The 72,089-nt window shown below is 33.2% G+C and overlaps 1 protein-coding gene across 6 annotated transcripts; it reads right to left on the reverse strand.

The window, feature by feature from the left end:
• Positions 1–7,321: 7,321 nt before the first annotated feature.
• Positions 7,322–44,920, reverse strand: gsb (paired box protein gooseberry). 6 transcript variants are annotated; one of them, XM_077437571.1, is made up of 7 exons: positions 44,623–44,920; positions 31,467–31,553; positions 24,911–25,083; positions 24,476–24,731; positions 15,667–15,866; positions 13,526–14,106; positions 7,322–8,004 (listed from the first exon to the last, which is right to left on the reverse strand). In XM_077437571.1, exons 1-7 carry the CDS (start codon positions 44,675–44,677, stop codon positions 7,884–7,886), a joined length of 1,473 nt encoding a protein of 490 aa, XP_077293697.1. In that variant the 5' UTR covers positions 44,678–44,920; the 3' UTR covers positions 7,322–7,883. The 6 variants fall into 6 exon arrangements, with proteins under 6 accessions (XP_077293697.1, XP_077293701.1, XP_077293696.1 ...); XM_077437575.1 differs by having other exon boundaries at positions 24,632–24,734; XM_077437570.1 differs by having other exon boundaries at positions 24,476–24,734.
• Between the last annotated feature and the right edge of the window lie 27,169 nt (positions 44,921–72,089).

Genomic DNA, 72,089 nt, shown 5'->3' on the forward strand with positions numbered 1-72,089 from the left:
TATAACATATAGATATAACATAGGTTTTCTGTAAATTTCTAGATCTATTGTTCTATCTACTGTATTTAGTTCAAAAAGTCTTTCAAGACGACCAGCGTGATGTTATATGACTTTGTTTGTTCACTTCTTAATACAATAATGTTTCTATTTATCACTTCGTATGTTTTGTGTTCAAAAGTCTACCGGAAAAATTTCAACATACAAAATGAATACATACATACGTATGTACACTCGAGATGTAAAAATACATCTCGGAAAATAGAAGCCGTATAAATGTATCACCTTGGAATCCTTGCGTGTGTAAAAACGGAAATATTTTTCAGAATATACAAAAGTTTCTTTTGTTCGATATTTTTTCGTATAATTTCGATAAACATTTCGGTAATAATTTCGCTTTCATGTATGCATTTTGTGTTTGATGTAAATCACATCATATATGTATATGTACATATATATATATATATATATATATATATATATATATATATATATATATATATATTTTTTTTTAATATTATTTCAAACTGGCGGATTTTAAGATCACAATGTTTAATAAATATTGATGCAATTTTGGCACTTATTTACACATTTGTGAGACACTGTGAAATGGCGTTTTCGTATCGGTTATATATTATCGAACGTTTTGCGTCATTGAGTGCGACGGCTACTTGAGCTCCCGCTCTAATGTGCTTATTGTCTCTATGTTGTCCCAAGATGCCAAACGATTGTCACCTGTGACAGGTAAAAAATCTTCAAATGTCCACTTACAGTTGTCAGTATCGTTTCGACCGAAAGGAACAACAATGAAGCGAATTTTACAGTGCACACTTGTCTAAACGGGCAATCGAAGCGAATTCATGTATGAATATGCAATTTTATATTATAGGAATAAGTAGAAATTTTAATTTTTTTCAATTTTACCTATAACATCGAAAAATTATGGTTTTCCTTAACCACTTTCTGAAATATTTTACAAAAAATGCAATACATATTCATACATTCCTACTCCTCATTTACGTTAATTACCTGTTTTAGAAGTTTTTAATGTTATATTAATTGAACAGCGGATGAATTCTGAGAGATGTGATTCACTGGATCCTTCCAATAAATATAATTTATTTTTCAAGAAATGAAATTAGCATAGTTAGAGTGAAAAATTCTTAGAAATTCTAGTATGTATTATTAATAATTAAGATTTGAGTATTATACCTACATATATACATATAAGCGCACGTTAATTACACATTTAATTCATCGTATAAAACCAGCAATTCACGTCGCAAATGATGTCTATAAGGATGTAAATGTAAACGTTCTGATTTGATCGATGATGATCAACAATGACGCTAATTCCCTTTAATACATACCGACTCAGTGTCTGTACGTCACAGCTTTATCTATATTCTATTATACACAGGCACGTTACAAGTCTATGGCAAGGACAAAAATTCGTTTCTTCTTTATGTTTAAAAAGAAAAACCAGGCATTCGTTAAGTGAAGAAGCCCGGTACGTCAGCTCTGTCGAAGGTAAACACAATAACAGGTATTATTCTTAGACATTAACGCGTAATGAACGTTCAGTTTAGGACCCCTGAAGTGTTAACAAGCGCATGTCACATTGACAAATTGTCCACAACTGAAAACGTGGACAATGTGTCCATTTTTTCCACAGCATCCTCTCCCATTTACATTTTCGTGTTGCTCCTATCCGTCGTTTGAATGCACACAGTGTTTCTAACTACTGCTATAATTTATCTATTGAAGCCAAATCGTATTATTGTTTATGTGAAAATTTTAGAATTCACACTCACCGGGTTGTATACACAGTCGAGAATTAGTTTCGGTTCTTCTGGAAATTTACTGTGCCCGCTGGGAACAATAGAATCTTAAGTACCTATATATATTCTATCTATAAAATATAATATCTTAATATATCCAAAATTATTTATAAAAATAAGAAATAATATGCTCTTTACTTTTGGTTTGCTTTTGATACTTTGATTGTACATGATTGTATGAATTATCGAAGTAATTTTTAATTGTTTTGTATTAAGATATTCTGTCGCTATAAATCAATATTGATTCAAAATTTGGATTGCATATGTAAGTTGTGCTTTATATCTTCAGCGGTTTATAATAGAGTGATAATGGTGTTGAAGTGTGATGGAAGTACATTGAAGTAAATGGAAGGATTTGCCGAGCGGCTAACAAATGTGAAAGAATGAATATAAAAGCTCGAAGACAGGCTTTCATCAATCAGTTTGCTAGTATTATGCTAATGAAATATGACGAATTAATCCGGTTTGATTCACACAATGGCGTTTCAATGTGATTGATAGTGCGACAATGTTCGCCGACGCATTTTCGACGGGGGGAAAAAGGGAGTAAATAACTCGAAAAAATCACGTATGCAGTATGAAAATTATTATTAGTGAATTATAATTTTGCGTATTTTGGTAGTTGACGAAATACATTATTTTGAGCATTAAAAATATGATAATTTTACATAAGTTGCGTCCGTGCTTTTTTCCCAAGATAATAAGGAGACGTGACTTATGAATAAACATTTGCAATTTATATTATAATAATATATAAATAATACAAAGGTAATTCATCAGATTATTGCGGCGAAGGACGTTTAACTACTATACATTTGAATAATATTTCAATATTTTGCACTGTTTATTGTTTGAATGATTCAATTATAGTGTTTTCGGAAAAATTCGATTTATGCATTATTGCAGCTATGATTTTCAATATTGCTATATTATAATTATTATACATAAAAAAATTTAAATGTATTTTATAGCATTCAATTTGAAGATTTTATATTGTATTTTAGATTTTTTAATTAAATTATTATCATCTAAAAAAAACGTTATTACTTTATTTTTCTTTGTGACAATACAATTTGATTATAATACTTTCTAAATATATCTGATCATACTATCGTATTAGTGTTTAAACGAAAAATTTGTAGAGAGAGCATGAAATGAAACGGTATTAATTTAGAAATACATATGTACATACATACATATGTGAATAAGAAAACATTTTTTTTAAATCGTCCTTCTAAAATTTGTTTAAAAATAAATATAATAAATACGCACACTTTTTAAATCTAATACATTTATGTATATGGTTCGAATTTTAAACCCGGTACATTTTAATTTTATACAATTATTTGAGCTCGTCGGTTGACCTTAGTAGACCAAGTCTATTGGTTTTTTCCTAAGTACATGTTATGATTAAAATATATATATGTATATACAAATGTGATGAATATGTTAATTAAATAAAATTTCCTTAGATTTTATACAATTTCGATATATACTTTTATTTCTAGAAATCTATACATACATATGAATTTATGTACGAATATATGTATACTTTCATATATCCATATGAATCTTTTCGCTCTCCGTGACGAGACAGAATGTTAAATGACAGAAAACGCAAATATCGGAAAGCAAAGATCGAAAATCGAAAGATTTAAAGTCGAAAGATCAAAAAAAAAATGGTGCATGGTAAACGGTACATACTCAATTAATTTGCGCGAACAGGATACAACAGGAACAGGAGGAACAGGCTTTTCCTCCCGTATTAATGTGCGCGCGCAGAATACGGGAGGAAAAGCATGTTCCTCTTGTTCCTGTTGTTCTGCGCGCGCACATTAATACGGGAGGAAAAGCCTGTTCCTCCTGTTCCTGTTGTATCCTGCTCGCGCAAATTAAGTGAGTATGTACCGTTTACCATGCACCATTTTTTTTTGATCTTTCGACTTAAGATCTTTCGATTTTCGATCTTTGCCTTCCGATATTTGCGTTTTCTGCCATTTAACATTCTGTCTCGTCACGTAGACCAGAATCTTTTAACCATTCAAAATTCAATAAAATCTTTATTACTTGTTTAATACGTTATTGATATTTCACTTTATCTATGTATGTATTATACGCAGTATCAGTAGATTGTGATCGTGATTTTTTTTCTGAAAAGTTTTAAATATGAAGTTTTCATATTCTCACTCATATTTATTTCGATCGACATATAAAATTAATAAAAACCTCACCAAATAAACGAGACGGTTTGTAGGGATGCTCATTGATCATCGCAATTGGAAGTATATATAATATATGTATAACCAGCAGCGTCGTCTAGTGGTGAGTGTTGTATTCTTTCATGCAAGGTGTCACGGGTTCGATTCCCAATACTGTAAAGAGCGGACCCAGAGCGCGCTGTTCATTGTTCACATGTTGTAAATGCATTGTTAAAGGTTTGCCGAACCTTTTTTACAAAGCATTTACAATAATGGAACAATAGACGGCGCGCTTCCGGTCCTACCTCTACCCACTAGAGTCTCGTTGTTGGCCAGACCTTGGTTTGTGGAAGTCGATCGTTTCTTATCAGAATTTGCCAATTTTTCTGATTTTCATTGAAACAGTTCCTGTAAAAATTGGCTTTTCCTCTCCAATTTTCTATTGTAAACCTTGAGTTATTGTTATATCTTTGGTTTCGCCAGATTTCTCTCCATTGATGTCTCTGTGGATGTTTATTGAATGTAAAAGTCGTTTTGTTACATGGAAAATGTTATTGATCGTATTGTATATGATGTTTGTAATGTCTGACCATAGATGTCAGGTATTGTTTCGATTTACATGTGTATGTACATATGTAATAATTATGTATTTAATATATGTAATATATAATTTCTCGAGTCTTAATCTGTTTAGCACACTCGCCGATTTGGAGCAATCTGTTAGGCGAGTGTGCATGATTAATGGAAAAAATAAAATTATTTTTTTCTAGCACCAAAGCCATTTTATTTTTTCCGGTAAGAGTTTTTGTTCGAAATAACAGTATGATTTACGAGAATATTTTAATAAGGCATATAATTGGGAAATAGTTGTGTGTTGCATCTCGGGATTGCAGTCGGCGTTTGTCCACTGTTTTTGGCCAGTCATCTTCAGAGGCGGCACGACCCGCTTCCGTACGATCGACGGCCACTAGGTCCGTGTTTTTTTTCAGGGGCATTTTCTTTTTATAACGACTCTATCGCAAGTTTCCCACGAGAATCGGAGGCTGCCGGTCCATTATCAGGAAATTTGTCGAGTCGTGCGTACACCGGAGACTCTTCTCGAACCTCTCGCAGAAAAACTGACACGTCTCTCTAACTGTGCTTTTTTGTATCGAGCCGTATTGTGATTTTCTTTAATCTGATATTACTCACAAATACCAAATATAATGTTTGAATTGTCCGTACTTAATTAAAATCATTATAATTACTTTTATTTGCAATGACAGGACGTCATGCGTGAAATTCGCTCTCATAAATTATAAAAACCAGCAATTAAAATGAATTGGAAATCCGTTTATAATCTTTATACGGTCGCTCATCTTGTGCGATTTATGATGATCTCATTCGAGAGTTACGTGTTGAAGGAAATTTACGATGATTGTCAATTACATTGCATCCCGAGGAACATCGACGACAGGGTTATTTGTGACAAATAAATAAATTAATATTAAATTGGCGTCACGGTGTTCTTCGATATTTTATCGCCAATTTGAAAATCGTCTTAAATAGGGTGATATTAATCGCGTGTTAAATAACTCGGACACGAACGGGTTCTGAGACTTAACGCAGTATTAAATATGGTGATAAGGCTTTAATGACACATCTTGTGAGCTCTCGAGACCTCTTAAGTAGACTGTGGATATTTTACTGAAATTGCCGCAATTTCAGCGAATCAAATTAAACGGTAATGAGACAAGAGCAATCGGTAGAAACTACTTATTGGCAAGGAAAAAAAAGCTAAACATTGATAATCCTTGGACGTGTGAAAAGCAGCTTTCAATAGAACGTACTATTTACGTTGAATTTTCATGAGAAAATAATTACTTTTTTAAAAGTTAATAATTTGTGAAGGATTTTGTATGGTTTTTTTTCATTTTAAATTTAATACGGTATTATATTGTAATTAATTTGTAGATATAACACGAATTTGGTTTGTATTTTAAGTGGGATATTGTGTTTTAAATTCTTCTTGAAATTGTCATCATAAATTTATACATATTTATGTATTTATTAATACTTATGTAGCTTCAGAAGTAACTAAATAATTTGAATATGTATGTAATTATGCTAGAATTAATTATTAAGAGTTGATTTTCGAAGTTAAATATTTTTTCATTTTAAATTATATATGTAGGTATACCTAATAAATTCAATATTTAAATTTAAGGGCAGTAAATAACATAAACATCGTTAACGTCGTTCAATAATTAAAAAAACGAACATAAAATTGTTTTTTATTGCCGAAATCAATTTAAATGTTTTCGTTTCGAATTGAAATATTTTCTTTAGGGAAAAATTGATATAAATTACATACATATATGTAGGATCACTTATTTAAGTTCATCGGCCAGACGTTAGTTATAAAATTAATTCTATTTTTGAAATCGGTCGATATTTTTAATATTCATGGATCATTTTAATGAAAGCTCGCGAGCCCTCTCGAATGCAAATTAAATAAAGCCGGCAACCTAATTTGCATAATCTTACATTGCTTCGAATTAATTGCATCGATATTACAGAAGGAAACGGTCGCATGGTACCCCTTCATTTCGCCTTTCAGAGAAACGTAGTTTTGAAATTGAGTCATTAAAATGTGGAGTATGTACATATGTGTAATTTTCAACGATTACTCTTTTTATATACCTATGTATGTATATATATGTATTATTAAATTTTATACAAGACAAGTGAAATTCGCCAAGGTGAATTACACAAATTATGAGCCAAAATAAGAAAATGTAATCTATAATAAAAAAGAGAGCTTTTTCTCTTCTTTTTTGTTAGATCTGTAGAACTAACTAAACGAGAGGCCTCGTTCCCACCATCCCGAAACATCCGTTATTCTGATTCGATTATTTCGCACGAAATCGCTTTCTTTTATTGTTAACGTCATAGGACAGAAAAAAAATACATAAATAAAATGCGATACGTCTGTCAAGTTGTCACTAAAACCCAAGATCGAATTAGAGGCATTACGATTTGAAACTGTGAACGACTATTATTTTACGCTTTTTCTATATCTTATGAGCTTTTTTTTCATGCTGCACTGAGAAAATCTTTTGTAGAGATAAACTTTGAGTAAAAAGGAATATCAAAAAAAATGTTCGAAAGCATCTTTTATTATCAAATAAAAGCGCTCTCTCCGGAAATTGTATTTCGACATGTGTGTGTGTTGTGTATTTTTGTGATGTGTATATATTTATGTTTGTCTGTTTGATATGGGATGAAATATATAAGAAAAAATATATGGATAATTTCAATTTTTATTTATTTATTTATTAATTTATAAGGCATTTTTACAGTGTTTCGTATAACTTATTATTCGCTAAGAGTGAACATTTCAATTTTGTAAAACTACAGATAAGGTTACAAGGCAAATTTTGGACATAGTTTCATAAAGAATATTTGAACAGTGTGATGATAGTACATAAATCTATATAAACTATAATAAAAATTAATCAAAATACATCTTGGTTAAATTCTTATATATACATACCTACAACTAAAAAAAATCACTTATTTTTCCTTACAATACTAAACATTTATAACATATTTACAAATTTAAAACATTTGATTTGAATAACAGCAGTTAGAATATAATAAATGTATATAATAGATTCAATGTGCTTAATAAAATTGAACATGTATGAAAATTGTGAACATTTTGATGCTATGGTAAAAATAAGGCCTCAGTGACTTTATAGGCACTTTGTTTTTATGAGTGAAAATTGTTATTAGAAAATTACAATGATTTTATCCTAAAATTAAAAACATGCATTTAACGACACGAATTTAAAAATAAAAATTTTTAGTGTACCCTGCTCATATCCATACCGCCAAGTTGTCCAATGTAAGGATAGCCCGACTTGGCCTCGGTGGGTGAATGGGCATGAGATCCGTAATGAGATGGATTAGCAGCGAAGAAGGAACTGTGGACAAATTGAAAAAAAAATATTAATAACGTACATCAAAAGAGAATCGAAAAAAATGCGTATTTGCGCTTTCAAGTAGATTAAAGCGATAAAAACTTTGAAAATCTCAAAGGATAAAAGGCTGAATGCGGGTGTCGGTACGCTTAATTTAATTCTTTTCAATTCAAGCATATTATTTTTGAATAAATTCTTACATCTAAAATGACGCGATTCTATCCGAATATGTATCATCGCTTTTAACCTTTTACTACGTATTGCGATTTTACGTATCACGAAAGCAATTACATTAAAAGATTATTCACCTAAATTATAGGGATGGCCAAAATTGAATTAAATATCATTTGAGAAGGTCAATTGACCGTTTGCAACGAAAAAAGCAAATAAAAAGCGAATAGTCTGAGTCATATTAGTAACTTTGACCATGTACATACATATATAAATGTTTTACAATATACACATTCAAATACGCCAATATGTCAATGTTTGACATTAGCTATATAATAAATTTTAATCTTAATTTCCGATACGTATAGTTATTTTATCTATTAGATTTACAAAAATGTTATTACTATTTATCGTCATCCTTCATATCCATAATATTTCATCATCATCATTTACAGCCATCCGCTGCTGGATGAAGATCTCTCCAACACGCTTCCATTCGTATCTGTTTTGCGCAACTTTCATCCATCTCACCTTACACATTTTTTTATTATTTAAGTCCATCCATCTTTCTTGCAGCCTTCCTTTCACCCTTTTACCTCATCTCGGGTATCATTCCAGCACTTCCTACGACTACGTTTCATCCATTATTCTAGCTACTTGTCCCGCTCATTGCGATTTCAATCCTACTACTATCTCCCATTATAAAAAATACATATATGTATTTAATTTTCAAGAAATTGTATATTATTTATTAGCTCGTATACTAACATATTTTTAATTTAAATTTTAAATATAGCTGTTTTTTTTTCATACGCAATGATGAATGCGATGTACCTGTACAAACATGGTTGTCATGTGGACTTTTTAAAACGAGATTAAAATTTTTAAAAGTTTCGGATAGATATTATATTAGATTTTTCCCCATTGGAAAAGTTTTCAACCGTTAAAAATTCAAATTTATCACGTCAATAGATGGAAATCTGATCGATGGTACGTCACATCACGGCACAGCACGGCACGGTGTGAAGTGTACGATCGTTTGCTACCGCCAATCGTGACTATCTTTTACGGATAATAACAGATCACACGGAAAATGATCTATTCGACTATCATTAGAATTACACTGTGTGGCGTTTTCTACGCCCGCTGGCACATAGGTAGCTCCGGCCGTGGTAAAACCGATTATTTGGTTAATTATTGACCGGCTACCGGCGCTGACCAACCGGTCATTATTGAACCACGACGAAAACGAACACAGAAAAAATACGCTCAAGAATCCCCAGCTCAAATATATGGGACACTTTGATTCGAATCGAACGCCTTTACTTGGAAAAATTTACAATTTTCTCAGATAACGATGAAAAATTCGATATTTATTTTTTATTGGATATGTGAAAATGATTTATGATCTTATTCAGGATCTATTCAAGTAAACCCACACACGCTGGGTGTATTTAATTTATGCCGCAATAATCTTGTGTGCGGTTAATTACTTCCCAATAATAATATCATAGAAGCGAACCGAGTACGTGCGACAATGCGTTCGCTGCACGGTGGCACTTACTTTTAACGATTTGCGATACAGACTTCGTTAGTCGGCTTCGAAACGTAATTATTTTTATGATCTAAAACAGGCACGAAGTTATAGATAACCGCATATTAAGTCAAACGAAAAAAAAAACACTACAGAGGAGTCATTAAAGCGGAATAAACAAATATGCCGCTAATGAAATATGCACATTTTTTTTTAAAACAAAAAAAATTAAGTATGATTTTAATTTATTCGTTCTACGAAGATCGAAATGTCTAAAATGACATTTATACAAATTCTCAAGGAGAAATCTTAGCTTAAAAAATTAATAAAATATGTGTATAAATACATATGTATGTGTATACATACATATGTATGTGTATGATACACGTATGTACGTACGCAATAATTACAAAATTTAATAATAATAATATATGTACATATGTATGTAATATAACGATGGCGAAGATGGTTTGATGAAAAAAATGTTCAAATTCGACAGTTTTATACATAAACGTAGAGGTTTAAAGTTCTAAACTTTTAATTATAACATCATGACATATTTTTCTATACATTCAGGGTTGCGAATATAAATTTTAACAATAAGATATAATAATATTCGAAGTATTGGTTGTAAATATAAATTTTAACAATAAAATATAATAATATTCGAAATGTTACGATATTAATTAAATTACTAAATCGAATTTAAATGTCCACTATAATTGCGCATATATTTATGTATTTATCTATATAAGTACACGTAGCCTACAAATAATTAAACCATATCCGTGCGACAATTAAATAAGATTCCATTCAATAGAATAAAATTCTATTTAAACTGAAAAAAGTACCGATTAAATATTTCATTAATAGGTAGACTACCACGTTCCCACAAGAAGCCATAAATTTATTGACCCTAATCATCGGCGGCGCTTCACAACGATATCCGTCAAATTTTTCGATAATAATTAGAGCAAGTCTTAAATAATAATAAAAAAATACCCAGCCAGGCGAGAGAGAACACAACATACCGCATACATACCCCACAGATGGGAGATATAGGGGCAATTAGGCTTAATTCGTGCTCCCCGGTCAGAGGCGCGGGTTTATTTATGATCAATGAACACAACATACGGTAGCCGAATCGTTTTCTGGACGAATCGCCATATTTATTGTATATCAAACGATTTAACAAAAAAAAAAAAAGAAAAAAACAAAACCGAACGCAACACAAAATCGATATTATTACATCCGTTTACTCGGAGCTTTATGCAACATCGCCTAGTCATTGCGGCTGTGGAAAACTTAAGACATTTCACATAATGATATACATAATACACTGACTGTTCATTGAGGAATCGATGACGTATACGTTTGTGCATAATTTACAACTTAGTCATGTTTATAGGCGCATCCCGGGTTGCACATTCCGCAACGCTAATGACACGTTCTCTCGCCAATGATAACTCCGAGTCCTGTTTGTGCTGGTGATGGCAGAGGCCTGTTGTTCTCAACATTTAATTGATTGGCGGCCCCGAGCTCTTAATGAGAGGGTGCTACGAGTCTGACGGGGTATCCGCCCACCCCACGTCTCGACAGACCTACAATGTAGTCTTTCTTATTGACATTCAACAGCTACCATAGTCTCCTACCGTGTAAAAGACCTCCAAAGTAAATTGGCCATTATAATGCGGCAATGAATGCATCACGATTGGAAGTTTTATCGATTTATATCATACTAATTTTATTAAAACATCCTTTATAGTCTATGATTAGTCTGTGATTAAAAGAATTATATGAAGGATTTCGAGGATTCGTCGTATCATTCTTATACATACATATAATATATTCAATGAATATGTAAAAGTAAACGCACTTGTCGGTGGAATATTTTAAAAATAATTATTCAAAGTAATGTTAAATTCTAATTAGACATATTTTAATTGCAAAATCATGACCCAAATTTTAGAATATTTCTAAAATTAAAATCAATTGCAGCCGTAATATAAATGCACTTGTAACGACAAGTGCGTCCTTAGCTATTAACGGCACGTAAAACGAGTAGAAAAATAATTAAAATATTATTAATAAAAAAACAGTAAACGTTATTGAATATGCAAATTGTCAATTAAAACGAGCTATTTTGAATTCCGTCAATAAAAAAGGAAAACGCCAAAAACTGAGCGCATACAGAAGACGCTTTGAAATTATCGAAAAAAATTAAAATAAATAAAAAATTTCCCCTCTCACTGAAGGCTAAACGTCCGACAAAAAAAAAGCACAATTACATACATACACGCGGAGATTATCGATTCGGTATAACTTATTATGGCGATTCGATCGAATTTTACATACTTTAATTGCAGGGCGAGTGAACGAGAGTTTCGATCTAAGATTTCAGCTGCGTTTTTGGTGAATTTGTATCTGTACTAAAAAGTGTAATTACGATGTGTAGAGGCGCACAATACCGAATTGTAATTACGACCAACAGCCCGGTGTGCCATTATAGAGCCTGGCCAGAACATTAATAAATTGTGGGACGAATTCGGATTAATCCAAACGCGGCCATCAGAATCGGAGCGCAATTCCATTAAAGACAAAATTGCGATATTATTTTCGGCATCTCTAAATATATTGAATCCGTTTAGGTCAGGCGTACCGAATGTACGGTCCGTAACCGAGAGAGCTTTACCTACATATATGTATGTATCATATATACGAACTATCAATAAATGCGAGATTTTGGCTTGTTGTATTCAGTATTGATCATTGATCAAGTTTCAATGATTTATAGTTTTTCATGTTTTTAGATTTATGGCGAATAAAAGTCCCGGAAAACACATCAACGAACGCTACTAAGATCACTTTGTGTTGTGATACAAAAGTTTTATCTTTCGTTGGTTTACGAGAAACCATTGCGATAAATTGATAGACTTGCTTCCGATTTGTCTGTAGACAAGCTATAGAACTAGCATATATGTATGTATGTTACAGTCGAAGTGTATTTTCAGTTGTAATATATTCCAACTGGCGTTTTAGGTCATTCATATTCGAATACAATTCAACTAGTAAATTATATCTCTACAAGTGCATACACACTTTAAACAATGTCCGCCGATTGTAATATAATAGTTGAGTTTTGACATATGTGATGTTTTTACGAATGCTTTAGAATTCAATAATGCGTTAATATTTGCTAGGTATTACGAATAAAAGTAATGAGTGCCGTATTACGATAACTCTAAGAATGTGTTCAAAACAAAAATGAGACTTTCCGATTCAATTTACTAGTCGAGTGACGTTTTCACGAAAACCTAACCTCTACATTTTACCCGGTACCAGCTTATAATTCAACTGTATTTTCAGTTGTAATATATTTTGACCAGTTCAAATGTAATTCGCTATATGAATCAACTTACGTGGGTTAGACGGAATATATTCCAACTAGTCAAAATATAATATATTACAACTAGAAGATAAACTTCAACTTTAACATATATGTACATTTGTGAATCTCGTGAATGATTTAAAAAAATTAGTATAAAGGCGTTTTTGAACAAATTGTACAAATTACGCAGTATTACTATTCGAAACTGTTTCTAGTGGCCCGTTGACTAAAATAGAGTTCGACATGCCTGATACAGACAACGATAGACGAAACCGGACCAATATGCGGACTGATTTTCATCTCAATAAACTTGTAATCATTGTAATTGCCAGTCGGCAGTTGAAACATCTCAAACACGTAATACACATTTGTTACAAACACACACAAAAAATATACAAGTTAAAAGGCGGTTTCGGGTTTTAGCTGCTCACCTGTAATTATCCGCCCACGCGGCTACCTCCGGGACCTTGTTCTGCGCGTGCGCAGCCGGATGACGAGATGTCCAATGACCATGTCCTGCCATGTCTCCAGCTTGTTTCCCGTACTCTCCCGAGAGGCCATAGCTTCCGTATGTGGCAGGAGGACTCGATTCTCCGTTGACGTACGTTCCGTGGGCTGGATATCCCGATTGTATTCCGGGACTCAGTTGGGGTGGACTTGAGGTTATAACTGGACTCGTATTGGTTGTCAGTTCGTTGTTCGTTGATCCGATCGGTGTTTGGTGAATTGAAGGAGCCGATAGTCCACTCTGGCAGAGAGTAGACGAGCTCAGTGCCGCTTGGTGTAGAGGTGCTGTCAGCGAACTGGGTGCCGATAGGGCGGATGATCCGAGGCTGCCGTAAGATTGTTGGGCCCAAGATGCTGCACATTGAGGGTTGAAGCTCGATGGTGGTTCGTATTGTTGAGAGTGCACCGGTGGGAAGGTAGATGGTAAAGACATGGTGTTGAAAGCGCTCAGTTGTTGGGAGTTGAGCTGCTTGCGAAGGCGTGCTCGACGATTCGAAAACCATACCTAGAAAATTGAGATATTTCAAAATTTATCATTAGCTGTTTACGTATGAAATGAATCGTGGAAATGTGAGTACATAGTACAGTTTCCCGATTATGAACCCACAAAATTTTATATTCAAAATGGTGCAATGTGAAAAATACGTAATTTTCACGATTGATGTACTATGATGTACTTTTGAAACGTATGCTATTCTCATAATAGGTTACGAATAGTCAAATTTTAACATATTATAAAAGAGAGAGAGAAATCCAGTTCCTTAGAAATGCTCATATCTGGTAGAAAGAACAACAAGTGCTCCAATGACCGTTATTAGAAAAGGTTATACGAATAAATATGGTAGTTTATAATTAGTATCCGAAGTAAACTAATCAATGTTACTATTGATCCGGAAATGAAACATTCTGGAGTCGTCATATAAGAGCCGTTATATTTGAAACTGAAAATTGGACTTTTGCTACTTTAGAACTGAAAATTGGACTTTTGCTACTTTAGAATATAACGGCTAATTGCAAATATTTAAAAATATTCTATTAAATGGAATGGATGAACATTTTGAAATGTTATGAGCTTGTCAATATATACACATTTAAAAAAGCATAAGTGTATGATTAGTGTTGATTATTGATATACCTACATATACATATATATATATACATATATGTACATAGTACATAGTAATGTATAAGTGAATCTATTAATATCGAATAACAAAGAGTTCTATTGTGTTTCACGCCTTATGTAATACCTGCGTTAACTAAAACCGTTATGGCATTTAAGCCTACGACGTTTTGATCTGCACGTCGATAATTGCAGAATAATCGAATTTTTGTTCCGAGAATGATCTGTATTGTTTTCCCTTCGGAGAATAAATATTTTGAATTATCGTTGAGCACATACTTGTGTGTGACCGCGAATAAGTTTCAACTCTTAAATAAACACGCGTAATAAAAACGTAATTTATACCTGACGTTATTAACGTTATTTGCGGTTTTATGGGTTATAATATTATATACATACTTTCATGGCTTGTGCGGTGAAAAAGGTTGGTGAAGATGTTTGTTCGACATGTTGATGTATAAATTTTATGACGATACCTAACCAAAGCATTGCCGAGTTTTTCATTCGGATTTTTTTTACTATAATAAAACAAAATTTGGTACGTATTATATACGTACGTACATGTAATACTTTAATCTCGAAAAAAATTGTATGTAGAGACTAGAGAGAGATTCTTTCGATAATCCGGATTTATTTTCAAATGAAAATCGTTCACGGTTTGACAGTCTAAAGTGAGAACAAAGAAAAGCGGCGTGAAAACTTTCCACCGCGATAATTTTTGACAATGAATAATGTCCGAATTTTCGTCTTAAACCGCGAATGAATATGAAAAAGACGGAATGTGAAAACTTTCAATGATTTTAAAATATTCATCTATCTACATATATTTCATCGTATTTTTTTTATTACTTTCAGCTTAAACCACAATGACATTAAAAACTTTTGAAATATGTCAATATGATTGCGTACGAAAGTGATCTAAAATAAAATTTATGAAAGTACCTGTACTCTAGCTTCAGTTAGTTTCGTCTTTTGAGCTAATTCTTCCCTAGTGTAGACGTCTGGATATTGAGTTCTAGAAAAGGCACGTTCCAGTGCATCCAATTGATCTCCGCTGAAAGTGGTTCTAGATCTTCTTTGTTTCCTTTTCAGAGTAATTCCAGGCTCGGACTCGGTATCGGATTCGTCACAAGACGACGTACCTGCAAAGAAACAAACCATCCGATTAGATCGATGTGACAACAAGCTTTAACAACAGCTATCTTACAACACTAACAACTAGATCAATATATGTATATGTACACAAGCAGTTAGTTGACTGTGAAACGAGAACAACAAAACATAATAAATAAAAAAAAAACAAAAAAAAAAAACAATACGGTCGATGTGAGACCGCTACCGAAATGCATATTCGATTGTATCACACAGGTGAAAAGTAGTTAACTTTTTACCGTCCAACAAACGGAAATAATATAGTAAAAAAATCAAGTTGCGGCCAGTGTTGACTCGCGGTGGTGAAATTTAATTTTTTTTATATATTATATATTTAAATTTGTAATCGGTTCATTTTCATAATGCATAACTATTTAATAGCGCAACGAGTCATACTGTTTTGATTGTATTGCGAACCATGTTTGATAGTCGATTGTGAAAATTTTCCATATTGCGCAACGTTACTATAATAATATAAAGCGAAAAAATACATTTCATACTGAATTTTATTATATTTGTATGAGCATTTTGTATTTTGGAAAAATTCCAAAAAACAAATTGATATATTTGTATAAATTAAAATTGGGCAAATCAAGTACATATGTACGTACAAACGTCCAAACAGCGATTGTATCATATATGTATATTACCCAGACCTTTAGGTAGCTTTGTGGAGTTGTTTTCCTCGTTTCAATTTTGTCATCATCATACAAATTGTGGACCAATACCGATTGCACAAAGTACAAAGCTTCAATGAACTTCTATACGGAATCAAAACACCCACAGGGATTTAGACTCAGTGTCGTTGCAATTCCTTCAAAGGCGGCTTGGGTCCGAAATTAACATAGAGTCAAAGCGTTCTTTGGGCACAATGTGGGACCGCGACCCGCCCCTTGAACTCACCTTCATTCACACCTTTGTACTGCAGAGCCTTAATTCACCGGCGATGACTCGGCAAAGTTTGCGACCGCGGGCGACGACGCTATTTCGGTAAATACTTTGTTTTGTGATGAGTTTCGGTTACACTGTAGTACCGGGCGGCTCATCAAAAACAAACGCTCGGGTGAACATGACGCGATAGGTCGTTATTTATCATAAATACAAACTGTTTCAGTCCCGAAAAATTGGTTCATCACAACAGCGCGCAAAAATCGTGTGAACGACCACACCTATTTTTTTTTTCGAAAAAAATCGCAGACGTTATATTATTAATATATCGTAAAAAAAAACTCCTCAAATAAAATCACGATATTTATGCTCGACGTCGATTCCTGGCGTAATTGAATATGCAATATCGCCGAGTGTTATTGCATATTTTTGTAAATTTAGTGAGCAATAAAGCGGCACACGGACGGGTAGTCACCCTAGTCGAGCGGCACATACCGGTAACACCTGTTGAATTCCGGTAGCCATCGAATGATACTCGTCGGACAATGTAAACATATTGAGTTTTTAAATTACACGCTCAACAAGTTCCATTATGTAAACTCGTGCATATGTATAATATTATATATTAAATACATACATATAATATATACGGACGAATGAAAAGTTCTGTCTTTAAGAAAAATTGTAAGATTATTCTGAAAGATGGACACATCTGTCAAAACACAATTCATATAGATGTATGAAATGTGTGTAAATATGAAAAATAGATCGAAAGAAAAATATTTGATAGAAGCAAACATATATTGGAAGGACAAAATTTTTCAATATTCTTTGGGTAAAAGGGTAAATAAATCCCCTCTTTTGGGAGAGGATTCCACACAGCAGAGGATAATGTACTCATCAAAATAACTATTGAGGAAAATAGTACCTATCCCATTTTAAATCGATATGCATCTAAATAAAGTCTACGGATAGACGTAAGAACATACGTTTTGAAATACCTAAGTTATGATACACTCTGTATGCGCATTAATTTTATGACATATTTGAACTGTCAAGTCGGTGAAAAAAAAAATGCATTGGCATATTACTTGCCCAACGGAACGGGAAAAAATTGAATAGATCACAATTTCATCACGCAATAAATAACTCGTAAATTTTGTCCATATACATATACAAAGATATTTTTGGCGCGTTTATCGAGAGCACACGTATATATGTATGCAAACTTTTAAACCGCAAAACCAAATTACTACAACAGCATCGATAATAACCGCAAACAGTATACCTAACGTCATTATTATTATTATTATGAGATCTAGGAAGTTTAACTAATGCAAATTAGAAAGTGAAATAATTGTGGGAGTTTCGACACAACACGCCATGAACATTGACATTTTATTTTTTCCGCTTCATTTATTTACACTACATTGTGGAAAATACTGCAGTACTTTTTAGTAAGGCGAGATATATCGATTTGATGGCAAGTTAAATTTACATTCATGAGAATAAGTGAAATTAAATATATATTTAATAGACCTGTTAACATTTATATATATATTTTAGAAATTCCGACGACACTTTCACTGGACACTTTTATTTTTAAGGAGTTTTTATATATTTTTTTTGCTTGTGCCGTTTCAGCGCACATCTCACCACAGACTTTGTAGCCGTCGGCCTTCCCTAAGAATATTCATGTCGGTGGGTACATAATTACGTTTTGCGGTTAAAAAAAGCATGTTGCAAATTAAACGACGGATGTTCTGATTGAATTAACACAGAGAAACAGGGCCGCCACAGCCGCTGTTGGAACCTATTCAGAGAAAATATTTTGCACAGAGCAATTGAACTGTGATTTAGATCGAAAGTTGTTTGCTTATCGTAATTGTTATGCAAAACTTTCCTCGGTTAGTTTCCAATAGCGTCGATAGCGAACATCCACTATTATTCAATAGTAAATTCCTAGACCGTCGGATACAAAAGGCTATTATTGTGTTTGACAAACTATGTACATACATACCCATAATCAAATATATTCAGTTTACAAATTCAAAATCATTAATTAGAAACTATTAAATTTCCACGTATAAAAGATGTATGTATGTTTTTACAAAATAGACATTATCAAAGTAATTATTTTTAATTACCCATGCGTGAATATTCATAGTTTACAAAATGTATATTTTTATATATGTATGTATGTATGTATGTACATATGTACAAATCATATGAATAAACATTTAAATTGTTTCATTATATAAATAAATTTTCCTTGAAAAATACTCCCACGTACATTTTTTGATGTATTTTAAAAGATAAATAAATAAAACCTTGATGTTCGAGTGGAATTAGGCAAATCTAATTTAACCTTAAAAAGCAAATTATTTATAATTGTTATATTTATATTAAAAAATTTACATGCTCTATAATTAACGTGTTTGAAGACGACAAATAACATTCGAATAGGAGTTGAAACTTTTCAGCTGGCTTTTTAGTTGATATTTTGCAGGTTACAAATTGGAACATCTGTTAAAATTCATCGCAAATAATAAAGGGAACATGTAACATAGTAAATAATAATAAATATAAAAAATTCTAAATTAAATGACGTCTAATTTTATTTACGAATAAACCACACCGGGTTGACAAAAGACCACTCTGATACTAAAGTCAGATTTCTATGAAAATTTTCAGAAGGAGGCACGTTTAATATTAAATTCGACCACAGTAAGTTTGAGAAACAATGGAAAACACAAACGGCTGCTCTCAACAACGTATCCTTCAGCAAAATAATGGCCGCATTGTACTGAAATTGTTCCGTTAATCGTACAGTATATAAAGGTACAATATAATAATAATACGATCGGGTTCCGAGTAAGGAACGTGTCCGATACGAGGACAAGTTATCTCGCACGGGTCGAGGAAAACACTCATACGTGCGATGAACACTTGGACCCCTTGTGATAAACATGAGCGATGATGGAAAACAATAAAGATATGCAAAATTGCTCAATGATCCCTAGCACGCGCGTAAAAACCGAAACAGGGTTGCGAAAATCGGTTAAACGCAACCTGTAATAGCGCATTGGAGCACTTCCTAACAAAAAACGTAATCATAATATAATAATAATAAAGAAAAAAAAACAGTTTGCAAATCGCTGACGTATGCATCGTAACCGCGATCGATCAATTTACAGTGCTGTCTCGTCACGAGAGGTTTTAATTCAATTTTTTAATTGTTGTTTATTTTTTGTAATTCACCGTGTATATTCGATTATATTGGCCATTTCTTTTCATCCGGTTGGTACTTTTATTTTGTTTTTCTTTACTTTTTTTTGTTTTAACTTATGATGTACGTAAGTTTTTTCAAGGTCTTATCTACGTAGTAGGTGTTGAACGGGTGCACAATGACGATCACGAATTTAACCCATTAGCCGCTAATCATGCGGATTTCCCCGAAAAAAGCGGTCACGATTTGATACTGAATCGACGTGTATAATTGATCATAGTAAAGGCGAGTCAAATTTTAACAATTTTCATTAGAAAAAAAAGAAACAACGACGTTACGGTGTAGAAGTTGCATTGTCAAAATATTAACTCGACAATCGGTAGCCGATGCCTTGAATTTAGCAAAACAAAAACATGGAGAGACCGTCACGCTACTTTCTCTAACAAGTATTGAAAAATGAACATAAATGAAACGCACTTTTCTAAAAAATTACAAATTTAACTATACGTCCTGAAGCAATTGCACATTATATACTTTGAGATTACTTTAAAGTTCACCTCGTTTATTTTTAGCACACGGACTTCGAAATCGTTGCTCAAAAGCAGACATTTTTCCTTCGTGGTATTGAAGACTCAGACTAACATGAAAATATTCATCGCTCACCTATTTTGCATTTTGAGTTTTAAACAATTTTTGAATTTGTGTATATTTGACAAATCCACAAGTAGTATCAAATTTGAGATATCGAACTATACAAAAATAAAAATTAAAACCTGAGAGCAAACAGAACTTGTAATATACGCAGAGATTTGTCCGCAGATAAACCGGCAAACGAGTTTCTAGCAATTTGTTTGTTGTAGTGGTTTTTTTAAACCTATTTGTGTCAAAAAATAAGGCAAAAAAATAAGCCAAATAAGTTAACAACTCAATATTACGATGAGGTGATGATTAGAGGTAGGATAGTCACAGTGCTATCCATTGTTCGGCAAACCTTTAACAATGCATTTACAACCTTTGAACAATACACGGCCCCCTCAGGCTCCGGTGACTAGTGATGATCCTAGTTACATTTTCCGCTTTGTTTTGAGGCCTATTACACTATCTATCAGTAATGGATTGAATTGTTAATAAGGTTTGTGAGTGATTTCCTATTATACACTAACATTAAGATAAGATGGTACTATAAATAATAACCGAAAAAAACATGAAAAAGACAAAGATCACTGGATCAGTAGCTATTGGAATATATCTAAGATGTATTGTGAACATAATCAATATCATCGATTTCATTAATTATTAATTATTAACCAATGGGGTTGCATTTTGAGCACCACACTTCTATGATTCCCCACGCGTTTTTTTTTTAAATTATATGTGTGGATAATATTCAGTCATATTGTAAATAAGATCTCGAAATTGCATTTAATATATATTTTTTTAACAAATGAATCGTTTTCGATACGTCTGTTTGTACATAGCTATGTTCTAAAAATGTCATAGCTAATTATTTTTCTGCAGACAAATCTCTATTTGGATGGATTGCTACTATATTTACAAGCTTTTTATATAATGTACGGTTCGAGGATAAATTTAGCAGTACGACTACAAAACTCTCAAGTACATCAGGCATTATATTTTAATGAAAAAAATTTAAAGGTATATTTTGAACCCGCATGCGCCTCCGCAATAACGTAACGTTGGTTGGTTATTTTCACAATATATTCGTATACGAGTTCGACACAATTTCTGGTCAACATAATATTTCGGCACGGCGGATTTTTTGATGGAAAGCCTCCACGAAAGAACGTGACGGTTGTGCGGCGGGGGCCCCGCGGCCATGCGATGGGATAATAACACCTTTCTGGACTAATTTCATTTTTATAACCATCAATTTGGTGCGAAGCCGCGCGCCCTTTGATCCAACCCGGCCAAACTATGATATATTGAGTTATGCGCGTGCGCACATCGCACTCGATCTCTCTCTGTCTCTTTCGCACCTTTGAGCGCTCGTATGGCGTCGTCTCGCTCTGGCACGGCTCGGCCACGGATCAGGAAAGTGGACATGCGCGCGAGCCGTCCGTGATGGCAATGTTCCACATTCGACAAAATTCAATTTACCCGTATTTACAGACGATCGATCATAATTGTCGTTCAGTTCAATTTTTATTTTATTATTTATTATTAAAATACATAAATCACTCGCGGACGACAATATGTTCAAACGCTTCCTTATAAAAATTCATGAATATATATTTCGTTACATGACAAATTGTTATTTTTAAATGGATTTTTTTTTATTCATACGCAAAACGGTTGCAAAAAATGAAACGTTAACCATAAGCCGCTGTGATTCAGAATATTTAAAATTAAACTTAAAATATGTATATTTGACATTGAATAACTGAAACGGTGTTTTAATAAATGAAATGTGCAAAAATAAATGGTACCGAAAAGGATGCACGTAGAATATAGAAGAAAGTAAGCAAGACCAAATGAAAGTTGGGCGGATAAACTAAAGAAAATGTGATAATTACAGCACGTGAAAGTTATACATGTACAAGTTAGGCAGTAAAGAAATCTGGTGAAAATTATAAAATTTAAAAATTTAACGAGAAAATGAAAAAAAAAATGAAATCTGATTCTGAATTTTAACATTGAGACAATTCCTAGTTATATTTTTCTTTTCCAGGTTTTTCCGTTTTTTTAATAAGACCATGAAATCGAGAATAATGTCAAACGTCGTTAAAAATTATGTATATGAGCGACATTTAACTGTTAAACATTAAAATTTTACTATGCTGTGGGTATATAAAAATTCTATATCGGTGCTTGTATTTAGAACGTATGACATTTCGTTGAATTTAGTCATTTCTATTACTCTTCAAATAAATAAAGTAAAAATTCAATCTAAACTTTAGCTCAATCTAATCCAACAATTGTGTATGCATTTCTATAATGACGCCAATTCCCCAAAGGAAATCGATTTAAATAAAGCGACAAATCACTTCAAAAACGCTGTAAGTCAAAATAATAATAAACAATAAAAAAAAAACGCACCGACAAATTACATGTTGTATCGAGCGTAATAATGGCTATTAATTTTTCGTGCATATTGAATATCCATAATAGAACAATTTCAACAAACTAAAAATAACTCATCCAAAAATAAATTTCAATACCGATTTCTAAAGTAGACTTGAACGCGCGCGCGACAATTTAAAAATTAAACCGGCCACCTTTATTTATCTTGATGATAATTCGACTTCTCCTCTCTGTTGTAAAACTATCAAAAGGCAAATTTATAACATATATAATTTTATTCGAGTACGAATGCGTTTTAAACGAGGCTCTAAATTTTCGACCGATCGATTAACAACGACGTGTTAATTTTTAATCGGCGCGCTTCGCAGACCGGTGCGCGTCCGATGCTAATTGATCACAATTAGCCGCGGCTATCTTTGGCTGCTGCCGGTGTTGTTGTGGACATTGATGATGGACGAGGTTCATCTACAGAGCCCTAGTGTCCCTCCTCGGAGTCATTTCTCGTATGGAAATGCGAAAATGCGCCTTCGGGAACAATTCGAAAGGCACGTCGTCAGATCGTAGAGATACGGCAATAATTACATCGGTGGGTGGTCGGACGGTCACTTATTCATTTATTTTATTACTTATAAAATGTATCATTCAGCCGGATTTCAATAGATTTATGATACGAGCTACATTTTTCTAAATGTCTGCAATAAAATAAATATTCACATTGCAAAAAAAGCTCTTTGAATAATGATGCGATCATATTAAAAGTTAAATTTATTAAACTATACATATTTCCATTTAATTTTGAATGAATCAATGACACGAAAGTATAATCAGAAAATCATTTCCCTAATATACTTAAAATTTTCAAAAATATATTCAATTCACTGGAAAAGTGCAATTTTTTTACGGCAAACTGACGATTTACCGGAAATAACGATAAACTAGAATCACTTCTCGAATTGAATTCGCGCCGTATAATCCATCGTATGAATCACTTTACATAATGTGCAGATAAATCTGAACAGATTGCGTTTTTTCGTCGCAAATGTTTACAAGATTAGTGCCGATGTTTCTACACAGAGCCAGAGTCGACTCCACAATTTAATACCGGGTTCAAATTCACTTCCGAGATATCTATAACGATTATCTGAAATAATATAATACAAGCATCGCCCACGGGTGGCAGGTAATCGCATTCGACCATACCTCTCTATCTGCGTACGATGAATCAATCAATTCAGCCGGTTATGATTGAGACGTCTGAAATACTTACACCGTACACTTCAAAATGTGGAGATTTTGAATTGTATTGTGCAATCGATTTTTCTTCTCGTCCATAAATGCGATCTATCGGAGCGGTTGTCACGCGTTGTGGTTGCGTCACGGAAAAGTCGCAATCGAAAAGCGCTACTACTTCCGGGAAAACTCCCTCTAGTGTTGACTCACCTAATATTCCGTCGATGCTGTGGTTCCTTCTCGGATCGGATTCGTCTCTTCTTCCGCCGCGGATGAGCCTAGAAATCGAACTAACGGAAGGCGCCGTATGTTTATCGCACACGCCGTCTTTTATGAGTCTATCCCGTATTTCCCAGGAAAATATACCTGGGTTTTGCCGTTTCAGTTCCTCTATCCTGTTTTCCACTTCCGGTGTTGCGACGCGCGGCTTAGAACCACCTATGACGCCGGGTCTGATGGACCCCGTCTCCTGCGGAAATTAAAACTTCACTATAAAGAGTCACCAAAATATTACAAAGCCGTATTTTTGCTGTACGAAGTCAACTCTTCGTCAGTGTATATATATAAGTCAGGTAAAAGCGACTTCGTACGACAATAATACCAAAATATCAAAGCTCATTTCTATAATAAAGATATGGTTCTGACCTGGTAACGATTCAGTATCTTCGACACACACCCGTGCGATACTCTCAACTGTCTGGAGATGACGCAAGGCCTGACTCCAGCGGCTGCCATTTCGACGATTTTCAATCTGATATGATTCGGAAGTGGTCTTCCGTTGATGAAAACTCCTCCCAGTTGGTTCACCCGTCCTTGTCCTGTAAATGGATCATAAAATTAAGCCATACGTATCGATATTACCTGCGATTTGTACGATCTTTTCAGCGGATCAAAGCATCCATGAATCTATAAGAAAGACGACATATCCTGTAGGATAATAGCGGCCGTCGTGAAAGGTTCTATTCGATAAATGGAGGGGGACTATTTTACAATGCGTTTTTATTGGATGTCTTCTACATCGACGGATCAACATAAAGTTGTTGAAGGAGCCATTCAAAGCGTTGATCGCCTTACGACGATAAGGTCTCTTTGTTGCGAGAAGAAAACTAGCAGTAATGCGATCGATAAATATGAAAAAAGGTTTTTCTCATATATCTACGATTCACTACACGCATACAAAATGATTTAAGGCTCACTGTGAGTATTATAAGACGTGGGGGAGGCTATTCAGAATAAAAAAAAAGTCATTTAGATACAGGCCTGATAGTCATCGCTAACAGTTTATTCGAATGTTTAAATACTTAATTGAGTATATCTACAGTTAATAGGATCTATCATATAGATCATTTACAGTAGCTCATTATAAGATAAAAACATTATACATAGTAAATTCAACTATTATGTTTAAGGGAATTACATATTTCAATATGAAAAAAGTTTACAAAAAGGTTGAATGTAAAAACGGAACTAGTATATTTGTAATTCTACATAATGATCCGATCACACTTAAATTCGTAATTAAAACGTTCAAATTGACGGTACAGTACAGGAATGCGTATTTAAATGAACAATCAATTAAAATTTATACGCATGTAACGTTCTGCGGAAACGCGGAATACACATCGTTAGAACCGTAAATAATCTATTTATTCAATGTAATTACGCAATTTTCCATACACTTTAATATAACGTAGAGGCATTTAATTTTTTTTCCACGTTTCAAGATAAATCTACCGATTGAACGGATGCTATCGATCGTTTAAGAGAGGCGCCCCCCGTTCTATAGGTATACACATGTATCCAAGCTACTGCAGTTAAATAGCGATCATTGTGCCAATGTACGAATGCGGAAAAATGGATCACCGCGGACAGGTAAAATTGACTGAAAGAGAGATCTACCGCCCTGGATCACAATGGACCACCCCCGGAGCCTGTGTGGATGTTGATCGATACGTATGTCGTACACCTCACCGCGAGGTGACGTCGACGATGTGTGGTGGTGAAAAGAAGTGGGTGGAAAGCAAGGAAAAAAAACACTTGTGTATAATAATAAAAGCGGCCGATACAGAAAAGAAGGCACAACAACATTACGGCTCATGTAACAGCAATAACTTCTTCACTTTGAAGCACAAACACCGGCGGTGGTACACACATCATATTTTGATGTATTTATTTATTCAAGTTGATCTTCAAACTTACATACATACATGAATGTATGTACATATGAGAAGAAAATCCTTTTAGTTGGGCTTGGACATTAATTCTATTTCCTAACAAAATTATGAGTTTTGTTGATCCAAGCAACTACGAGCAATGCTATTGTAAAATTAATTTTTTATCTATGAGTGTAATAAACTATTGATGATTGTTATAATCAAAAGAGTAACCATTGTGGTTAGCCATTGCTGAAGTTGGAGTTTTTGGTGTATTTATATGCATTTGAAAGCTATTTATGCACACTAAGTTTGAAACTTTAGTGTACATTATTTACTATGCAAATTTTAAGGGCATAAAATATTATCTCTTACTTCAAATGGTAATAATTTAATTTATATAAAAAAATAAAACAAATAATATAGATATTAAATCAGGAATAGACTTTTTGACAATATATAATATATCAAATCCATTAAATTCAACGCAAATATGGTAGTATGGATGTGTTTTTCCTAAACACTCCCATACCTACTGTGACTATGTATTCGAGACAAAACTTTTCCAGTTGCCATCGAAAAATATCACAGTGAATATGTTATTATATACATAATTACATATACATATATAAATAATTGAGCTTTAATTTTTCTTGCCATCTCGAGTACAATACATTAGGTGCCGCACTTTGTTCTATTTTCCTGTGGCACCTACCATTTTGATGGTTTCGTCTGTTAACTTAGATTTGTTTAATCTATAATATGCTGATCTGGTTGAGGGTTACGTGTCGTATTATTGCATTTTGTTCATTGTTTTAATTTTATTTTTATTTAGCTATAGAGACGACTTGGAACTACTCTATAATGACACTATAGCAAAATTGTAATATAAATAAACATACAGTTTATTTTAGTATAAAAAATATGTACTATTTAATTTGTCAAAATGATGGATTATATAAAAAATTACGTACGGTCGTTAGATCTTGTGTTACAATAATAAGCTAATATTAGCTGGGTAGAGCTGTGTACTTTTGACTAGTAATTTATAAATGGTATACATATAAGTTTCAAGTATTCATGTTAAACGTGCTTAAACGATGGTTGGTAGCTCTCAAAGTAGAATGAGGACAATGGTCACAATGGTTCACATTATTCCGACACGTTCCTAGCAAGCGGTTTAGTTGAGCGGAAAATCCGCACAAACGGACAAAAATGCACAAATACGATGGTGAAAAGGTTTTTCAAATCAATATGATATTATAATAATACACAAACATATATACATGTAAAAAATAACTTTTGCTTTTATGTTCAACATCCAGTCGGCAAAACACGCAAAGGATCAAAGGGAACAAATTTAAAATGCAATATCAATAAACACCGCGTTAACACGACGACATTTACTTTTAATTGCAATATTATAAATTTTTATTGGACGGTTTTATACGCTTTTGATTATGCGAACGTAAATGGCGATTGAAGGTTTCCTCTTGACGAGAGGATGAGTTACGATAGGACGACGATTATTAGTATGAAATTATAATATTTGAACAACATTGATCACGTACCGGATTTTCCGGTACATTTTTCACGCACGTTCATCTCGTTTCGTTCGAAGATTGCATTATAAGAAAATTCTTCCAGAAATGTGTGGAGGCGATCGTTCGATCATAGTTTTGTGGCGACGTTCGCGAGCAAACTGACGCAGAAGAAAATGGTTCTCGTAAAACTAATCACTCTTTGTCTTCTTCGTAAGAAAAACAACACTTATACAATACACAATTGTGTACCTAAGTTGATAGCATATACGATTTTGTGATAAGAAAGAGCTTTACATGACTATAAATAATAACACGTATGTTTCAAATAAAAATAAGTCACACACCATAATTTACATAAATCATTTGATCAGTCGATACCATTTACAATAATTTAAATGTTGAGATGAATGCAACAAATCTTGTAGATAATGTTAGCAATTTAATAATTGCATACCAGAAGTTGATACTTTTGATTGGTTTATGCTACAATTGTATCATGAATATTAACGATACATAGATTGAAATTACTAATCCATTCATTGTACGTCCTCTAAAGGAGAAATGTCAAACTTGATGGGAAACTCAATGCCTGTGAGATCAGCTTAGAAATTTAATAGGCATTCCGATATACATACATATGTATGTATATAATTCAAAATCATGCGATTTCGAGAACAATCGCATAATGCGATAAGCGAATGATAAATTGACCAAAAGTGGAGCAGGTACCTATGTATATAAAAATGATAATAAAAAACTTTCCAAAATCGCAAGATAACTATCTGATGATGAATTGATTGAACGCGTACAGACGTCCCTATAAAAGTCACAGCGTGATGAATATTTTATTCTATTGTTTCGTTTGCCGGAAACGAACGCTTCTTTTACAATGAAAGTGCATTTCGAGGTCTAGATTCTGAACTAATGATTTTTTGATAAATAGACAAAATTTCTAGAAATTTAATAATAATTTGTATTGTTAGAAATGTGCATATTTTATCGTAGATAAACTTTCTTGGTGTATATACAATGTACTTCCACACGTATTTACATATGTAGTATGTCTTTGCTTTGAATTAACTCATCTATACACCAGCACTCTTATCGTATGCGGTCGTTTATTAGTGCCATATGCGGTCTACCATTGATACATATTGATGGGAACACTCGAAGGATTCCATCTCTTTGAAGAATATTTAAATTAAAAAAATATATTAGAACAATGCCTAATTATCACATATTACAATTTCAAAAATAGAAACCAACAAATTTCATTGAAGTTCTAATTTACAATAATCATCTTGATTCAATAGTATATTGTACATGTCAATAAAACCACACATACATACATATGTATTACACGTGACATATAATTTAAATCTGAGAAAGCTACAACCAAGAGGACGTATGTACATATGTACGGAATGCATCCATGATTGCATAATGATAAATACTTTCCACATTATCCAATGACAATAAAAAATCGCATTCGATTAATAATCCCATCATCCAAGTTGATTTAGTTCATTGCAGTGATCGTAACACAGCCGAGGGGTTAAGTACGTACTCGATGAATATTCATGGACAAATTTATACGTTCGTAATCGTTTAAGGGTTGAGAGGAGGCTGTATGTGCGCGAGTTCGTACCGCGATGAAATTACACGATATTAGCGAGATAAGCTCATGGGAAAAATTACAAAGTACAAAGTGGCGTGTAGCGTGTACGACGTTCATAAATAATTTTCCAGAGTACATACATACATACTGTTCATACATATCGAGATGCTATAATATATGTAGATACATACATATATACATATATGCTCCATAACATTTCTTCAGTGTTGTATTATCGTTGTGATCGCACATCGGCAAGCTGGTGCACACACGAGAGAGCACCTGACTTGCAAATCTAATTTGTTGAATAATTTATCAGTCGACAATTAACCCGGCCATGTGTTGCATACCGGTTGAATAACTCACCGTATCCTCATACACATTAATATTATATCTACTATGTACAATGTCTGATCTGATATTCACCATAAAGTCATCCGGTCGTACCTATATATCTACCTAATTTAATATTACCCAACATACTATATCAGTGTGATCTAATACTTTAGCACGGTGAATCCTAGGAAGTGATAAGTTTAGAAGCATATACATACTTAATCAAATATATAAATTACATTTCATCTACAAACGTATATGTATAAACATGTAACTACAATACTATACAATTTTATAAGATATCATTTTGTATTGCATTGCCACTCTTTCGTATTCTGAGCTACATTTATCCATCTCCTTCCATATATTTATCTATGTTAGCCCAACTACCCAACACTCATTTTATACATACATATACATTCATACATATATACTAGGAAGGCCTAACAGGTAAACCCCAATATAAACAAATTATAGAGTATTTTTTACAGCTTGTCATAGAGACATCTATTGATAAATATGACAAAAACTTTTGCATATTTATATTCAAATTGTTGAAAGCTCGAAGATTACGTGAAATAGGTTGTTAATTTGTTCAATGAAAATCATATAAATTGGCAAACTCTGATAGGAAACGATCGACATAGGAGTCACACATCCAAGGTCTGGCCAGCAGAACCAGGCAGGGATTGAACCCGTGACCACTCGGTTTGAAAGCATTACATTCTAGCCACTGAAATATGCTGCTGCTATAGCTACTGATCTATGCTTTGAATTAAATAATTTTTTTAACAGAAGGTTTTGATCTCGTTGAAATTAACTTGATAGGAAAACGGTACGCCTTTATTCGAATCTACATATTATATACATATCACATTAGCAAAATTTTTTAAGTGAAATATTACTACGCATTTAAAAAATGTATAAATATTATATTTCGTAGTTTATAACATTAAATATATTATTTGAATCGATACTGCGTAGCCCAACTGAGCCACACACCGTCAACACATCATCAATTTCGCCATACAATCAAATGAGTAGTACCATTAATATGATAACTCTCTTGTATAACTACAAATTAGCATAACAATGACGAAACGAATAGGCGTCGAAGGGTGTGTACGAGCATTATTATATCCACACACATACACATTAATAAAACATATATAAAATTCAAATTAATATTAAATTATTAATAGAACACGACGACCGATCATTGGGACTACTTTCGCATTCGAGATTTCCTCATTGTTGACGGACAAAAATTACATAAAAAATTTAAATAATGAACGAATTAATCGCTCATATACTCTAGGATATACATACATATATATGTATATACACATGAAAATCGTAAAATAGTCTGGTATAATAATAGTCGAGTCGAATCATCGAGATGAGTCGATCGAATTGCGAATACGCTCTCGATCAATTGGTCATTAAGGCATCGCTCTAGATATGCCGGCGAGAATGAGTGAGAAAACAATAAATTCATGTGTGTGATGATGATGATTACATTATTATAAGATAAAAAGTGAAATATTTACCATCGACGTAAGTATAGAAAGCGTCTGGTTGGACGGCCATAGTATCGCGTCGCACGTTGACACCCTCGCGTCCCCAGTACTCGAGTTCTGAGAGCGATTTGCAAAATAAAATCGAAAAATTAATACATGTACACAGACGATAAAAATGCAATATATATTGTATTATCAGGGGTTATATTATATTATTATTATGAAAAGAAAAAATATTGACTAGTGTACGTGCGTGTACGTTGGCACTAGAGCGCAAAACGATTCCGAAATATATATCAGGTGCACGTTTTATAATTGAATCGGTCTGTTGTTGTGCCATAAAATCGGTCGTATAAACTGAGTAAATTTTTCCCCTCCCCTCCCGAGTGGGGTACACCATTCGAATAGAATTCCCTCCGAACGCATTAAATCCGCGTTTATTATTCGCGATAAAAGTCGCAATGATATTATTATATATACACTTTATCGATAGAGAAAAAAAAATTAAAACTAATACACAAACATGTGCCCGAGCTGCGAAATAAGTATGTATTATATTAATAATAATAAAAAATATGCATATTTTATACTTGTATGCAATTATAATTTACGGTTAAAGTCGATAAGGTATCGGAATTGTCGGCCGTTTGGAATGTATAATAAAATATTTATTGAGATGTGTGGTATTGGCACGTTATGTGCAAAAGTGAACCAAACGCAGAAATTCAATAGATAAATAAATAAGCCAAGAGAAAATATTTTCATGACTTGATTTGCGTTTGAGTAAAGTAATAAGCTATAAAACGAAAGAGATTGAACAAATTTAATTGTGAGTTTTTTTGTAAAAAATAAGCGTCTATCATAAAACTTGGACTGAATTTATGGAAAATTTAAAAATGGATAAATGTACCTACATACATACATATGTACATGAACTGCAGAAGATTTGGATTAAAAAAATGTATATGCAACCAAAATATTATACAATATATATTGTCGAAGTGATTTGATATTAAAATAACGCAAAAATTCAATACAAATAGATATGTAGACGTATCCATTGTTTCGGTAAAGAAATTTTTAATAAACTGAAAACGAAAAATTTACATAGACCGGTTTTAAACACATTATATACATATGTAGGTGAGTTCGATCGATAGAGCAATCTACCAATTTTCTACAACAACAAAAGGAGTGAATTAACATTTTTTTCGATCATTAAAATATCATGAATCAAATAAGAGCAGGTCAGAGAGGGGTAACTTGATTTTTTTTTGGCATAGTCCATTCTTTCGAAAGGTGAGTACTGAACCCGAAAAAATTCATTCATTGGTATGCTGTGTGGCTTCTCTACCATGGACCTCTTGTCTGCCTCCTCATTATTATAATGAAGAAAATCAAAATGGGTCTACCAACAGCTGTTGTTGCAGACATGTTGGACACACTTTATAGCCGTGTTATCGACACCGTCAGCCACCTACCTTAAAAGCCGACAAATTAATACTTGAGTAAATTTAATAGTTTTAAAAAAGAAAAATTCACAAATAAAAAAAGGACTATTATATGCAAATCGGTAGGTAATATGAGATGAGAAGCTTAGTCAGCGGCCCAAGGCGATGCTCGCGAGATGACTACACGTTTATCGTATGTACTAATAAACATGTAAAATGTTCTTTGAACATCGAATAAATCGAATATTGATATTTCTCATAAAAAACTGTGAATTTGTACATAATTGCTTCAACGAAAAATCGATCAATATATTATGAATAGGTAGGTACGCTTTATTGAAATTGAAACGAGCGTATATTGAATTAAATTTAAAAAATAAATAAAAAATAACCATTTGAGTTATATGTATGAGGGCAAGATAATTGATTGTTTCGAGAGTGGAAAGACTGGTTTAAATGGAATATTTTGCGCAGTAATTACTTTCCCGTTTGCGGTTACATATTAAAAATAATTTAATAAAAAGCGTCAATATTGACGGAAAAAAATCCCGATCGGATTGAATAGCCAACAATCCATATACATACATACATAGTTGTTTTGTTAAAAATCAAAAGTAAGTATTTTAGGTGTAATTTACAACCATGAATATTAAAATGAGATACAAAAAAAATAGATTTATGATGAGTGCGGTCAATATAGAGCAATTTGCATCGATTATGGAAATAAATTTACATGCCTACAGGGAGTTAGAAAAGTTCTAAATTATTTAATTATTAATACTAATTCATTCATCGACAAATATCAATCTTTTAACAATCCTTTCACTTCACTAATAATATTACGGCGTTGACAAAGATAACATATTTTGACGATCAAATGTTTCAACAGTCATTGAAGATTAAGCAAATTTATAAGTTTGACTAAACGTCGCACAGATTCCAGGCCAATATTTATCGTTATATAAATTTCACGAATGTGCACACTAACGAAGGCATTTTTTTCTCTACAGAGACTAATTTTCATTCAGTCTAATATCATCATTATTTATCTACCGCATACGTGTGAGACAGGCGGGTGGTAAAGGCCGGTCGGGCCTTTGGGTAATAATTTCAAGCCACCGTGTAATAATGGTAAGGCCCCCGCCGGCTGATGACCATTACTACCGATATGCCGGAATCATCGTGGAATTATGTGAATCGGGATCATTAGCTGATCAATAGTTCCGATACTTCGATGGGGAGGAGGGGAGGGGTTAAAAGGCGGATAAAAGTGCGGTTTGCCATTAAAAAACCGAGAGATATACATATTCGAACAATCAGTCGGCATCGATCACAAACGAACGATCAGCATACTATAATTAACTTAACATTGCGAAAAAAAATAGCATACCTGGAAGTACTCAAATTTTAAGTGTGAAACACGTCCTGAATGATTGCTCCGTGTGCTCTATGAAAAATTCGATTGAGTTCTCACAATTATCGGCCTCTTTAATAGGCGTCGAAAATTTGGTACAATTAAAATAATCGCCAACAAAATTTAAGTAAATAAATTCATATACAATTTAGATTAATCCATAGCCAAAAAGTGAATCTCATACACCTGGAGCAACTAGAAAGTATGATACGCGTAATCAAAAATTGATTTCGTTCGATTGTAAGTATTACGCGTGTGTAATTCGGCAAGCAAAATTCAATACATACAACTTAATATGTAATTACGTGCATAAAATTACAAGTTACATATCATGTAATTAAATAATACTAAATAGAATTAAAAAAAAAACTCGTCGTAATACAACATCTAATACCAACATGTAGAAAAATAATTATACATGTACGTTTTTGCAACCTCTATAAAAAATTGAATTATTTTACATACGAATAAGCTATTAATTCTATAATAAAAATGGAAGGTTGTGAAAGTATTCAAGATATACGAGTGTATGTATACATGTATACGTATGTAAATGGAAAGAATATTAGGTGCCAAGTTGTCTGGTAGGCTAAAAATTCGAATGAAAAAAAATTAAACTATAAAATATGCCAGGTGTGTTGTTTTGAAGAGCTTCCTAGAGGTGATGCCCGACAAGACCATAAATAAGTTAATTAGTTGAACCGAAAACCATAAAATTTTCAAATTGCCAAAGCCGGCCGCGACTGCGTGATTTATTCCAGACCCTTTTTCGAATCTGTCTAACTGCAAAATTGAAACGGATAGGTCAGTGTAATACTACATATATGTATGTATGTATATTAGCCAGTTCTCCTGGAACTACCATTTCGAATAGATGGACGGCTGAAACAATTATCTCCGACGGTCATAGCGGGGTTAAAAAGCCGTCGTAGGTCGTTATGTCATTACGTGCCGTTTTGTCGGCTATTTCAATTCGGCTAATTAGGCATTATCCGGCCGGCTCGGCTGATTGATAGGCCGCGATCGCGAAAATGTCGATAATTGGCTCTGTAACCGTACAACGTCGAGTATCCACCGCGGAGATGGTGCTGTGAGCTAGCGATTGGAATGTGCGCGGTGGAAGAGCGTGCCGCCCTGGTGCCTCGGTGGATACTTACCATTATGCGACGCACGGCTCTGGCGATTGTCCCTTTCGCACGTGTCTTCTGCGGTATGTGTGCGTCTCTGTCTGTCGACAGGCCGCACAGGTGGGCGTCTGTCGGCGTTTAAAGGCAATGAAAAGTCTCTCGTCTTTTCTTCACCAAGTCTCGGGCCTCTTCGTCAACTCGAACGTCCACTATAGTCCGCGGGGAGACTCTTCGCGCAAAATGAGCCAAGTACGAATCGTCAAAACACGTCTTATATCGCTTCAAATTCAAATAAAAATACTAAGCTATTTTTTTATCAATAATCTGAACCGATTTGGTACATCACTTTTTCGCCACGACATTTTTTCCTCTTCAAAACACAATTATTATGGGCACCGAAAGTCAAAAGATCGAAAAAGCAAATATCGGAAGGCAAAGATCGAAAATCGAAAGATCAAAAAAAAAGGTTGCATGGTAAACGGTACTATGTATATATAACATATCAGTGGCATGCGGTGAAATTATCTCTCTTTTTGTCATACAGCCTTGTTTAATGTGCGCGCGCAGGATATGGGAGAAAAATCCTGTTCCTCTTGTATCCTGCTCGCGCAAATTAAGTGAGGATATACGACGGGGGGCAGAGAGAGTTTTACCGCACGCCACTGTTATATAATATATACTAACCGTTTTTCATATGTATTCATGGTAAACGAACATTTTCGATTTTTTAACATTCGGTGCGGTGACGGTCACCCAATTGTTATATGTACATATATATCCATATATAATAACCCAATTATTTTATGTAATGCTTTTAGATACATGATATGCGACACATTATTTTATTTTATTAAGTCAGCAGCATAGCTCAGCCGTTAAGCTTCTGCCTAACACTGAGAGGCGCCGGGTTCGATCCCAGGAGCTGACCTCGATTGAAAATAATTTTTATATCTGTATATCTGTAGTGCTGCTGGTCAGACCTGGATATTTGTGACTCCGGGTCGATCGTTTCCTATCAGAGTTTGCTAATTTTCTCTAATTTCAAACAATGCAGCACTTTTATTACATAAATCACGGTATTTCGAGAGGCTGGAGAACACGAAATTAACAATTAATTAATCCATTGAGACATCTATGGATTTAGATTTGTACATATTTTTTTATATATTGTATATACATTAAATACAGAAGATTTGTGATAGCAGGTAAGATGATTTTTTTTGCCAATTTTAAGGAACCGTTTCAACAATGATCAGATAAAATTCGCAAATTCTGATAATAAACGATCGACTTGGAGTCACACGACTTCGCAAATATTTGGTCTGACCAGTAGTACTACAGAAATACTTCCTAATAAATTCTTTTCAATCGAGATCAACCGAAAGCTTCAACCCGGGAACCTCTTGGTGGCGAGCATAAACGCAACCATTGAGCTTGGAAACAACATGGATGTTTTCGTGTATTTTGTTTCATAATTAATTACTCCACCGAGTTTAAACATACCAAATGTCGAATTTTTAAATTAAAAACCAACATCAATTAATTAATTACTCACACACGTACAATAATCAATCGGAAACAAATTAACATTTCACGCATGTACCTAAATGTCACATTTTACGGACAAATTTTTCATCTTATTCATTCGACCTTAACATCAATATTTATTAGTCGACAATAACTTCAAAATTTATTTTGCATAATTTAAAAAAATAATCTGACAAAGGCACACGGAATAATAATACAAGTCACTCACAGAGTTGCCCTCAAGTCACCCGGTGTGACTTTGCTCTAAGAGCCGGGCCACATCGGGGGACTTTGTTACCCAAGCGTAGTTGCTCATGGTTACCCAAATCGGGCAACCAGAAGCGACCAAGAATCCGCTCACTAATATAAGAGTATTCAATACGTGACGATACAGTCACACGTGTTCATATTTTTTTCGCTATGTAGTCGCCGCCAACTAATCGCCGAATTTGGCACCCCTCAATAGAACGCTATACAGTTTGAGGGATCGCGCTAGTCACTCAAGCAATAAAATCACCGTGACCAGACCGAACGCCGGCAACCGATCTTGTTGGTCGGGACTTTACGACTTGAGCAACCGGTGAATTGCTCTGTGTGGCATACTCCATACAATTGCATATCATCGAGAAAATCGGATAAAATTTTCGATTTCGACGGGGATTTGAACCCACGATAAAAAAAATTGCTTAATAAGTGAGCTACACTGTGGCTTGTGATGTTAATAAAGAAAATGCATGAGAAACTAAATGAATATTTATAAATCAACAACTCCGGTATTTTGTAGTAATTGTAGAAATCTTAAGCTAGCTTTACGTTTAACCTTTGATAATTTTATTAGAACTTCTTACGAGGATCTAAATTTCGATCAGAAACGTCGATGTGTTGGCTATTTGGTTTTGTTTGACCACCGTGGTCGGCGGCACCTTTTGATGTGCCCGCCCAGCGGCCATGCATCATGCATTATGTGTTGCCACTAATTCCCGTTTTCATCGCAATCTCAGACAAATCTCAGCGCGGATACCGATATCGCTGGTAGGCTATCGAACGCCTCACATCTACAACACACGAGGCGCATTTGTATTTCATTTAATATTATTTTTCTTTCTCCTTTCGCTCCGTCCCACACATTCCTCGGGATACCCGGTCCATCCCCGTCACTAATTGCTTTCATCCATCCCCTCGGGTGAGCACCCACTAGACACGACGCTAATTACGTCACAAGCATAATACATATGTACGTACACTCGTAAGTGACAGTTCTGTACGATGTCCAATAAATATTATAATTAATTTATGACCTGGCAGTTTTCGAAAATATCTTCAGTTATTTATGACGGGCTAGGTGTACAGATTTTTTTTAAATTAACCTATGCAAATTAGATGTTCTATTCTTAAAAAAAAATTACATACGAAAATTTCATACGCAGAGCACGAATATGATAATAAGGTTTGACGATCAAAGCATGCAATTTTTTCAGTTCATTTATTTTTATTTTCAATTCAAATTTCAAGCAACTCAAATGAGTTTAAATTAGTGAAAAATTTTATAACATTTGAATATTTAATTCACGTTCCAACACTTTATAGCAACTAATTTTTGGTAATTAAATATATTAGAAATCAATAAATTTTTATAACTTACAAAAGCTTTATACAAAATCTCATTGTAAAGATTACAACAAAATGTCTACAAAGGTATAAACACAGATTACCTAAACATAATCTGCTTTAGATCATCGACTTTAGAGAGTCTTTAATTAATATTGTGTATTAGATGTATTATGAGCATTTATAAGAATTATAGATAGGTTTTTGAGCTATTTTTCCTATTATGCTGTACATTAACATTAGTATTAATAATATTATATAATGCTATGATTACTAACAAAATTAAATTAAAATTGTAAAATAGAAAATGATCAGTTGATTAGTAGCTATTATAAAATAGATATAAGATGTATTGTGAACATAATTTAGTAATAATAAAAAGCATTTAAAAATCAAATCAAATTGGTATGTGCCACAAGAGAAAAGAACAAACTGCGGCATCTAATATATCCAAATTGGCCGGGAACATTGCAGCTCAATCATTTTTTATTTAACATTATTAATTAAGTATTTACTTAAGTACATACTTTTAAAAAAATTAGAAAGGTTGCAGACGAGTTAAAATTCTGAAGGAACTTTCCGAACAAAAATGAATAAATGAGTAATCAATTTTCATTATATCCGTTCGAAAATCGAGTTCGAAAGTATTCGAACGTGGAAAAACACTAATTATTAGGTATCATATGTCGGTATTTAATGCGTTGACCTGACCGGCAACATATTATATTTTTTTCAAAGCGTCAACACAAGAATGTGATGATACGGCCGATTTTTTCAACACAGGCACATATAGAGGAGGATTCCTTTGTGAACACACTAAAAAAAAGCGATGATTTGTATTGAAATATTTAGAGGTGGGTGAGTCGATTATCACACCTAATGGCACAGAAGAACACAACGAAAGTTCGATACATAAAGTGGAAACGCTTCGAGCATTTAATTCATCTGATTTTCGATTTAAAGTTGCGGCGACAAGTAGCAGGTTATACGAGTGCGCTTGTCAATCTCGTGTCGGCTAACGTTGTATGATTTTTACGAATGAGTACTCACGCTAATACGTATCATATAAGAAATACAAAAAAAAATCATTAATTTTTAACCAATGTACGTATGAAGGTACATTTACATATGTATGTAGGTATATTTGAAACATTATGTACGTCTCTATATATCATATGAATGTATTGCACCAATAAATTAATGGTGAAAAAAGTGGCGCTTAGCACATTTCAACAGCTACGCAGGAAGTCCTTTTATTGATTTCGGTTCGGCAATCGTCAAAGGACGATTTGGGCTACCCGCAGGGAGAAGATGGATCGCCACCTTGATAAATTGACCAATTCGCCCTTGGTTGCGTGCGAAAATAGCTGTAAGGGTGCATCTTCATACCCAAGCTACATGGTAGATAGATTCAATTCAGACAGAGAAAACAGTAATTTGGCATTTTATTGTGCGGTCTGTATTGATTGACATCACACCATTAAACGATTCTTAGCTTTCGGCTTGATTTTATATCTAAAAATGGTGTGATCTGGTCTCAAGAAATCGTTAAATCTGTTGATAATTATAGAAGGATTCATTAATAATGACAAGGGTTTCGGTTGCTCAGAAGTGTCACGTAAAACAAATCGCTTTTATGTGTATTGATTGATTGTTTACGAAAAACCCTCACAAATTGACTGTGGAAGCTCAACAGAAGTTCACCCCATGAAGAGCTTTTATATATGTACAGTACATACGTATTCGCAGAAATTGATGACTACTAACATTTACAAATTTTAAGTTAATTTTTGACAAAATATTCATATGATTTTATAATTACATATATGCACACGAAGTTTGAGAAAGAGAAATTAAATAATATATAAATAATTAAACGTTGTTTTTTCACTTTTATCCAAACGTATTGCAAAAAATTCATTATACATGGAATATTTCACCACGTGTTAAATTTAGATAGTGCTGTCTTCATAATGAAAAACTTGAAGGCGTATTATTTTTAAAGTAATTGTAACTTAATGGGCGATGGTAATCTACGCATTAACAAGTTCGAGACAATGAGACGTTTCATCGCTCCATATGCTTAGCATAAAACAGTGCGATCGTAAATTATATATTCAAATTAATTTTACGACTATAATAAATGTTATCAAGTGATATGATAATGATGGTGCTTCTCTCGAAGCGGCACAGAAAACGAGCCTTTCAAGTATGAGAATCGATTTATATGAGTATTATTTTTGAAAAAAATATCGCGACAACTTTGTGTAAGTACAGTCAACACGAGATGCTTATCGGTCGTATGAAATTTTCGCAAATGACCTCAAATGTGTAACCGTTATGGTGGATCGATTCGCGATGGCGTCTTTATCTCGTGTTCCTCATCTGAAATCGTCGTTCGGCGTATACAACGTTTTATTATCCTCTTCGTGTCCAACCAACAAGGGCTAATCTGGGCTGTGAGGGGATCCCCCTCACAACCTCAATCATCTCCGAGGATATTTCAACTCAGATGCCACATCAAGGTGCCGAACGTCGCGAGCTTTGACTTAAGCCTCCGAGGATTACCTCAGGGGCCCCGACTAAAAAGACACTCGTAAAAAAGGCTCCGAGTCTCTGTCTCTCGCTCTTTGAACCGCGCCGATTTCGTTTCGATTTTATTAATGTTCGAATATAAATTAAATTTGCCCATTTTACGCGTACGCGTTCGAATTTTATTCTGTTGAGAGAAAATAAAAGTTTTGAAACAATCGTAAGTCAAGAAACAACGTCGGTGCCGCAACGGCGACTTTGGTTCGATTTATTACAAAAATATTTCAGGTTTTAACATATTAATTATGAGGAAAAAAATATAAATGCATTTTTCGTCCTTTAAATCATACGTTTATTAAATGAGAAGTTCAACATTAATATCAACTGTCAATAAAAATAACTAATTCAATATTAGGTGCAAAAAACAAGGTTTTTTCATTGTCCCACGTATTGTTAATAGATAAACAACCCCTTAAATGATAAATTAAATTTACACGTGTCTAAAAATTGTGATATCATATAGGAAGGTATTATATTAATATGAATATTAAATATTATTACTGGATAAAAGCTTCTAAAATACGCCTCCATTCACTCCTATTCTAAACTACATTTGTTCACCTGATTCAATACATTTTTCTTACTTCATCAGAACTAGCAGAACCATATATTTTGTCCAATGTCCTAGCCTTTTTTTTATTTAAAAATAAGAATACCATACCAAGTTTAGATTCGATCACATGAACATAAAGTAGCAAGAACTTAGCACGCCAATTTAAAATATTGACTAGTCGTGATATACATACATACATATACTACATATATAAGAGTAATTAACCAAAAGTACTTGAAGAATTACGCAAATAATATCAATATTTAACTAACTCCATCCACCTTTAGAAAATGTATGGGTGACTTCAACGGCTGTATACAATTGAAACCCACTTATGTTATTTATATTTATTTATGTAACAAGTTAATAGTGCATTCTGCATATTTAGTTATATTTCAGTGTAAATATACCTAATAATTATGTAATATATGAATAACATCAAACAATGTCGAAAAGAAAGTACCTTCGGAAAAAATATTCAAAATATTTTTCAAAACAAAGTTTTGATGAGGATCGTTTGTTTCCATTATGAATCCATTTTATCCTGAGTTTTATCATAAAATATAGACCGATCACTATGAAGCGCATTCAACACGCTATTACGAGAGTGATCGAAGAGTCGGCACTCTTGTGTGCCCATAGTTCTCGGACACGTGTTTTCTTGTCCAATGGACGTAATAACGTCATAATACAAAATTATCGATTCAAGAGGTCCGATGACCGTTTTACCGGCCTTCGCCACAATGGGGCGATATTAAAAGCCTGTTAAAGCCAATGTAATAGGTAAATCTAGCGGTGTACGAACATACACATACAAGTGTATTATAAACGCGAGGAAGAAGAGGAGAGGAAAAAAACGGCTATAAATATATACCTGTGCCTTGTCGGCATTCTTAGGAGGTGCTTTTTTTCTTCGTCTCTCATAATGGTCCCCGTGTGGCGGAGGCGTCAAAAGAGAGTGACATCTGTTGTTGTTGTTGGCGGGGTGGGGTGTTCGTTATAAACGAAATGGGAATGTATGGGGCCGGCAACACTTAATGTGCGTATTTATACGTCTCTCATATGATTTATATGCCACCGAGAATGAAAAAGAGAGAGAAAGATATATTGTAATTTGGGAGAGTGCGTGCTTTTCACTTTGGGATGTCAGCCCTGCGTTTCCTAGGGAGAGTTAATTAACATCAATGGGAGATTAAAGTACGACTAATTCGAAAAGGCCGATTGAATACTGGAATGTACTGAAATATGAGATCCTTTCAAGCACATACTTTGAATTTCAATGCAGTTGAAATATTTAAGAGTGTAAATGAAACCCAAACGGCAAACTTGTACAATACAGGTAAATTCAAAACAATAATTTAAGATAACTATTTCGATATGATTTATGCTTTTATTACAAAAGGTGCGATAGCGACAAAGGAATACTCTCTTTACTTACTAAGTTTTAAATACTCGTCTGAGTAAAACTTTTTGCTGTGTGTTGGTATAGCTTGAATGCTATGAAATATGACTGTTTCTTCTTCAATACAAATATTTCGGCTGACGTTTATACAGCGTGCAATTAGTAGGAAAAACGGTTTTTGTTCTGAGAGAGAATATTGGTAGCTGTAAATTATCTGTAATATTTATGACTTTCGGTTCCTTTCGATAAACACAGTGGACGATTTTGGTAAAAATGAGCAAAAAATAAAACTCGTTATTCAAATTATTCGGAAATTGAAAGAGCGTCACAGGTAGAAATTTTCTTCGAGTAATGAACTTGTAGAATTCGAAATATATTAGATAAATTCGGTACAAAAATTGGGCAAAATAAAACGGAATAAATCAATTTCTTTCAATAAAAAAAATTTAAGCGCAGATAAGTATGTATCCATGTAATAGAAATTCAATTAAAAATATTGATTTTTTATTATGATTTAATATTATTTTTTAATAACATATGGATCAATAGAATAACATTAAAATATAAACAATCCATAACATCGAATGTAATAAAATAACGTTACGATTTTCAGTTAACAGGTATAATATTTTTAAAATATTCACACGAATATGTACAATTCATATCTTCCTTTAGTTGTTTTCAAATAATATTGACTTTCTTCTATAGTATTATAAAAGCCACTTTGAATATTAACAATATGGAAATACAAAATAGAATCACCTAATTTTGATGCGCAATTCATGTATAAAATCAGAATATTAGGGATAATTTTTATTTATTAATTCCCGTACCAACTATATATGTATTTAACAATTAGTCAACATTCAAATGCGTAGTATTTTACTGAACGTTTGCTCAATTTAAATAAGAGACAAATAATAAGTTTTATAAAAACTTTTCACAACAACTAAAAATTTAAGATACATATTATTTATTGCCCTACTTATTCTTGACAACACATATCAAAATCTAAGGTAGGTAGATAGGTATCATATATATTTTTTGCTTTTATGAAACATTATTTAAACTTTTTTATAAACAATCCAATAAGATAAATTATTTGTATATCATATCAAATTATTAATAAAATAAAATGAGTATCAAATCACGGCAACCATTCTTTTGCATACACTTTTTTCACAGACCAAAGGAACTAATTAATGGCAATTGTGCAAAATTTTGACCGAATTAAATCAAGAGTACAAATAATTTATACAAAAATAATATACATATGTATATTTCAAATTATTTTTCCTGTTTATATTAAATATATATATGATATTCCAATAAATAAATAAAGAACAGGCATTCCATGTGATTAGATCAAAAGGACCATTTGCAGACGTTGACAGGAAGATAAAAATATATTAAATTGCACAAAATTTTATAGATTTTCGTCATTCGCAGAACACACCCAGTACACTCACTCCCCGCACGATTAAAACAAGCACAAAATAATCATTAAATTACCTTGGAAGGGATATCCCGTGAAGTACGGCGTCATGTTGAGCGCCGACACAGCCATGTGGAATTATTTGTCGACAGATGAAGGAGAAGAAGGAGAGGCTAACAGTAGACCGATCACCAAAGCGTCACCAAAGCACCATCACAGTTTAAACCACTCTTGAATACAGACAGACGGATTGATAAGAGTTGTCCGTCAAAGACAGCACCCACGCTGCGGACCGTCTGAGAGATCACACGTCACTGGCGAGTATCGGCCACCAACACACCCGCCGAGGCGATCACCACTGGTCAGCATACCACTGGCAAGACGTCGACGTTGAGAAGCATCTTACCACCGCTGTCCCACTCTAGCGACCTGACATCATCACGCCAGAGCAAGATGGCCGCATTGGACTGCTTTTTCAGGCAGGAGGACCGCTCGACGGGGGACGCCCAATCCACGGTGTTTCACCATTGGTCTGTTGGGCTTCGAGAGGTGGGGCTGCTCTCTGGATCTACCTCCTCCCCTCTCCTTGGTGCTCGTGTTTGGCGTCCGCCTCTTCGCATGTCCAACAATAATAATAACGGTGGTAGCCCGATGGCGTGTCGTTGCCGCTCGAACGACTCGCGTGTGCTCTACTATGGAAAATGTATATAAATAAAACGACATTGTATGTATGTATTGTGGTGCAGTTCACAATATACTAGTGCATACTTGAGCCAATGTGCTTATTATGTATATTTGTTTGTGTGGGGCTGAGTGACCCACATTAGACCTGATGGGGTTATTTAAAAAAGCCTGTGATTTTTAAAATAAATATACATACCAGTGGCGTGCGACGACAAAAAGAGAGAGAGTTTCAGCGCACGCCACTGGTGTGTATATTTATTTAAAAAATCACAGGCTTTTTTGGGTTTGCTACAAATGATTGCAAACTACCCGGCTGCATGCTCATTTCGATTGAATTTCAGCATGTACGAAAGACTAGATATTCATGGGGTTTGGGCAGATGGCATTTCGATGTACATACATTGATGATTGGAAATTCTTAAAATTGAGTTGGATCTTTCTGGCAAGTTTAAAATGGCAAAAGCCGAGACAAAAGTATGAAATGAGCATGCAGCGAAATGAGCATGCGCCCGCTTGGTTTGCAATCGTTTGCAAAGCGCAGGGCCTTACTCAATGTGCACGGGTAGGATACAAGAGGAACAGCCTGTTCCTCTTGTATCCTGCTCGCGCACATTAAGTAAGGCTGTACGACAAAAAGAGAGAGAATTTTACCGCACGCCACTGATACATACATATATGCTTATTCAATTTGTGGCTATATAGAATTTTATTTGTAGATGATGATAGTAGTATATAATCTGTAAGTAAAGAAGTGTGCATACGCGTTGATTTTTTTTTAAATTATTGTCTACTAGTTGTTTTACCCGGCTTCGTTCAGTATTTGTAATATAAACAGCTTAAACATGGCGAATCTAATAGTAAATATTCAATTGTTTTTTATTAAATTTATTTGAATCGAAAAAAATATATATTCAAGCAATCTTACTTGCTTTCGATTTCCAACCAACTATAGTTACAAACTTACAAAGTCTCTTTGGAAATGATATATTAAAAGCTGGATTATATATGTATTATACCAGAATCTGGCGGTGACCCCCGGGCCTTCGCCCCCGGCGCCCCCAAGTCTTTCACCCCCGCCGCCCCCTGTACCCCGTCCCCATGTCGTCATGGAAATTTTGACTTGTTTTCGAAGTTCCCAACCATTATCAAACCAACAATATTTACATACAAAGTCTCTTTCGAAATTATGTATTAGATGTTTCATGTACACAGAAATAGTTGGGTACGTGGAATTAAAATCAAATACATAGAAAATATTCGCATTTGATTATATTCCCAATATTAATCAAAGTGTAAGATAGTTTCAACAAATCTTTCTTTTAACAAACGTTTTTTATTAAATTTGCATAGATTCTATGTATATATATGTACCTACAGTGGCGTAACTACCTAACAGCAGGGTTATGCAAAGCATGAGGGCCCAGATTGACAAGGGCCCAAATTTCTAAACACTCGATATGAAAAAATAATTATTATGAATCTAAAAATATCGAAAGTTAAAACAGAACATATACAATTTAAATTTGTTGAACAGTGGCTTAGAAAGTGAATTTTCATAAGTTTATGTTGTGTTAATGCTATTTTTTTTACTCTACCAATAACAGAGGCGAGTATTGAAAGATCTTTCAGTAAGTAAAAAATGATTAAAAACTACAAAATATCTCTATCGAACAACCAAGACTAAATAATCTCGCATTTTTGACCATTGAACATAAACGAGTATCAAAAATAGAACTTAAAAAAACCGTTAAAAGAAGGAGGAAATTTTAAAATGGCTGGGCTTATGATTTATTTTCTTATTTAGTCTATGTATTACGTGAATATTCATTATGTACAAATATGTATTTAGAATTATTTTATTTCATATTTAAAATGTAATTTTTGCATGACGGACCAAAATTTCTAGTTACGTCATTGGGTACGTATACATACATACGTATGTATGTATACGTACCCAGTATCGTTAATTCGTTTCATCGATAAAAAAATAATGGATATGATTTCATCAATTTTCTTACAAAGAAATAGGATTTCCAATAGAAAAATTTACAAAAAACTATAATGTATTGTTTGAATTTGGAAGAAATTAACTTTCTATAATTGATAGTTCACAGTAAAATACAAAAATTAAAGAAAAATAGAACGGGTTTGATAAAGATAATAAAAAAACAAGAATGAATGAAAATTAGCATTAGGATTTTATCCAATAGTGGACAATGATGAAAAATAAATAAATGAATAGGAGCTTTCTGTACTTAATAAATTAACTATAAATTGTAGATTCTAAAAGTCTATAGCTAATAATATCCATAATTATGTAGTCGTTTAATGATATTTACCGAAAAATAATGTTTCGATGGATGTGAATAGAAAACACAGCTCACATACATACATATGCACATATGCACAACAATTAGATCCGTCAAATCCGTAAAAATACCCAGCAATAAAAAGTATCCTTTGTATATGCATCCATCAGAGAAAGTGTCGGCGTTAATGTTATCATCAAAACGCGAGTTGTCCGTCATTTCAAAAGGTGATCAAGCATTCATTCAATCTGATCGTATGAATAGGGCCCGATCCTCGCCGACACTAAACCTGGATCGGGTTCATCATCGGTATATCATTTTCGAATATAAAAAGAAAACATGCTTATAACAACACACACACACATATTTCATAGTCATTTATCAACTATTTATCATTCGATCGCCTGCATACGTGATCCACAAAACTCGCAACGCTCGCTCGTGCACTCGGTAAACATATGAAGAAGGTCTCGTATTCGACCGAGAACCAAACAACCTCAGAAATATAAATCCAAACCAAATGAGATAAAAAAATTCACGATAATTTTTAAAATTTGTTTGTCATCGAAAAACTCTACAATCTTAATTGTAAAATAATAAAACTATTTTTTACATTATTTCACAATATGAGTATACATACATCAACTATACATATCATATAAAATGATATCACTGTTCGACACGAAAAATGGTTCAGAGATTGAGATATGACTTTTCTTATAGATTCGGTTATTTTATCGAGGTAAGCCAGTTATCAATAGAATTTTTGTTATTAATCCACAAGAATAGTCGAAATATGATTTTTCTAAGTGGAATTTTATTTAATTCTCATACACAGACAATTTAACATATAATCCCTATTAAATCAATTCAGATTCGTGTAAATACTAGTAAATAATAGTAGCGAATTTTTAGCTCGCAATTTTACCGATTTAAAATTCAGCAAACTTCCAATTAGCCCTTTTAAACGAAAATAAAAAATAGTGTGGCCAGAACACTATCCCAATAAACATGTATCAATAGAAAATACACAATATAAAATATTATTAGCAGTGGAAAAAAATCCCAAGTGAAAATACGTACTTTTGACTTTTGATTTGAACTGGACGACTACTTAGAGAGATTTGAAAGCTGAAAAGTACTAAAAATGAAAGATAAAATACCCGACTATCGATTACAATATTCATTTTGAACAAAAAATTGACAGATTTTTAGACATCGACCGAACAACACCAAGATATAGAAAAATCGCGCGATTTAAAAAACACATATACATACATATCTCCGAATCTCGAGACAATCAACATTTTTATTACCATATTCATGTTCACTGGGCATAGATCTATAAGAAAAGTCATATCTTGTCTCTGAACCAAAAAAAAGTCGTCATTTATCGAACAGTGTATTTAGCACGAAAGCAATATAATTTTATATAAGTGAACCTAATAGCTCTCTGCTTATTATCGTAAAACATTCTTACCTGCACAGAAGCTATGATCTGTCGTTACAAAGTTCATGTGTTTTGCGTCTGAGCCGACGAATCCACACTCTCATTATTATACACTATAACAACGATCAATGTTATAAATTAACAGTGGCGGCCCGTTGCCTTTAGGGACATAGTGCCTATTCATATTGGGACTTAATTAAAATGAATAGTTCAACTTGTGAGCACAGCAACATTCAATAAATATTTATCCATTAATTTGTATATGTTGGAATTTGATAATTGAATTTGATCTATGATTTCACCCTTATTGTAACAGCAAACTGCTACATTGAGTAAGAGTAATTCATGTGGATCGATAATCCATATGAATTATTCATTAGTACAGCTGTTACAAATCTTTGCATATTAAGCTTATATAGAAAACATTTTTCTTAATATTGACTTTATGGCAGCGATTTCCAAACTGGGAGGCGCAGACCAGTACAAAGGGACGCGAAAAGCTAGTTCATAACATAATATAATAAAATAATATATGCTTTTAAAACATAACATTAAAATATGTTCCTGAAACCCACATAATTTAAATGACAGGGAACAAAGAAGTAGAAACATCAAGACAAGAAAATACGATTCATCTTGTTTATCAATGGGATTAACACGTGCTCAGGGTCCGATTTAGATGAAGAGAGCTATTCCACTTACGAAGTCCTTCCACATCCCATTTTTATTTTTTTAAATCACATGACAGATAATAATAGAATACTTCAATACTAAAATATTTCAATATGGTAAATGCAATATGTATGTCGTGATTAGTATAATTTATATTCTAATTATTATTGTGATCTATGATAAATTTATGCATTAATTAACTTATGCCATATCTGGCAATTATAACAACAATTAATCAAACACGATATTTACAAAAAAAAAAAAAACAAAATTTGAATAATAAAAATCATTTGACGACAAAAAATAAATACACAATCAAAATTATCATATTTTCTATCAAATTAAATTAAATTTATTCAATATACTAAACCAAATTTAATTCATACTTAAACTAAACCAAATCGAACTTAATTCAAACAAAATCACAAAAAAGAAAATATCAAATTATAGGTATGTACCTACATACATATGTATTATCATATTAAATTTTATGTTTATTGTTATTTTATAAAAGCGGATCTTTTATAAAATGTTTATTGTTATTTTATAAAAAGATCTGATTCAATCCATATAAGGCTAAATAATACATTTAAAACAAAAAAGTAGATTAAAAGAATTTCTTTCTAATTTTTTTACATTGAAATCTTCTATAAGTTATTTTTAGTTTTTTTACATTGAAATACTGATAGAAGACAACCTCTTCTGGTCATTGTGCTTCTTAATTCATTTTTGATATTTTTTAAGTCTTGAAAATGACCTTTCTTCAGTAGAGTTAATGGCTATTAAATTGAGAAATAGCTGCAAGATTGATTCCACATTGGGGAAGGCCACCTGAATATTTTCTTGGAACATTATTTGATACAAGTCTGTATGCTATAAAGTGGAATTTGTTGAGGTTTGTTTGTCTCACGTTTGTATAGGAATGTAATAGTTCTTCGTTAAGATTTTGGTTGACATCTTCTGGGTATGCTTGCATTAACAACTCAACACCTCGTTTAATTTCTACCTTTGATAATTCAAGATCGGCAAGAAAGGAAAATAATTTCACTATATAATAGCTAACATCATAAACAGAAGCTCTTTTTATTAAATTTGATTCTAGTGCATCAAATATAGGAATAAATGATTTTACCCTAAATTTATTTCTTAAATAGAATATATTTTAATATAAAATAAATATTATTTTCGGTGTGATAGCCGGCTTTTTAATTATTATTTCGTATTCGATCGTCTTAATGTATCATTCTGTATTTTTCATCATTAATTATTATAACTTCAGGGTTCGAAAATATTAGAAATCTTAACAAACATCAAATACGTTTCGGTTTCAGAGAGCAGTTTATGATATTGCCTAGTTGTACAACAGACAGCTCTTGTCGGCATTGAGTCTGTATACTTATTTTTTCCGAGAAAGGTATAAAGTGTGCAAAAATAGCAACGTATTAAGTCAGTTAAAGTGTTCGAATGTTCGATATTTTACATATTTATGTACATATTTTTGATCGTAAAATTAATTTAATTATTATTAATTTTATACAGCTTGGGTGAAGGCTCCTCTAGGTCTTAAGGCCCTAAGCTGAAGCTTATTAGCCTTTAGGTAAATCCGGCCCTACAAGTGCTATTACTTATTTATTTATTTATTTTACATATGTATATACCAGGAAGGCCTTACAGGTAACCCCAAATGCGCCTTCCTGGCCAATTACAAACATTGCAGTATTTTTTTTTATTATACAAGTCACTGAATTACCTATATGTAGGTGACATGGAAAGATCAATGTGTTAGCTCTTTATGAAAGTTTTGGCTGCAGATAGTATGAAACCAAGTAAATTAAAACAGCACCATAGAAAATAAGATTAGTTTGATAATCAGAAGCAAACATTCAAGAATTTTTTTTTTGTTCCATCAAATGCATTGCTAGCATCGTACAAAGTTTCTTACACAATCGCAAAATGTAAGAAACCACATACAATAGGAAAGACATTAGTTTTGCCAGCAGCTATTGATATGGTAAAAATAAGAATTGAGACAAATATCACGTGCTCATAATACAGTTGGAAGAAGAGTTTTATTTGTTCTGTCAATTATATTTGTATTTTTTTTTATATTAATACATTTTATCGTTGAAAATGTGTTTGTATTATTTTATGAACTATATAAATAATGGGAAGGCGCTAAGATTAGATTTTTATAGAAGGCTCAGTAGCATTACTCTTGGATACTATTTTATGGTTCCCATTTAAAATCTTCCATCTGAATTAAATTGTGACATATTTTGACACAAAATTTCTATTCCAATTCAATCTGTACCATATCATAAAGAGTCAGTTGTGTCACCCTAATGGTTTCCATGGGTTTCCGGAAACCCGGGATTAAAAACCAAAAGTTTCCGAAAGCCCATCGTTAGAAACCTAAAAAATTCATATAATTTTTGTCAAAATTATACAATCATTATTATACAAATCTTGAAAATTCAATGAACTCGTAAATTTTTAAATTTCGATGAACAATTTGCGGGATTATATCGACGATCGCGATTTATCAATAAATCGAATTCCGAAAAGTGTCCAAGAAGGTAAGAAAATAGCTCAAGTTATTGCTGTAAGCTCTACAGAAGCAGAAAGGGCATTTAGTTTAATGAATAATATTGCTAATGATCAAATAAATTGTTTAACTGCAGATAACATACGTATACCACTTCATGACTATTAACTTCGTGGAAAGCCACATTATGAATTTGATGGAAAACCATTTGTTGAATTGTATTTACGTCAGAGGCATCACACTGCTGATGATATTAGAATAAGAAAAAATCCACTGCTTATGTATCAAATAAAAAGGTATATGGAGCTTGTTTTAATAGTATTTACTCTTGTAGTTTTATCAATACAGAATTTACATAATAGTAATTTATTTTTAAATTTACTATCTTGTTTTTTCTTTAATTTTAATTTTCTGTATATTAAACGTAATTTAGATACTAACAGACCTTCCCCAAAGTAACATTCCTGCCCAGATCATTTTCCTAGTGAGGGGATAAACAACAACCTTCTCGCGGTCCTCACTGAACAGTATTGTTCAAAATTGAATTAGAAGTACATACATTATTTTCTTATTTAAAATTTGATTTCTGAACGTTAATGACAAAGAGAAGCTTGATAAAATATAGATGTAGATTTACACCAAATAGTAATTAATATACTTCATAAATTAAATATTATCTAAATATTTTAAATTCAATTCATTTATTAATTTCAAATATTAATATATTCGAGTATTATACAAAAGTATATTTGCATGTTTTTATGCTTCTAAAGGTTATTTTATATACTTTTCAATAAGTTTTGAGATTTTAAAATTCCAAGCTCTTTGGCAAACTGCAAACATTTACTTGAAGAGTGTCTACTTGGGAATTTATATTTGCAATAAAAGAAGGAACGATTATCGAATCAATGGAACGAATATACATATGTAAGTAACGCTAACTTTCTAGTGAAACTATTTCAATGATTAAATCTGTTTATTAGCCTGAATATTTTTCCAATAATGTAAAACCTTTTGACGGCTTATTATCATAAATTGAACCAAATGTGTATTAAACCATAAATTGAACCAAAAGTATACGTAACAGTGGCGTGCCGTGAAAATCTCCTTGTTTTTGTCGCACAGCCTAGGTATGACGTCACCTAGTCCCCTTGTATCCTGCTCCCACACATGTAAGGCTGTGAGACAAAAACAGGGAGATCTTCACGGCCCGCCACTGATATATAAGTATAGCTGAATACCCAATAAAATAATTGATTTCAAAAAATTTGCGATGACCAAACTTTATTTTGAAAATTCTTCTGCGAAAATGACCTAGAGTCAAATTTGCTTTCGTTTTCCACATCCTAGCTTTATAATAATATAAAAATTTACCCTATTTTTGTGCAAAATCCACTTAGTCTATTTTGAAATTTATTTTAACGATTTCAACGTATTTACTAAAGGGTTCACACAAGCCAACAACATATCCTCCTGACTTAAGTGTGATTGTTAGTTACCACATATCAAAGTCATGAAGCGGGCATAACGACCGAGTGGGTTGGCCTCCCATTCAAAGCCTCCTCGTGCACAATTACTTCAAGGCACAGCTGACATTTGCAACAATTACGTATCCTTTTGAAATTCAGAACACACGCATATATGCATGTAAATACAAACCTATAACACACACATACACACACACACGCGCGCGCGCACGCATTCTGTAAATAACGGCCGAGAAACAATTCGGAGGAAATTCAAGTAGCAAACCGTTCGAGAAGATCCAGTCTTCCCCCGGGGAAAAACGTACGAGAGTAGGTAAGTGAGTACTTATACAACAAAGGGTCATATTAGTTGGTTGGTCTGATTGTTTGCTTATTGAAAAACGTGTTTCTTCGACAACAATAACACACATACACACTTTTTTTACGTCTGCTGTCTCTTCCGGGGACCGACTTGATCGATGATGATCGATTTTCGTCGACGATCCGTAGAGACTGCTCTCCGTCGAAAGGAATCCATACAGACACACATATTACGAAATTTAGCCGTGGATCTACATATAATTGAACGGAAACAAAAATCACGGAAACTTTCTTTTACGCGCATCATAAAAAAATTATACGAAATCATTTCTAGGAAGAATAATTAAAAGCATCTGTTAAAAGTTGTTGCAGATGATGCCGCATATAAGTATTCGCGAAATACTTATAGCCGTCGAAATTTCACGCGCTTCTCCCTGTGGCGATGGTGTTGCCTTAAGCGTTTTAATTACCTCATAAAAACTCATTATTTAATTAGTTATTAAACTGCGATAACTTTTGAACGAGAAATTATATTTTATTATGGCGAGGTATTTATTTCCCATGAATCTTTGCCGTCCGCTAAGAAAGAAAAGGGCACAGGGAGTTCGCGAATCGTTTGAAGCTTTGCATATCAAGAGAATAGAAACCCTGCTTAATCAATTTGTGAGATGTGACTACATATTCGTAGCTGTATTTTTCACACACATTTATGAAATGCTAAGATTTGGACTAACAAGGGATTTGATTTTGAAATTTTAAATGCTTTTTATTATTACTAAATTATGTTCACAATACATATTATATCTATTTTAATAGATATTGATTTACTGATCATTTTCTATTTCACAATTTTAATTTAATTTTGTTAGTTATCATAGTATTATATTATTCTAATATTAACAATAGGAAAAAAAGCTCAAAAACCTATTTACAATTCTTATAAATGCTCATAATTCATCTAATACATAATATTGAATAAAGTCAACGATCTAAAGCAGATTGTGTTTAGGTAATCTGTGTTTATACCTGAAGGGTATAGACATTTTGTTGTAATCACCGAGACTCTTCACAAGTGTGTGTCAGTGTGGTTATTAGTGATTCTGTCATAGAATCTACTGGTTAGTTTGTTAGTAATGTCTGTGACTAACGGAATATTATTAACAAGGGATTAGATTATTGTATTGGAAAGAAATTGTATATAAAAATGTAAAACCAATACATTTAATAAAATTAAAAGTATAAGCATTGCATGAAGATATAATGTTAGGTTTTCTTCTATTGATAAATTTGATTCGGAGTCTATTTATATTATATTTATCATTTTAAATTCTATAGTAAACAAAAATCAAACCGTGAGAACTAGGCATATTGTCAACCTGCAACGGCACACTCACATTCATAACTAATCACATTCGCAACAGTTCCATTATCAGCATAATAGCTCCAACATATTACATATATGTACCTACAGCAGAATTCTAGCCATTTGATGTGAATGACTAAATTTAAAATCAAAAACTTATTCGACAGATACACGTGTACGAATGTACATTCATATTCAGATTAGACTACTCAGATGTCTACTAGGTAGTTGGCATCGGTAAAAAGTTTGTGAAGACGGTGTGTCTGGTTCACCTGCGAGGCTGTAAACAGACACAGGGTCGGCACCGAATGATTCACAGACGCCGACAAAGGAATGCGCCAGGCGCGCTCAACCGTAGGGGCCGCATTCCACATTGGATGAACCGACACACAACACCTACGGCAGATTCAATTTGCTTCAAATTCCACCCGAATCCATCATCCCCTACCGCCTTCAATTTATATATTAAACATATACACACAGGTACCTACCGCCGGCGATTGATGCCCACCGTCAAACCCCTCACCTGTGAAAAATCACCTCACAAAAAATCACTAGAATCAATCTAGGGCGAAACTAAACGAGAGAGAAGGGGTGATTTGAAATAAATTACACTTTTACATTCCCATACAGATAGACAGTCTATACATATGTACACACGTATATCTACAAACCCGGGTTAGATTACAAATTCCACCTAGAATCAATTGACGAGTAATTGATTCTGGGTTAAAGTATTTACTGATCAAAATTAAATAATGTGTACACATACATGTACTTAATTTTGACTAATATGTCCAATTGCCGTTCTTAATCTTCAAGAAGGTATTATTCCAAACACAAAACACTGTTTCACAATCATCATCGCAATCAGCTTCCATCTAATCGATTTGATCTCCAGTGCGTTGGGTCGTTAGCATTCATCATTCCTCCAAATTTATAGCAAAGGCAACTAATGTATTTGCAAAATTCGTGTCAAACAAACAATAGATTTCCTCTTTGAAGTTACATAGATGTGACATAGAAACACATTATTCGTGAAGATGGCACTAATTACTTATAACTAGAGGTAGGATAGCCAAGGTGCCGTTTATTGTTCAAATGTTGTAAATGCATTGTTAAAGGTTTTCTGAACCTTTTTTACAAAGGATTTACAACAATTGAACAATGAGCGGCACCTTGGCTATCCTACCTCTACTTATTATAGGTCTACATAGAAACATTAAGTCAGTTTATTGCATCAGATTTATACGAAAAAGGTATGAAATTCAACAATTGATCATAATAAACGAAACTGGTATTAATTTCAATGATGTTTACAAACAAAATTTACTGATATGTTAAAATAAACGAATAATATCAAGTTTTCGGCCAATATTTTACTACAAAATGGTCAGTATTATATTATTAAATGTCAGTGTATATTACTAATGTACAGTTAAAAAAATCTGAAGTACATTCGTCAGAACAAATAGCAATGCCTGTTGAATGGAATTGTTTATCAAGATCGTACCAATCTTGTGTTCATACCAATCAAAAGGTAATAATACTGGCCATTCGTCAAAATAAAACTTACCATTTAACATTAATATTAACCATTTACTATAAATACTGACCATTTATTTTTTTATACTATACGATGGATACTGTTTAATATAAATTCATTTATTTTTACATACATATCAGTAAGGCCTAACAGGTAAACCCCAATGCGTCTTCTTGGCCAATTATAAACATCGATATACAATTTTTAGAATAATTTCAACAAAGCATCATAGAGACATCTACGGATACATTTTTCATAAACTTACATTTTCGGAGCATTTTTACTTTTTTTATATAAATCGTCAAATTTCGAGATGCTAAAAAACTCGAAATTTGCGAGAGATTTATTGACAAATTCGCAGCATTTTTATACGAATCAGCGAAATTCGAGATGCTGAAAAGTCGAAAATTGCAAGAAATGGGTAAAGGTCTGGCCAGCGGCAACCAGTGGGACTCGAACCCGTAACAACTATGTTTGAAACCATAAATATAAATAAATACTGGCCATTCAATATATGTAAATACTGACCTTTCATATTTAAATACTAACAAAAATAGACAAAAATACAATCCTTTTAAATGTGCATCTTGACGTACTACATACATATGTATGTGTACGTCGACAGGACAGATATAGTTCATTTAAGCTAATTTACTAAGCATTTATAATTCGAGTCGACTAATCATCGGTGTGACGACGCGCGTATCCGCCCCGCGCTTATTTATAATTGCTACCGACGTTTGAGTGCGGCTTTATTATTCTTTTTTGTTTATTTATTAGTATTGTTGTATGTTTTATTTTTTAGCCTAAGCAGTAGGCGAAGTTGTGTACGGTGGCCGCTGTCTTATTTTTTGCATGTTCACATGCCGGAGCTGTTAATGTCGCGCGGGTCGACAGACCACCCTGTAGCTAACTTTCAGGGACGCACTAATAGAAAATTTTTCACATTTTTTGAAATTATCACATACTACCATCTGTTCTATGTATTGAAAGCGGTATTTTATAATCAAATTTGTGCTAGAAACGGCAAAAAAAATATTTCCAATTCTAATAATAAATTCTGAATAATGGTGAACGACTCGTCAGTCAAAAAGTGATTTCATTTCGGCGATGGGAATCGAACGTAACAAAATTGGGACAGGTTGAAAATTTTTCAATGGGATCTTCAGTGGAAAATGTATAAATTTTCAAAAAAAGTTTCCGATGAAGTACATACGTACATATGTATTTATTGGAAGTTTTACAAAGATACTCATCATCATCATCATCATTCACAGCCATTTGTCATCCACAGCTGGGTGAAGCGCTCTCCAACACGCTTCCATTCGTCGCTGCTGTGAGCAACTCTCATTCATCTCAACCCACACATTTTTTTCTAAATTCATCCACCCACCTCCCTTGTGGCTTTCCTTGCCCCCTATTATATATTCTGCCAGATATCACTCGAGCACTTCTTTCGTCCATATATCGTTCGTTCTTCCAGTTACGTGACCCGCCCATTGCCATGTCAATTTCAATACTCTCACCATCACATCCACCACCGTCGTCATACTTTTAATCCATGTATTCCGTTTAAGTATTCATATTTATACAAAAATGCATTTATATGTACATATGAGCTGTTATATTTGAAATTAGCGTAAATCCACTTTTCTTCATTTCAAGAAATATTTCGAAAAAAATTAAATATAATGTTTTGCGTTTGACAATATATAAAAATATTGGTGGCCTGGAATAAGTAGAATTTGGCGGTAGCGTATCCATTTCCCAGAAAAGAGGGTTGACCATTGTCAATTACTATTGTCCTACACAGTTAGAGAGTAAAACATGAATTTAATTTGTTTATTTGTAGGTTAAAAAAAAGATGAGCCCTCTCAATTGAGAATTCACCTATTGTACGGAGAAAAACTTTGGTCATGAGTATGACAGTTCCCGGATTTGAGGTTATGTACATACGTCAACTCTCAAGAAACGAATTCTATGATTATAACTAAAAAAATTAAATATATTATAAAAATAAGAACTTTTAAAAGGTTTATTATTACATAGTGTGGATTATTACTACGAGTGTGGATTACTAATTTTTAAGAACCATGATGATTTATGTGAATTTTCGTAAGATTCTTTTGTTCGGTGTCAGAATTATGTCATTTTAGACTTGAAATTCTAGTTACCCGGACTCAGCGGGTTTAAATCACGAGTCCCGAATCTGGGTTTGGGGGCTATTACCCGGCGAGTCTGAGTCCGGGTTGAGTCGGTTCCAGAAACCCTAGTCATAAGTAGTCACCGGACCCAGAAGGTGCCGCGTATTGTTCAAAGGTTGTAAATGCATTGTTAAAGGTTTGCCGAACCTTTTTTACAAAGGATTTACAACAATAGAACAATGGATAGCACTGTGACTATCCTACCTCTAGTCATAAGTAAACACCGGATAGACACCGTGCTTTTTCCAGGAATTGGGGCGGTTTAGCTCTATTTCCAAAGCTAGAGTCCAAAAAAAAAACTTTCGGCGAACCTTTAACAATGCAATGAACAATACGCAGCACCCTATGGGTCCGTTTTTTTCAAGACGGCACCTTGGTTATCCGGCCTTTAGTCATAAGATTTGAGGTTATGTACATACGTCAACTTTCAAAAACCGAACTCTATGATTATTTAGTTTACCAAATGTTTGTTTCTGCATGAATCTGCGGAAGTAAAAAAGGTCATTCTTGAGGTTTAGGTTCACTACACAAAACTACATATGAAATATGTTATTTTACTCGCAATTACATATGTAAGTAGGCATCGATTTAATAATAAATAAATATATCCCTACTTAAACAACGAAGTAAGCATAGTACATATATACATACATACAGTGGCGGACTGGCCATACAAGCGAACATGCCCGATGGCATGTGGGCCCCACTATCTGTTAGAAAATATGGGCCCTCAGTAAAATTAAATAACTTTTTAACTATTTATAGGATATTGCAACTTTGGGACCTAAAGTTTGGGTATTTCAACAAAATAAATTTCTTACGATATACACAAACAACTAATACCTGGTTTAACAGCCCAAGGATCGGTTAACTTTTTACTTTATCTATGTTTTTATTAGGCTCGAAATGTAATTTTCAACATTTGCGTGTGCCCTTTTGCCGGGCCCATTTCCAACGTCAATATTATGTATATACCAATACCTATGTAACAACTAACTACTGAAATAAAAATGGGAATAAACAAATTTTCGTGAATAATATAAACAGAATTGCTTAAAACAATTTTGATACGACGATTCATCATCAACCAGCGATTTAAATTTACTTAATATTTTCAAAATAACATTTGATTATACTTCGATGATATAGTAAGATTTAAATACACAATTTAAAACAGTTTCCGAATATAAAATCTATTCCTAATCTAGACACATCCATGTAAATAGAAATATAGGATAGGGGCCCCCTCCCAAAAATCCCGATTTTCGATTGACATTAATTGAAAGTATTATACATTTTTTTGAATTTAATGATTAATGAGATGCTAAGGATCTATGAATGCTACGTTTATTTCTTATGTATGTTACTTTTGGGTAACTAATAAAATAATCGCTGCTATGTGCTTTGAAGAAAAACAAAACAAAACTTCTATTGTTATTACGTACATATGTATGTACATAGATAAAGTGAAAAGACAGTTGGTAGAAATTAAGTTTATTGATAGTTTTTTGATGACTCTGTTTGATGGTCGATTAATGTTGACCATGTGAAGATTTGTGGAAAAAAATTGCGGTGCTTTTTTCTCTTCTTACATATTTTTTTATAATTACTTTTTCAGAAATAAGCTTATGTTTTTCATATTTTATAATGCAATAAAGTAAAGGATATTTTCCATTTTTATTCAGATATAAAAAAGATTTTTTGAAAAAAAATTCAATTTGACCAATCTTTGCCTGCCCCCCCCCCCAAGAAAAAGCTGAAAAAGCCGCTTTTATGCCGCATTCTTTTATGATGCATTCTATTTACCCAGGACAAGGGTTAAAATGAAATATACAATGAAATTTATGGATCTATTTTGCTTTTGCCATTTTTCTTGTACCTAAATTTGTTTATTCCCATTTTTGAAAATTTCATTTATTTTTTCCCTTGATTTTTAGCGTGGTGGAAAGAAGAAAATTTTGTTATATGGGGGGGGGGGGACAATTTTTTTTAACCCTGGGTGGGCCCCCTTTGACTCCTGGCATGCACTGATTTCAGTCCCAGTCCGCCACTGCATACATATATGATGAAACTTTTACATTAAAAATTAAAAGAAGTATAGCGAATGTACATATGTCGTTAGTTCAAAGTATTATGAAACAGTGTTCAACAACGATTACTTATATAATTAAAAATAATAAAATGTACTTAGACATAATACAAATAGGCGTATTAAAATTACCTAGAAATACTAATTAGCCTCTGCCTACTTTAATATTATATTTTATCCGCGTGAAACTAGCCCTCGATTGGAGGTCGCACCGACCGGAACGACGCGAAAGCAAAATATTTACTATATCGAAGATTTATACGGGGTCATCCGTAACCAGTCAGTTATTAACGTCAACGCAATTGAATTTACTGTAATAAGAGCAAACAACCGGTGCGAGGCGGTCGTCGAGACCCTCCGGGTGTACAACATTAAACGCTTCGCTTAAATTACACGCCCCATCTGCAGGGTTAACGCGGCCCCACTAATTACCCCTAAGCTACGTGTTATTTTCACTGCATCTCCCCACGCGACATTCGTCTTTCTATTCCGAGATAAAAGCGCGAAACCCCATATGTATTTCGCTCGGAACGTAATATAATACATACACAAGAACTTTCGGTTGACAGAATTTCCAAAATTTCGAAACTCTCGCTTAAGTACCGTGAAGAAGTTTAGGCCTATCGTATTGAAGATCATATTGTTTTAAGACTCCATACTACCTTTCATTCCCATCTAGCAGCCTGGGTAATTAAGTCATAACGAGCGATTTAGTTTGGGTCCTTGTTACTGTTGACTAGCAAGTACTGTGCAATGTAGAATTTAAAACGTCTTATGTTGTGTCTTATGCCTCAGTTCGCAAGAGACAAACTTTGAAACTCTATCACTAGTCTACGTGCTTCGGTGTGATTTATAACAAAGGCTAGAAGTTCATAACTTAAAACACGATTGTAATTAGTTAGAACATCTCAGATGAATAATGAGAATGACGTAATTGCCAATATAACTGAAACGAGTATGAACAATCGAATACATTCATATCAATACATATACATTCACTCGATTATAATCTAATGAAAATTTACTGTCAACAGCATTTTCCATAATGATGAGCTTCGATATGAGAAAATATAATACTTGGCTACATCTAGAAAATGAGCGCACATCGCGCCAAAAAGCTCAAAACTCGAACTCGTACAGTGAAAAAGGAAAACTCAAATCCATTTTGTCGTCAGAAGGACCCGTTTCATTACGAGAGGAGAATTAAAACGGTCACGGTTGGAAACCCACTTCCGCAAGTTAATCTGAATCAATGCGATCCACGAATCGGTGTCCAGATGGTCCGCGGGAATTAAAAGGGGTATTTTATTAGACGTTTATTGGTCAACGTACTCGTATAATGGTCACTCTACATAGGACGTCGACGTTGGATACACGCTGCGTAAAGTGTATTTTTAATGAATAGAGATCGTAAGAATTAATTATGTAGGACGTTCGGTGTGAATTGAATTAGTTTCTGATATTACTTACATATTAAAAGAGAACGCAGGTACTTGATGCTCGATTTAAATTTTCATTACCGTAATATACCAACGTTAACTTTTTTTTTACAACATTTGAACGCGTACATATGTAAGTATTTACGTGACGTACATACGTTAAAAGTTTGAGTTGTTGAACTGTTATGTAGCTCAATAACATTAGATGAATACAATAAATGACCTCACCTTTATCTGCATTTTGTGTCGCTTTTCAATTATTTTTTGGATTACATAAAAATTAAAAGTTTGAACAAAATGTAGCGACAAAAATACTCTGAAAGATCATAAGATACACAAATACATACAAAAATATAAAACTAAAAAACAGAATTTATAATGTGATAAAATTTAACAATTACCCGTTTAAGAATCTACATATTATTTGGAATTTAATGATACGGGTACAGTCTTTTCAGAGTTTTCCACACTTCATATACACATGCATATACATACATAGATATGTATGTATGTATGTATATAGTGACAACTGAAAATAAAATAAAAAAAATAATTAATCTATCGTGTGTTTGAATATACAAATAAATAAAAATAAAATAAAACTATTCAAATAAATTTAATAAAATGTTTACTATTAGATTGGCCATGTTTAAGCGGTTTATATTACAAATACGGAGAGACCTTTGATTTATCATAGTTTGAACTCTGAAATAGCTTAAAATTAGATTCAAACGCGAATCAAATCGACGATATCCACATTCAAAACGTCAAATCTGAAAGAAAATGTTCATTGATGAATTCAATAATAAAAAAATTCCACAGTTTTGACCATCTGGATAGATGATATATGTATGTATGTATTTATTGATTATCAAAAATATTTTTCATATACATATTGCTAACAATATACGTAATTAAATTAATTTGAGTACATCACACTCTCCTGTAGAGTTCTAGTGTATGTATTCTGCAAGGAAATGAAAGAAAAAGTAAGAAGGGAAAAGAAATAAAGTAAAAATTCACATCGAACAATAAGCATTTCAGTAACTGTATGATAGGATTCAAAACATTGGACTATCAAAATTCATTGGACAATCGTATAGGCAACCTTTGCAAAGATTATGAAGAGAGAACGACAAGACACAAACTACATTTTTTTAATGCAAGACCTAAATTTTTAGATAGGATCTTCCTTTACAAAATTCTAAACAACCACATCAACTGTGCACCCCTTTTGCGTAAAATTCTTTTTAAAATTCCTCGGTCTTCCTCCTCACGTTCAAAAGATACATTCTGTATCCCCTCTTTTCATACTAACTACGCAAAAAATACCTTTTTCAGACGGTCCTGTTTACATCATAATAAAGTTTTGAATGACCTTGATATATTTTCAGATACATTTGTTTTTTTTTCAGGAAAAGATTAGGTGATTTGTTGTTGCATTAGTTTCATATTTTAATTAGTTATTAAGTAAACATTTTTAATTTAGACTACCATTTATGTTTTTTGTGACTTTATTTATAAGATTTGTTAAAATTTATGGTAATTTAGGTCTGTTTTGTTTACATGTGTTTATTCCCTGCGCCGCAAACAATTTTAAGAATTGCCAATCATCAATGTACATCGAAATGTCATCTGCGTAACCCCATGAATATCTCGTCTTTCGTACATGCTGAAATTCAAACAGTTAAAATGCAATCGAAAGAGCATGCAGGCTGGTGGTTTGCAATCATTTGCAGCAAACCAGTGTTTATTAAATAATTGTCTGTGACTGTTTTTACCTAAATAAATAAATAAAAAAAATAAAAAAAAATGGTAACGGTATTCAAAATACACATACACATAATTTCTAAACCATGAATGATCAGTGATCGATTGGAAGTTCAAATCAGTCAAAATCTCAAGGTCGAATTTTTGCATGATCACAATACTTCATATTGTTACGTACGCCGCGGATTGAGCGAATTGCACTTAGACCAACGGATATCTGTTATCGGATTAACTAAGTGCTTGCACTTACTTCCAAGGATTATATCTGGACTCTAAGTGCATTTAGGCTAAACAATGACCGTTATTAGTTATTTCTCAGAATCGGTACGGAGAGACCCAATGTCGTGGAAATACATATCCGAATACGTGACTATACAACAGGTAAAAAGATTAGACATCCTGAGAGATCTACCCTTTATAAGGCGGTACGTAGGCGATATCATGTCATTCTGGACTGAGCACTGCCAGTGCCTGTATCTCCTTAATCATCAATAAATGCTGTGAAACGACTGTTGGCCTTTTACTTGGATCCTCCACCCACCCCTACGCAACAATATTATATGACTTCATATATGTAATACTCCTTAGTTACATATGTAGATGAAGAAAAAAAAGGAAACTTAAAAAACATGATAACTTACATACACCTATATATGTATGTATGTACCTACATATATTTTACTTTTTAGAATTTTATTTTTTTACAAATCGTACAACTTTTTGCAAAACCGATCAAGCGCGCTGTACATACATATGTACATAGGGAGGTTCAATTTATTTCAATATCTTAAAATTTGTCCTAAATAAGCAGCTACCCCGAATAATCAAAGTTCCAATCAGTCGGAATCAATTGTACCCTCAAAAGTTTTGACATGTAGCATCGATCGTATGGGAAAATTTAGCATCTTCTGAAATCAATAAAAAGCAAACTTTCCAACATCATCATAGTGTACAAATGGTCTCCGTCAAGAAGAGCAAAGGAGTGGAGGGTGAGTGGGGGGAGGGGGGGGGGAGAGGAGAGCTCGCCGCCCACGAAATTATTAATAACGGCCCCATTAGATTAAAACGGGAATAATTAACTTACACATATTTAATGCGGCGCACTTAATGATGCCCCATTTGTTAGGGTGGACAGGTAGGCAGCTCGGCCGGGGATCCGCCGCTACTCAACTAATGGGCCGCGGACGAGAGCGGGTCCAAAGACGATCCGTCAAAAATTACGCACGCTGTCGGACGCTGCACGCGCATGCGCACAACACCGCACCACGACGACTTGCCCATTTGTCAAAAACCCTCCTCGTCCTGGTCTTTCCTAGTCCTTCCTTTGTACATACGACCCGGTTTCGAATTATGCGACTTTCGACATACACATCGATCCATGGCCAGCTGTTTAGAAAAATGTGAATCACAGTGTGTGTCGTGAATTGTGATTAGTTCAACTAAACATATAATTGGTACGGGTCTACCCCACGGTATCGAATGTGAAATGCACGAAAAACCAAATATCGGAAGGCAAAGATCGAAAATCGTAAGATCTTAAGTCGAAAGATAAAAAAAGGGTGCATGGTAAACGGTACATACTCACTTAATTTGCGCGAGCAGGATACGACAGGAACAAGAGGAACTGGCTTTTCCTCCCGTATTCTGCGCGCGCACATTAATACGGGAGGAAAAGCCTGTTCCTCTTGTTCCTGTTGTATCCTGCTCGCGCAAATTAAGTGAGTATGTACCGTTTACCACGCACCTTTTTTTTTTGATCTTTCGACATAAGATATTTCGATTTTTGATCTTTGCCTTCCGATATTTGGTTTTTCGTGCATTTCACATTCGATTCCGTGAGGTGCACCCAATTGGTACCTACAGCATAAAAATAAGTATTAATGTGTTGATACACAAACGCTCAATAGTCACCTATTGCAGTTCAATTGGGTCAGATATGATTAGTTTTGCTGATAACGGCCATTTGAATGGCGGAAGCGGTCTTTTCAGAAAATCGTAATTTTTTTTAATGTTTCCGTCATTATTTTGAATGTAAAAGTTGTCGAGAGCTTCCTGAATATTTTAATAGGAGTTTCAGACAAAACGGCGAATTTGAATCAGTCAAAATTAATCATAATTGATCCAATGAAAGTGCAATAACTGACAATTGATCATTTAAATCATACATATATACATCTTACGTTTAACAATAGCACTTATTTTATTTTAATATATTAGCCACAGTGCCATTACAGAGAGCCCCAACGCATCACTGTGGCCAGTCATTCAGTCATAATATCATAATAATATAACATAACATCATAATAATAATAATAACATAACATCATTATAATCATAACATCAGTATAATCATAACATAATAATAATAATAATAACAATTCACATGTATAATTGGTAAAATCAACCACTGGCATTGCTCAACAACCACTCAACCAGATTAGCATAGTTTACATTGAAGAGGTCAATTTCACCAGCAACTCGGTTGAGCATATATATCGCCCTAGATATGGGAGACGTTGCCAACATATTTGTGTTGGCAACCATAACCATAACCATATATGTAACCATAGCCATCAGTATGGCTCAGTGTTTAGCACCAAGAGATTATTGGGTTTGATCCCGGACCAATCTTTAATTCTGCTGGTTAGACTTGGATATTGACTCCATGTCGATCGTTTCTTATCAGAATTTGCCAATTTTATCTGATCATTGTTGAAACGGTTCCTCAAAGTTGGCAAAAGAAATCATCCTACCTGCTGTCACAAATCTTTTGTATTTAATGTACATATATACAATTTGTAACAATGTATGTACAAGTCTAAACACATAGATGTCTCAATGGATTAATTAGTTGTTAATTTCGTATTCTTCAACCTCTCGAAATACATTGATTTATGTAATAAAGGTGCTGCATTGTTTGCAATTAATTGTCTAGGAAGGCGCATTGGGGTCTTCCTGTCAAGCCTTCCTGGTATATATCTATGTAAAAAATAAATAAATAAATAAATTATCTGAGAGGTCGTACTCTCAAACTAAAAAAAAAATTTAATACAAAATAATTAGAGAATCCTTCTTTTGAGATAGTTTAGAATAGTCTGTCCAACGAACTAGTAACGTCTAGTAGCTTAAACCTTTTCAAAAATAAGATTGATGCTTTCCTTAAAATAAATGGGTTTTTGTAGTTTTTCCTTTTTTGTAAGAAAAGTTTATTTTTTACTAATTTGTATTTTCTATTGTTTGTTTTATTTTCGTCTATTTTGAGTTGTTCATATTTTCTTTTCGGTTTTATTTTCATTTTTTTTTTCATTATCTTATGTATTTAATATTTGTATTTCTGTACTACTGTATGATTATGAAACCCCTTGGGTCCATCGGCTTTGCCGTCTTTCCCAAGTATTCTTAAATAAATATCGAAATAAATGATTCGGTCAAAGGCACAAGATATTGTTCAAAATCGATAACATTTTTTATTTAATGTTTCCTTGATATGACGAAAGTTTTCCACTAGGTTCATCATGGGAAATCACGACTTATGAGTATCTTTAATGAAATCTAAAGCTTTGATTTAATTTTCTTGATTATGTTTATTATGATTCGATTGTAGGCAATAAATGAATACAGTTATTTGAACGGAAATAATTCGTTGATTTTGTTTTATTTAATTTGTTGTCAAGGTTTCATACAAAATCAGATTCTCCCTATTCAAAGGATCGTTGTCATTTTCTGCATCTATTTATCACTTACTGTTGATGCAGGATAAGACATTTATCTAACAAGATTCTTCACATACATATATAGGTATGTATTATTTACATATATTGTATATCAAAAGTACATCTATTGTTATCCATAACCTTTAAAATTACATAGTTGAATCGTTAAAGTGTGTACTTACGTGTTTTCGTGATCAGTATGAAATACATATATGTATATTTCGTAAAAAAATATGCAATAACGCAGTTGTAAGTCTTAAATTTTTGCTGCAAAAACAAACGAATTGAGTGTAATTTATATGAAAAAAATTTCAAATTTTTAAAATTTATTCGTCAGTCTTCATTTTTTTTCTTCAGACTTTCAGTCTTTTATTTTTCTTTGTTGTGTTGAATCAATAGTCGATATCGTTGGTTTGTTTAAAAAAAGTATAAACGTTGCATTATGAACACTCGTTATTAGTGTATTTGCAACAAGTAAGTTATAATGTATGTATTTTATTTTCATATAATATTTGACACCTGTTCAATTTTGTCTATATGTATTATAAATACATAATTCCAAGATAAACCTGTAATCAAGTACATAGCTAATTTATAGTTGGTTTTCTTTGCAGTGATATACATCTGAAATCTTCACATCAAAAGAAGAATATTATATGTGAGTGCTTTTTTTAATACATATGTAGATCATATTAATGCCAGACCATATGCACATATAGTTTTAATTCCTTTTTTGTTTTCAAAATATCGTATTGTACTGTAAGGGCCGATTGACATTATTATTCAATTAATCAGTTTCAATGTTTACATTGTGCACACTGTTAGAAACATGTAAAGCCGACTTTTTAATTACATCATTACCATACATTATAGATTTTCATCGCGTAATTTTTGTGTGTGTATTTTTATTGAATTTGCCTATGCATTTGCTCGAGATCATTATTACATTACAATAGCATTACTGTCATAGATGAATTAATGGTCTTTTCCATTAACGTGTACATCATACATAAAGGTGGCGTTTATTTCCGGATGCCTATCATGCCGACTATGTTTTCATCTATTGTTTACGAGTTTTTATTATATTTGTTCATTATTATTAAAAACGTTATTGTGCTGTAAAATACACACAATACGCACCAAAGCGTATGTGAATTTCAATGCAACAGTGCTTTTGATTTTCTTTCTACTGCTCATTTGGCGATTTTTTTTGACATGTACACATTTTCTCTGTTGTACTTAGCCCATATATCATTTTTCTACTGGTAATGTACCGAATCTCTTTGTTTTTATAATATGTCTACCGCTACCATTAACCAGTTTAATTAATCATACAGAAACAGGCCGGTTTGAGAGAAGTGTGTTTGTTCGTGACAATCGCATCCACTACACATACTAATAATGCTTACAATGCACTTTAATTTGTATAATATGTTTGTTGCCAAATGTATAGTATGTAATTTGTTATGGATTTCAGAATTTTTACATTTTAATTCAATTAATCATTCAATCTACATGCTTCATATCATAATTGTCTATGTACATATACATACATACATATGTAGATTAAAGCTCACCAATTTCTAATAATAAATGAAAGTCCATAAACTTTTAAATACAGCCATCATAAGCCATCAATACAGCTTTACTGTATCTTACAGTTGATTATTCCATCTGTATTGAGAATTTTCTTGTTCTCAACTATTCAGTAAGTTATGTTTCTACATCCTTAGCCATCTCATATACATATTCTATTACTAACAGTATTATAGCTCAGTGACACTATTTTGATAACCATGTCATCTATTTTCCGAAGTTTTTTCAGAAAAACTGTTATAACTAGTTTAAGTAAATCTTCCCCTATAGTATGATTATTTTTCCAGATTTAGCAATGAGAAGAGAAATATTATACATAGTTCATAGCTAGTTTCAAAAGTACAACTTCTAGCATTTAGTGCAGACAACAATGAATTTATTATCTTTTTTCAAATTTCTCAATTGCAGTATTAAAAATTAATTTCGGTAAATAGATGCAAAAATATATGTAAAAAATATTAATGAATTGCTCATCGCTCCCTTAAAATATTCAAATTTCCCCCTCCCGCCGGTGGGGCGTGGGATCCACGTTGGGAAACACTGATCTAAACTTTAGACAAAAAAATCGAACATTTTGTATGCAATTTTCTGGGTTTTCACATATGTACATATGTATGTATATATGTATATATATATAAGTATTTTGAATTAAATTTCATTTTATTCCATATCATTTATTTTATAATACATAGTGTTTTTAGGTATAAAAATATTTGTTAAATAATAACAAGAATTTTGTTTTTAATAAGGTTTCATATCAAATTTGATAATTTTGACAGATTTTTTCTAAAATATTTTTTGCTTATTTTATTAAAAAATTGTTGTGTTGTTTTAATAGATTTTTTAACATTGATTAAATACAATTGAATACGTATTATAAAGAAAGGGCGTTAAAAAATGGTAGATTCGGATCGCTCGTAAAAATAAATTCTTTACTATTGTCGCAGAGGCCGCAGCCAGTAACGTAAAAAACCTGACACGTATTTTTTTTTCAAATATGAAAATAATTGGCCTCGACCAAATGACAAATTGCCCGCAAGCCAGCGGTCTATTGTGAACCTAACAAAAAATAATACAATATATAGGCGACGTATACGAGTATGGTGGTACGAGCGTCGGCTCGCTCGAAATGTATGCAAAAATGCGAAAAACAAGATAGTTAAATGCGGCGAACGGGGCAGTTAGTGGCCATTGAGACGATTCCGCGGCTTATGCTAAGAGGCTGTCGACGAAGGCGTCGCCGTCGACTCGAAAGACAAAGACACGAAATTTAAATACCTAATAAATCGCTACCGTATTGAAAGACGCGTCCAACGCCACTGGACGTTTTTTCCCTCAATGTCTGCCTATTATTATTTTTTTTTTTTTATTATCTTTGGCCCACGTTCATTATTATTTCTCACACGGTGTGTGCATCTCTGAAGGCTTCTCTTTTTTTGACAAATAGACGTTCGTTTGTTCTGTTAATCGCGATGCAGGCGTGGCGTCGCCGCCGGCTCCTGGACGCCTCGAAACCAACGTGGAAAACTCGGAAAATTTCTGATTTTCCGTGGCGATTTGTAGATTCAATTACATCCTTTAGAACGTGTATCCATATTTTATTTTATTTATTTCTTTATTTTTTATTATAATTAATACATATAATTTTGCATATTAAAAATATCTATAAGATTTTTTTTTAGTTTGTCATAGGACCCGAAATTATTTTTTCCCAGGGCCCGGTATTTCTCTCGGTGGCCCTTTGATTATATATATATATATATATATATATATATATATATATATATATATATATATATATATATATATATATATATATATATATATATACATAGCATTGCATTGGATATTTTGAATAATGCTATAGATACTGAATGACGCTAGAATACAGATTTCCCAAATCTGTTATTCGGGTGAATATATCGAGTAAATATTTTTCCAATAGTCCTTAGTTGATGTTCAAAAGAGTCATTGAATTTTTTATGTTGGCATATCCACATATTATACTATATTTATATATAAAATAACTATCTGAATAAAATTGTCTTCAACATGAGTGACAGGTGACGTGTTTTATAAGGGTGTCGTGGATGTATATGAGCTGTAGTTATAAGGAATTTCAGATCGAAGGAAAAGAAAATGATTGGGTAGGTTGAATATTTGACTTAATATTTTTGTGGAATTAATACAATACCCATAATGAATAATAATTTTAAAAATATATTTGATTATGTATGTAGGTTGAATCAAATATTGTATTGCAGCTTGGTTTGTTAGAATCGAATATTAATTCGACCTTAATTTTTACAAACGTGACAATAGACGACGTCGCGTCGTATACAATAGATTCGAGAATACGAGGCCGAAATGAAAGTCT

Source organism: Arctopsyche grandis, chromosome 9, assembly GCF_051622035.1.
Source record: "Arctopsyche grandis isolate Sample6627 chromosome 9, ASM5162203v2, whole genome shotgun sequence".
NCBI classification, from domain to species: domain Eukaryota; kingdom Metazoa; phylum Arthropoda; class Insecta; order Trichoptera; family Hydropsychidae; genus Arctopsyche; species Arctopsyche grandis.

Coding starts and splice junctions, on each gene's coding strand:
- gsb (XM_077437570.1), bottom strand. CDS start 44,677: ATGGCTGTGTCGGCGCTCAACATGACGCCGTACTTCACGGGATATCCC. Junction 31,554..44,622: donor CACGGGATATCCCTTCCAAG/GTAATTTAATGA, acceptor AATCGCTCTCAG/AACTCGAGTACTGGGGACGC. Junction 15,867..24,475: donor CAGCATCGACGGAATATTAG/GTGAGTCAACAC, acceptor GTTTCTTTGCAG/GTACGTCGTCTTGTGACGAA.